The following is a 72,089-nucleotide window of genomic DNA, read 5'->3' on the forward strand; positions in this document are numbered from 1 at the left end:
CTCACACCAACCAGATATTCTGGTTATTTCTGGGACCCATACTCAGAAGGACCTGACAAAGTAGAGCATATCTGGAGGAGGGAAGGCTGGGTGCCCGCTGGGAGACAGGGCATCTCCTGATGTAGCTGGTAGCTTCCTTGAGGACAGGGATGGAGGTACCAGAAGTGACTGAGATGCAGCTTCCCATGCCATGGAGGGACTAAGACATCTCCAAAAGTCAGTCATACTAGTACTGGTCGCTTCAGGAGGAAGGGAGGTAGGTGTCTGCTGGTGGAGGCCTACCAGAGGGTGAGGCAGCCACAGGACAGACGTGTTAGAGGATAGCAGGGTATGGAGCAGCACCCAAGCCCAGGCCTCTGGGCTGTATGGAGCTCACCTCAGTCCTGTCAGTACCCTGGCTGCCACTCTGAAAGCTTTCTGCCCTGGTTTGGCTCACTGTGAGAGGAACATTCATTCTTATGGACAGTCAAGTCCCAGGCCAGCCAAGCACATACCTGTTGAAATTGCGAAGGGGATGCTGCCAGTGTATTCGCCCTTGACAACCTGAGTCCTCTGGATCTTGGAGCTGCCCTCCACCCAGCTGATCACAGCCCTCCCAGAAGCAATGGTCCGCATGGCCTCCTGAGCAACCACGGCCTTTGGAGCCTGGAGAAGCCCATCAGTTCCTTCTCTAGCCCTCTCCTGTCAAGCTGAGGGAATAAAGCTTCCCAATGCCACACCAAGCTGTAGAAGTAGAGTCACCTTGTGCCAGGGAGCCCATAGGCTTGCGCCCCTTGCAGATGCCCATGCTGTGTGAAACAGTTGGTCCTGGCCCTGAGGGCAGCAGGCTTATCCAGGCCATAGGAGCCTAGGGTGCAGGGTGGCAAGTCCCTGCTCTGCCCCTCACTTACCTGGGAACCTGAGGCCTCAGCTACTTCACTTCTGAGAAGGTGGCAGCTAGTCTCATCAATGGTCCCTCTGCCCTGACAACCAGACTCCTAGGTAGTCAGTGAGCTGTGATCCATTGGTGGGGATGGATGGAGTGGGGTGAATGGTGGCCCACAAAGAGATCTAGTCAAGCCCTAATGTCCAGATCCTGTGAACATGACCTTACTTGGTAAAAGGTCTTTTCAGATGTGGTGAAATTCATGATCTCGAGATAGGATCATCCTGGATTATCCTGAGGGACCAGAAATTCAATGACAAGTATCCTCCCAAGAGACAGGAAGAGAAGACAAAGAGCAGAAAAGAAACCATGTGAAGAAGGAGGATAAGATTTAAGTGATGCAGCCACCAGCCAAGGAATTTCTCTGATGCCAGAAACTACCAAAAGCTAGGAAAAAAGGATAGATCTCTGTCTGGAAAGTTCAGACAGAGAACGGTGCTGCCAACACCTCTATTTCCAACTTCTGCCCGCCAGAACTATGAGACAATAAATTTCTGTTCTTTTAAGTTCAAGCCTTTGTGGTAAATTGTTACAAAGACAGTCCCAGGAAATTCATCAGTGGGTTATGCTGCTCCAGAAATCCTGAACCCATTGACCATCCAAGGCCTGTGTGCTCTTGACTTTTTACTTGATTATTTTAAGGTGAGGTCAGCATATGAAACCTGTGACTAGATTATAATTCAATTAAAAACAAAGCTGTGCAGCACCAGGGCCCTCAGAGAAAAGCACATTGGGTGTGGAGCTCTCAGCTCTGCCTGATGCCTCTGCCCCTTGCTGCTGGACCGGGGCTTTGGGCTAACGTGTGTTTGAGGAGCGGAAATTCACCAGGGTTACTATTAGTAATTTACCTTCATCTCCACTCTCCCTGGCTGACATAGGTTGAATGTTTGCTTTCCCCCAAATTACAAGCTGAAACTCTATCCCCCATTGTGATGATATTTGGAGATGGGACCTTTGGGAAGTAATGAAGGTTAAATGAGGTCATGATGGTGGGGTCCCCATGATGGGATCAGTGTCCTTATAAGAAGAGATACCAGAGCAGTGGCTTCTGTCTCTGTGCACATGCACCCAGGAAACACCAAGAGAGGACACAGCAGGGAGGTGGCTGTTACCAGGCAGGAAATTGCCCTCACCTGGAACCAGATCTTCAGGCACCTTGATCTTGGACTTCCTGCCTCCAGAACTGTGAGAAATAAATGTCTGTTGTTTAAGCCAGCACGGTAGCCCCAGTGGATAAAGAAACTGGCCCAGAGGTTGCTGCAAGACAGCTAACTGAGTTCAAAAAAGCAGGCACTGCCATCACTGTGTAGCCATCAGGGTTCCCAGGAGCAGAAAGCAAGCTGGCCTGGGGCCAGGCCTCACTGGGGATCCTTAACTTTGAATTTCCTGCAGGCCTGGGCTATGGGTGGGGGTGGGTGGCATTGACAAGGCTGTGGTCTGTGGTCTTAGGTCCTCCAAGTGGCCCTCTTCCTATCCTAGCCTCAGCCTCCTCCTCTTCAGATGGGATGATAACCCTTCTCCAGACTGGTTGGAGTTCAAACACACACATTGGGCCGGCATTCTGTAAGCCCAAACACTCCAGACAAGGAAGGGCTCTGGGCCTGAAGGGAGTTGTGCCGAGGAGGAAGAGACGAAAGAAAGATGATTCCCATCTTGGGCCTTTGGGAACAAAATGATTCTCTCCTGAGAGAGGAAATTCCAGCAGTCCAGTGAATTTTGATTAGGATGCAGAGTCCCTGGATGTCAGGCCACCTCCCAGGAAGACAGTGGTAGGAGAGGAGTTCTCAGCAAGACAAAGGCTGGGTCAGGCACCACAGCACTCATTGACAATGGCTGGCAGCCACCATGCTCACAGCACCACCTGCACCTCTGCCTCCTGGCTTCTGTGTTGCCATGATGCCAGCCCAAGGTGTAGTGATACAGACATTATCCAGGGACCCTTGCCTGGCCCCACTCGTGTCCTCTGCCCAAGGCCACCTACCCAGTGTGTATGTAGCAGGGAGTACCCAGCAGGTGAGCCAGGCCCTAGCTGAGACAGTGACACCCACCACTGTGTGTCCATGAGCCACTGATTTCTTGGTGTTGCCTATAAGGGGGAAGAAAGCCAGAGAGGGTCAGACCACAGGCAGCAGGTGGCAAGCCAGAGCTGCCAAAGAGCTCCGTGGGACAGCTTCAGACCAGCTGGGCTCAGAAAATGACAGCTCTGACCCCTGGTGGCCCAGGCACACTGGTGCCTGGAATTCCATCTGAGAGCCTACCAATAACAAAAACCACTGGCATTTGGTGCTGTACCTAGGTAGTCAGGGAAGGAAAAACCACAGAGGTTTCCCTTCACCCTCAGAGTAAGGTCTTACCACCTCTTCTCATGTAGTCTTGAAATCCTGATTGTATTATTGACAGCTCTTTTTTTGCTTTTTATTTCTGAGCCTTCAGAGGCTCCTACAGAAGCAGAAGTGGCAGAAAGATACATGTTGGGAGGTCATTCCTTGTGCTAGAGGAATAACATCCAGCGTAGGGTTACCTTGAGTGGGGCCCAGGTAAAACTCACTGTGACTAACTTCCCCAGTTCCTTTTGTGTGGTCTAGACGCATTCTGAGAAATGTCTTCTCAAGGGTGGAGGGAAAAGGAAGCCACCCTTCTGACCTCTCAGGTCAGGTGCCTCCGGCCTCAGGGGGTCTCAGGACTGACATGTGCAGATCCCTGGGAGGGCTGACAGGAGAATGAACAGCATCGAGTTCCCAGGCAGCCTGGGTCCCCAGGGCTGGGAAGCCATCTTGTAAAACTGCTGGAAATCGAGGGTCCTGGCCTTCGAGGGCCCGTCAGGCAGCATCTGGAGTACAGCCTGAGACCAGGGACACATTTCCTAGGCCACTCACTGAAGAGCAGAGCCTGAGTGTGAGGACAGGGAAGCGGGCTCCAGCTGCTGCTTCCCCCAGGAGACAAGGCTGCCTTTTCCTGCCTTCTGTGTGATTGCTCTTGTCTTTAGCCTCTAAATATCTTTGTCACATAACGAGACCCTGGGGTTCAAAGGGAGCTCTGAAAGGAGCTTTTGTCTGCTAGTTTTAGACTTTTATGAGTCACAAGCAGTAATGAGCTTCCTTCCACCAACCCAGAGGCACATGGAGCCAGGCAAGGCTCCTGGGGAGCAGGCTTCCCCCCGAAAGCATGGTGAGTGCAGCCCGCAGGTGTCCAGTAAGCAGGGGTGGCCTGACTCAGGGGGTCAAGGTCCAAAGCTAAGGCAGGAGTGAGGCGCGGGAGCAGGGGTACAGCCCCCTCCACTCCACAGAAGCCAGGGAAGCCCTATTTGGACAGCTTGACAAGTTGACCTACTGTATACAATTCCCTTCGGCACTAAGCAATCTGCTGCTGTAAAACATTTACAAGCAGCTACTTTCATCCAGCTCTGCTGTTGAGCAATGGGGACACTGAGGCCCGGGGAGGGGAAGGACCTTGCTCAGGGTCAGCATCCAGCCCTCCTCACTGGAGGCCACTGGCCTCTGCAGACCACACTTGTGTGGCGTGCTCCAGCCAGGGGCGGAACAGGTTTGAGTCCATGGAGGGGGTTGGGGTGGGCAGGGATCAGATGCAGGCTGGGAGCATGGTCCACAGCTGTGGGTTCCCCAGGGGTGCTCACATTTCCCATGTGTGGCTGTCCAGCCAAACCTCTTCCCTCACTTTCCACTGTATGTGGCCAGAAGAGGCAGAGACAGACACAGAGAGGGACAGAGGGAGATTGATTTTTAAGGAGGCAGCTCATGCTATTCTAGGGATTGTTAGGTTCAAACTGTGCAGGATGGGCCAGTGGAATGCAGGTTCCGGCAGGTGTTTACTTTGCTCTCTTAAGTCTGACGGCTGGAAACTCAAGCAGGACTTCTACATCACAGTCTGGGGTCAGAATTCCTCCTTTGGGGAACCTCAGTCTTTGCTGTTAAGGCCCTCAACTGATTGGATGAGGCCCCCCCACATTACGGAGGTTGATCTGCTTTGCTCAAAGTCAACTGATAACAAATGCTCATCACATCTAAAAACTACTTTTACAGCCACATCTAGAGCGGTATTTGACCAAACAACTGGACAACCATGACTTGGCCAAATTGATACATAGAACTCAGCATCATGCCCACTCTTCCTTCTGCACCAACTCAGGCTGGCTTTGGCCAACAGATTGTGAGCCAGGGCCAGGATGCAGGTAGAGGGTGGCAGTGCCAGGAGGGCTGAGAAGCAGAAAGTCAGCCGATGGGGGCTGCAGCCTGGTGGACTTGGAGGCTCAGCAAGAGGGCGGACTCCGTGGGGGTGTGTTCAGGGAACACGGTACCTTGGCAGTGGATCTAGCTAATTCTCAGCAGTGAGCCATTGCAGAGGGGTCCTAAAGCCTGAAATGTAGGGGTGCCCAAGGAACCAAGACTCTTCCCGGGGCCAGGGGAAGGGATTGGGGGTATGAGGATCCTTACAGCAGATGACTTGCTCCACACTTGGTTTGGAGGGATTTGCTGGATGACCTCCAGGGGCCCTGCACACCAGGGCCGGGAGCCACCAAAGGCCTCGGGTGTAGGTCGTAAATCAGAGATGGAGAAAAACAGAAGGTGCCACTGGGTGGTGGCCTGCTGGTGTGGGGAGGGGAGATGGCCTTGATGGGTCTGGGCAGCTTGAGGCACTCTGGAAGCTGCTTCCCCATCTCCCCACCTTCCACAGCTGCCCTTGGCCTCATACCATGGCCTCCTCCCAGGGCTCAGCATCCCAGGAGGCAGGTTAGGTATCAGCAATGTCACCTCAGAATCCAGGCTTGGCTCAGGGCTTGGCCTAACTCTGTCTTCTCCCCTGGGGATCCTGGTCCTTGCATCTCAGCCCCGCCTCCACCCAGTCAGTAGTGGCCACACTTGGCTTCCATCCCAGAGCCTGACCTCTCATGAAGAGGAGGGAGCCGGCCAAGGCCAGGCAAGCATGGTTACTCAGGAGGGGGGACACCAGATTTGTGCAAATGCTCCCCCTTCCCCCCTTGCTGACAGTCTGTTCAGTGCCCCCAGGGATCCGCCCCCTTCTTGCTGTCTCCAGCAGTGAAGTTCTCTTCACGTGCCCTGTCTTCTATGTACCCCCTTGGCACCAGCTGAGACGGGTTCTCAGCAAGCTGCTTCTTCTTCCTACTCACTGCTCCTGCCCCCTCATGCCTGTGCCTGGGAGTGTGTTCTCTCCAGCCTTCCTCTCAGCAATTCTTGGTGAAGTTCTCTTCCCAGAGGCCTGACCTCAGGCCAGCAGGTCTAGTGGGGTTTCTCTTCTGCCATGAAGGACAAGGCCAGGAGGAAGGCTACAGAGTCTCCCTGGGAGAGGCCTAGAGCTGGGCTCTCTCTGAAGCCTCCCATTTAAGGTCATAGAAATCCTAAGGCAGGTAAAAATTATATCCCCATTTCACAGAGGAGCAGACTGAGTCTTCAGGAGGGTGAATAACTTGCCCAGGGTGGTGCAGAGGGGAGAGATGGGCTGAGAATTCAGAGTCTTGCGCTAGCCACCTCAGGGTCCAGCCAGCCAGTCCTTCTCCGGCACACAGCCCCAGTGGATGAGGCATCTTCCCTGCTTTGAACAGAAACCCAGCAGGCTCGTTGGAAGCCCCAGCTCAGGCCTCAAGCCCCTGAGACCATCCCAGATAGGGAGGCAGTGTCTTTGGGTGCAGACTGCTGAATGGGGGCAACCCCAGGAGGAGGGATTCGGAGGGACTTCAGACCCAGTGCTGCTGCCTTGGCCTCCTAGAGCTCTGCTCCCAGTAGCCCATGCTTCTGGGCCCATCCTGGCTCCCCAGGGACAACAAGATCAGGGCAGGCTCCTGAGCTACTCAAACACCATCCCCCACCCCCACCCCTAAATTCCCCTCCAGTTCTTGAGGTCCTCCAGAATATGGCCATGACCCCCTCATATTCGAGAACTTTCCTTTTCCTTCCACAGTACAATTCCCACCAGGCTTCTCATGCTTGCCTGCACCCCCAGCCCCTGCCCTTCCCAATGCAGGGCCATAAGCTGCTTTCATCTCTGTAGTGACTTTCCCAGTGTATTGCTCTAAGTACAGCAGTGCCCCCACCTTGGCTTCCCCCATGTGCCCATCTGGAGGGGTTTTTCCATGTCCCCCTGCCTGCCAGACACCCTGGGTTTGCATCTGGGGGGTTCCAGTCCTTGTTGCAGTGTGTGTGGCTTAGAGGGGAAGTGTCCCAGGTGACAGAGGGTCTTGGGCAGCGTGCCCTCCACTTCTGGGTACCCCTTAGGGGCCTGGCCCAGATGAGGTGCTCAAGGAAAAGAAAGTGAGCTGGCCCTTCTTTCCAGAAACTTCTTGGAACTTGTGGTGGCAAGACATTATAGTATCCTAGAACTGAAAGCCTGGGGCAATGGACAGGGCCCCCAAAGCAGCTCTGGTGTGGCCTCCAAGCCAGAATGGACACCCTGGTCAAGGGGGCTGCTGGTGAGAATGCAGGTTCCCAGGCCCTGTGCCAGAGCTCTGAAATCAGCATCTCTCCGTGGGTGGGAGAGAGGGCGATAGCCAGCTGCATTTTTAAGAGTTCTACAGGTGGTTCTGACTGCTTCTACAGACTGGGGAGGCCAGAGCCCAGCTCACATGCCAAGTCATCACAGACTAGAACCGGAACTGTGGCTCCCACCTCCCACCCCAGGGCTCTCTCCCCTGTGTCATCAGGCCCAGCCAGCTGCCAAGGCTGAGGAGCTGCATCCGTGATTCATTGGCAGACAACAGCCATCCTGCCTGACGGCATGAGTCATAACAGGCCATGCCGACGATGGGCAACTCCAAAGATGTCAATGGGAGACATCCAGGACTGCCTGTCTGTTTTGTTGCCCTGGTACTGGGGCTTAGAGTGACAACAGTCTGTGGGGGGGGGGGGGGGGGGCACACTGTCTGTGTCCCTTGGACAGGAGTGCCTGTCTGTTGGCAAGAAGCCTGCATGTCCTTCAGTCCTTCATTCCAGCCTTCATTCCGTTGCTTCAGACCCAGATGTACTGTTTGTCCAGCACTCAGCTGGATGCTGGAGATGTGGTTGTGAATGCCATCATCAGGACACTGCAAGAAGCAGGAAGACCATCGCCTGGGTAAGGTGCGATGCAAGTCTGTGCCTGGGTTCCACAGAAGGCCCAGTGCAGCCCTGGGTGCTCCCGCAGTACAATGCCTCATATGCATGGACACTCTGCCCTGTCCCAAGGCTCTGTCCCACTTGTCTCTTTCCCAATTCTGATCATGCAACCAGTTTTGAACGTAGCCAGGATGCTGAATTTTGTCCAGTCTGGGGGTCCCAGGAGGTCGTCACGCCTCGACCTCCCCAGGGACCCAATTCTCAGGAGGCCGTCACGCCTCAGCCTGCCTGGGAATTCGATCTCTAGGAGGCTGTCAGGCCTCAGCCTGCCTGGAGATCTGCACCCTGACCCGGGGACGCCTGGCTCTCAGATTGCAACAGTTCTGGGTAGGATAGGGCTTCGCTGGTGGTGCAGAGGTTAAAGTGTCTGCCTGCAATATGAGAGAACTGGGTTTGATCCCTGGGTCGGGAAGATTCCCTGGAGAAGGAAATGGCAACCCACTCCAGTATTCTTGCCTGGAGAATCCCATGGACGGAGGAGCTTGGTGGGCTGCAGTCCACGGGTCGCAAAGAGTCGGACACGACTGAGCGACTTCACTTCACTTCACTTCCACACCAAAGGGCCAAAGTTTGGAAATAAAAAGTGAATTGGCTGATGCCACTCAGTCCTAAACTTTCTGCTGCCTCTCACTGCTATTTCAGGGTCCTTTCCTATGAGGGGAACCTCAGGCAGAGGTTCCCCTAAGGCTCCTAAGATGAAAGCCCCCTCTACTGGCCCCCAAGCCTTACCTGGCAGCTTCCCAAGCTACCTCCTGGCCCCCAGGAAGAGTGCTGCCAGGTTGGAGCAGCAAAGGTAAGTGTTAACCACTGATTCAAGCCAGGACCATGGGGGCCAAAACCTCCATAAAGCTGTGAAAAATGTAATTAAGGGTTATAATCAGTGTCCTAGGAATGCCCACAGAGTAATCTCCTGGCTCAGTCAGGGTTCTCCAGAGAAACAGACCAATAGGAGATGAGATAGATGAATAGATAGATAGATGATAGATAGATAGATAATGATAAACTCATCAATATATAGATAATGACAGATAGATGACAGATGGATAGAGATAGGTGAATAGGTGGATAGATAGATAGTACATGGATGGATAGATTGAGCAATTGATTGTTAAGGAACTGACTACTACCTCAACAGTGGGCTCTGGCAAGTCCAAAATTTATAGGACAGGCTTGCAGACTAGAAACAGGCAGGGATTATAATGCAGTCTGGAGGTAGAATTTCTTCTTCTTTGGGAAACCTCAATCTTTCCTCTATGACCTTCAACTGATTGGATGAGACCCCTCCACATTATCAAGGGTTAGTTGCTTTTGCTGCTGCTGCTAAGTCGCTTTAGTCGTGTCCGACTCTGTGTGACCCCATAGACAGCAGCCCACCAGACTCCCCGTCCCTGGGATTCTCCAGGCAAGAACACTGGAGTGGGTTGCCATTTCCTTCTCCTATGCATGAAAGTGAAAAGTGAAAGTGAAGTCGCTCAGTCGTATCCGACTCTTAGCGATCCCATGGACTGCAGCCTACCAGGCTCCTCCATCCATGGGATTTTCCAGGCAAGAGTACTGGAGTGGGGTGCCATTGCCTTCTCCATCAAGGGTTGGTAGTCTTCTTTAATTAGAGTCAACTGATTATAGATGTCAAGTAACCACAACTACAAAAAACCTTCACAGCAATATTCACATGAATGTTTTGTTTTAATAATTTTATTTATTTATTTACTTTTGGCTGGGCTGAGTCTTTATTGCTGTGCACAGGCTTTTCTCTAGTTGCAGCGAGCAGGGGCTACTCTCTAGTTGTGGGGCACGGGCTTCTCATTACAGTGGCTTCTTTTGTTGCAGAGCATGGGCTCTAGGGCACGGGGCTTCAGTAGTTGCAGGGCTCATTAACTGAGGCTCTAGAGCATAGGATCAATAGTTGTGGTGCATGGGCTCTGTTGCTTTGCAGCGTGTGGTACCTTCTCTGACCAGGGATCGAACACATGTCTTCTGCACTGGCAGGTGGATTCTTAACCACTGAGCCACCAGGGAAGCCCTCAGATGAATGTTTGATTGAATAACTTAGGGCTATAGCTCAGGGCACAATGGCCAAGGTCAGGTCTTACTAGCTTCTTTGGCCACTTGAATCCTCTATAATTACCCTTCTGCTTCCCTAACCAGGAAGACCTAAGTCAGGTTCTCAGTGAAGAAAGACTTTGAGCCCCAGAGCTCAGTATCTGACTCTTTAGCTGGGTCATAGTGAAAAAGAGGGAGAAAACATGGCCCCCTTAGAGAGGAAGCCACTTTGAAGCAGGCTACAAGCACAAACCCCTAAAACCCCCACAGTGTCCTGGAGCTTAAGGACTGGCTGAATGCCCTGGAAACATCTAGAACTGTTTAAACTGCAACTTGTTACCCATATGTGGTTGTCCTAAAATTGACTTACCAAGTCTCAACAGAGACTTGAGTTAGCAAGTCTCTGCATAATATTTGGAAACATGAAACAGAATGAAAAGGAGATAATACAAAACATCCAAGTATACTGTCTTTCTTGTAACAGAAATACCATAGATTGAGTGTCTTAAATGGCAACATCTCAGTTCTGTAAGCTAGGAAAGCCAAGATCAAGGTACCAACAGTTTGGTGTCTAGTGAAGTTCACAGATGTCTTCCTGGTGGGTAGATGGCCATGTGACTTTATCCAGCAGAAATGTTGAGGGAGTTCTGTGGGGTTGCTTGATAAGGGCACTAATCCCTTTCATGAGGACTCCACTCTCATGACCTCATCACTTCTCAAAGGCCTCACTCCTAATACCATCACACTGGGGATTAGATTTCAACATATGAATCCTGGGGGAGGGGACACAAACATTTAGTCTATAGAACTCTATCCTTGGACCCTCAAAATTCATATCTCTCTCATATACAAAGTACATTTCATTCCATTCAATAGCCCCCAAAGTCTTAAATTGTTCCAGCATTAACTCTAAACTCTTAGTCCAAAGTCTCATCTCAGTTCAGTCTCTCAGCCGTGTCCAACTCTTTGCACTCCCATGGACTGCAACACACCAGGCTTCCCTGTCCATCACCAACCCCCAGAGTTTACTCAAACTCATGTCCATCATATCAGTGATGCCATCCAACCATCTCATCCTCTGTCACCCCCTTCTCCTCCCACCTTCAGTATTTCCCAGCATTAGGATTTTTTCCAGTGAGTCAGTTCTTTGCATCAGGTGGCCAAAGTATTGAAGTTTCAGCTTCAGCATCAGCCCTTCCAATGAATATTCAGGACTGATTTCCTTTAGGATGGATTGGTTGGATCTCCTTGCAGTCCAAGGGACTCTCAAGAGTCTTCTCCAACATCACAGTTCAAAAGCATCAAAAGTTCAGGTCTCATCTAAATATCATCTAAATCTAAATCTAATATGGGTGAGACTCGGGGTACAATTCATCTGGAGAAAAATTCTCTAGCTATAAACTGTAAAACCAAACAAGTTATATGCTTCCAAAATCCAGTGGTGGGACAGACATGGCATAGATAAAAGTAAAAATTAAAAATAAATAAATTAATTAAAAAAAAAAAAAAAAAAAACAAAAAGGAGAAATCAGAAAGAAACAAGGGTTATATAGGTCCCAAGTAAGCCCAAAACCTAACAGAGCAAACAACATTAAATCTTGAGGCTCAAGAATACAGTAAGTCCCATACATATGAACCTTCAAAGATTCAAACATGCAAACTTTCAAAGATGCAAACGTGCATCTGGTTCCAGCAAGGAACCTGAACCTGTACCATCCATGTCAGGTGTGAGTGAAACTGCAGCTTGCCCTCCATCTCCTACTGCTGACAACCCCTCAGCTCTACCATCTCCCACCTCCTCCCTTCTGCAGTCAGTAACTCTTCTTGCCTGTTCTCTCTATGCCAGCCCCTGTATGTCAGCTGTTGTACCATACTACTGTACTTTTCAAGCACTATACTGTAAGATTTAAAATGTTTTCTTTATTTTTTGCATTTTTAATATTATTTTTTTGAAAAGTATTAAAACCTATTACAGTACAGTACTATATAGCTGATTGTGTTAGTTTGGTACCTAGGCTAACTTTGTTGGACTTCCAAATGCACTCTCAGAATGGAACTCATGCTTATGAAGGGGACTTACTGTAACCGTCTTTGGCACCATGCTCTGCCTTTCAGACTCACTGTGATGCCGCTCTTCCAGGACTTGCTCCACGACAGCTCTTCGCTGGTGCCCTGAAGCTCTCCTGGGCTGGAGTCTCAAGCTCACAGCTCTGCTTGGTCACTCTGTCCTTTGGAACCTAGGTGGAGGCAGCCATGCCCACAGGCCAGTACACTCTGAGCCTGGGATAGGAGTAGCAGCCCTAATAATCTCTCCATCCCCTCTGGGGTCCTTCTTCGTTGTTTTGAAGAATAGTATATATTCACAGCTGAATAGCAGTATGGTCCAATCCTGTCGGGTCAAAGAAATCAGCATTCTTTCTTTACTTTTCTTTATTTTCTCTGTTTTCTTTAGTCCCAGCTGGCAGTGTTTCGGCTGGCATAATCTTATCTCTATTCCTAGCTTTTGTAGAGAAAGTTGATAAGTCTGGAGTTTACATCTATACTAATTTCCCTATGAAACAGGCATCTGGCCACATCATTGGTATTCTCACTTTTTTGCAATATAAAGAGGCTGAGAATTTTCCAAATCTTAAAGTTCTGCTTCCTTTTTGCTTAGCAATTCCATCTGTAAGTTATTTCGCTCTTCTCACATTTTACTATAAGCAGTCAGGAGAAGCCAAGCCATACCTTCAACACTGCTTAGAAATTGCTTCATCCAATTTCATCACTTGCAAGTTCTTCCTTCCACTACTAGGACTTGGACCCAACTTAGTCAGCTTCTTTTCCACTTTTAACAAGGATTACTTTTCCTCCAGTATCCAATGACATGTTCCTCTTTCCCATCTGAGACCCCATACCATCATTCTGTTCATGAATATTAGTTATTCTCTAAGAAGATTGAGGTTCTCTGTGAGCTCTCACCAGAATCCTCTTTAAAGAACTGTTCATGGCAGTGTAGGTTTTTTCTCTAGTCTGCATCTCAAAAGTCATCCACCCCTCTACCTGTTACCCAAATCCACTTCCACACCCCAACTTCACAGTAACAATCTCTGAGTCTATCCAGGCTGCTGTAATAGAATACCATGGATGAGGTGGCTTACTCAGCAAACATTTATTTCTCACAGTTCTAGAGGCTGGGAACTTCAAGATCAAGGCACCAGCTGTTTCACTGTCTGCTGAAGGCTGACTTCCTTGTTCATAGAAGGTCATCTTTTTGCTGTGACCTCACATGCAGAAGGGACAAAGAACTCTCTGGGGTCTCTTTTATAAGGGCACTAATCTCATTCATAAGGGTTCCAACCTCATGATCTAATCACTTCCTAAAGTCCAAATACCATCACACTGAGGATTAGGTTTTAACATACAAGCTTCAGAAGGATACAGACATTCATTCTGTAGGAGCATTTTATGTAGTAATGGTAAGTATTGATTATCGAAACTTTCATTGTCCTATATATTGATTTCTATGGATATTTGTACTGAGCCCTGATACAAAATATATTTCTCACTATAAATATGTTTGAAAGTCACCAATGTATCCAAACAAGACTTTGTGCAGATGAGGAGAGTGGGCCCTAAATTAGGGATGGTACATGTGTAAGGTGTTGTAATGAGAAAGGAGAGACAAGGATGTGAGTTCAAGTTGTCTCCTGACCGGAGCTCATGGGCTCCACCTCAGTTGCTGGGCAGTGGCAGCAGCCACCCAAGGCTCCAGGACTTGACACTACCAGGGAAGTTCAGGATCCCCAAACAAGCCTAAATACATGTTAGAGAAGCAAACAGAAATGGCTGCTTTTCATTGTGGATTGAGCTCTTTCAAGTGCATTCAACTATACAACAGTGTACCAGGGAACATTTTACAATATATACACGTATCAAAACAGCAAGCTGTGGATCTCAAGAATATACAATTATTATTTATCAATTAAACCTCAATAAAGCTGAAGACAAAAAGTCACCAAGGAAAAAAATGCATTCACCTTTGAGTTGCAGTTGTATCAAATATATGCCAAGTGATTTTACTCCTTAGAGGATGCTGGCTTTTGGTATGTTTCTGCCTGCTCATCATCCACTCCCCTGGTTTCTAACTTTTCTTTCTTTTGAGGTGTCTCTGCAACATCCAGGGTTCAGTTAGAGAAGCTAAGCAGTCAAGGTGAGGTAGAACACGAGGATTATCATGGGAATGGGACCCGCTTCCTGTGCAGACTGGAAGGGTCTGCACATCAGGTATTGAGCCTGAAATTGCCCAAACCAACTATCAGCAGGGAAATGGGCCAAGGGCAAGTGTGAGAACAAACCAGCAGCCCATCTGTCTCTGGCCACCTCCAACCTCAATAGCATGAGTGACCTGCAAAGGAACTGGTCTCCATCACCAAGAGCTGTACACACACTTGACCCAGCTGAAGAAGGATATCTGGTGAGAATTGGGGGAGTGGCAGGGCCAGGGCTGCCCCACAACAACAAAAGGAGCTGGCGGATCAGGGACACTACCCGAACTGCCATGGCACTGGCTTCTTGCTTTTCTTATGTCTTCCAAAGTCATCTGATTCTCATGTGGCTCCCACTAGCCCAGAACCAAACAGGGAAGGGAATTCCAAGCACTGAAGCTCTAGTTTCACTCCAAAGCTACGGTTTTTAGCCATTTTTAGCTCTCTGAATAAATATAGTGCCTAAGTGAAGAAGCAGCAGGGGCTAAAAATCTCGAATACCCCAACATCCTGAGACTGGTGAGTGTTCTTCAGTACATGGCCTGATGGGAGCAAGGCATGGCAGCGGCTCTGTACCCTGACACTTCCTCTGCCCAGAATTCACAACACCCTGTCATCTGCAGGTTCAGGGCCTCACCTGCCTGCAGATACAGGATCCTCAGAACACTAACAAGCCCCTGTTATGCGTTGAATGTTTGTGCCTCTCCCAAAGCCCTGACTCCCAATGGGATGGTATTTGGAGGTAAGGCCTTTAGGAGGTAATTTGGTTTTGACGAGGTCATGAGTTGAGCCCCTGTGATGGGACTAGTGCCCTCATAAGATCAGGAAGGGACCAGAGATTTTTCTCTACCACATGAGGGCATAGCAAGATGGCCGCTATCTGTCAACCAGGAAGGGGTTCTCCCCAGGAACTGAATTTTCCAAAGAAATGTGTATTGTTCAAGCCACTCAGTCTGTGATATTTTGTTATAGCAGCTCCCATTGACTCATACAAGTATTTCTAGGAATCCCCAGAGAAGCTCTTGTTAGTGTTCACCATCACGTCTGTCTACTTCTTTCTTTCTTCCTCTTCAGAATCCATGACCATTTGCTGACATTTGTTGCCCAGGAAGCGCCTGACAGAAACCATGCTGCTAGTTGGTCAAAGGCCTTGCCAAGGTCCCAAACTGCCTAAGCTTTCTGGTGACAGAAGTGGAGGGGTTCTAGTGGGAAAAGGAAGAACAACCTTGACTCTCTATCTTGGGCATGTTCTGTGCTCTGAGAAGCAAGACGCTTTGGACCCAGAGGCTGTGGGTTTCTCAACAGAGCTTTAACTCAGGCTTCTTTGGATGAAGTGGTTTCTCTGGGATTCCCAGTCCCAGCCACTTAACTTCTGGGATGCCTCTGGGCATGTCTGGAAAGTTCTGTGGGCTGTTTGCAAGTCCTCAGGCTGAGCCCTTTGGCAATTCACCTGGAGTTTGAGTATTAGCCTACCCTCTTATCCTCCTTTCCTGATCTCAACCCCCAGTAGAAAAAAATGTCTTTCTGCTCCATCCTTGAAAGTAAACTAACTGGTCCTGATTTCTTCCCATCACTGGATGGGGCTCAGTCCAGGCACTCAGGAGGACAGCCCACTCCCAACACTGTTCATTCTTTACCAGATTAGGAAACATAGACATTCCAGCTAACTCTTTACATTTCAACCATGTGCCCAGCTATCCTTATAACTTTCTGAAAACTTCCTCCTAGAAGAGGAAAAAATCTGCTAGGATAATGCAGACTTTGTGGAGTAGTGTCCACAAGTTGGTCCCATGTGAGCATTCCATATAGTGTGATAACGAAGATTGGGATTGTCAAGATGAGTGTCATGCAGCTTAGTGTGGGGCCCTGGCCTCCGGGCCTTGTGAGAGATCACCAGTAGGGGAGGGAGTGGAGCAGTTCACAAAATAGCAGCCCTTCTTGGAACAGCATTTCCTTGGAGTTTAAGGAAACAGGGATGCCTCTTTCCATCACAAGCAAACATTATTGAGACACATACCTATCAATGCAGCCCATCTCTTGGGCTATCTGCTTCCCAGTCCACATTGCCATTGACTGTCATGGTCATCCCTTTTAAACTTGACCTCAGTTCAGAAAGGAGAACAGTCTGTTCCAAGCAGAACGTCTGTTAGTACACAGGTCAGCAGCACTCACTTATATGAAGCTGTGGATCCAAGTGAGTTCAAGGCCCCACTCTTGACTTTTGGTCATGATATGCACTTAGATGGGTGCTGGGAAAGGAAGCCAGCCTTCTAGGTTCCCACTGGGTAGATATCTTGAGTGAGGAATCTGGCTGCTGAGAATATGAGAATCATAAACGTCTTGCAAGGACTCAAGGAACCTGCCTCCTTCGGGGACTAAAGGAGGTTGCCCCTTCCTTGGCCAGCTCCCACCATATGGGACAATCATGTGGCAGAAGGGGATGGCTGGGACAGACACCCACCTCTCAGGGCTCTGGACTGACAGTGACCTCCAAAGTAGCGGCCACCTCTACTTGAAGAGTGCCAGCCCCCAACCTGGTGCTCTGTGACAACCTAGAGGAGTGGGGTGAAAAGGGAGGTGGGAGGGAGGTTCAAGAGGGAAGGGACATATGTATACCTATTGCCGATTTGTGCTGATGTATGGCAGAAACCCGCACAATATTGTAAAGCAATTATCCTCCAACTAAAAATAAGTGTTTAAAAAAGACTGCCAGCTTCAGGTAGCTTCCTGAGCAGCCTCAGAAGGGTGGGGGTTTGTGGGGGATCCTTACCTGAATGAGTTCTGACTGCACAGCTAAAGGTGTTCCTAGGACCTGGTTTCAGGTCCTCACTAGAAATTTCAGCAAGACCCTCCCATCCTCTTTGCCAGATGCTCTCTCTGGCCCCTCGGGCCCAGGAGGCTGAATCCTGGGAACAGTAATGGTGATCATTGTCACAGTAGCCCAAGTTGCTTACATAAACAGGTGTGGTGTTTCATAGTCCAAGGAAGGTTTTCACCACCTTATTCCATGGTGGCCTTCCCAGATGTACAAGCTCTTCCTCTAACCTCCTCTAACCTGCCCTTCTGTCTGTTGTTGTTGTTCAGTCTCTTAGTCGTGTCTGACTCTTTGTGACCCCATGGACTACAGCATGACAAGCATCCCTGTCTGTCACTATCTCCCAGAGTTTGGTCAAATTCATGACCATTGAGTCGGTGATGCCATCCAACCATCTCATCCTCTATCATCATCTTCTCCTCCTGCCCTCAGTCTTTCCCAGAATCAGGGCCTTTTCCAACGAGTCAGCTCTTTACAACAGGTGGCCAAAGTATTGGAGCCTCAGCCTCAGCATCAGTCCTTCCAATGAATATTCAGGGTTGATTTCCTTTAGGATTTACTGGTTTGATCTCCTTGCAGTCCAAGGGACTCTCAAGAGTGTTCTCCAACACCACAGTTCAAAAGCATCAATTCTTTGGCACTCAGCCTTCTTTGGCACTCAGCCTTCTTTATGGTCCATCTCTCACATCCATACCTGACTACTGGAAAACCATAGCTTGGACTATGGACCTTTGTTCGCAAAGTAATGTCTCTGCTTTTTAATACTTTGTCTAAGTTTGTCATACTTTTCCTTCCAAGGAGCAAGTGTTTTTTAATTTCATGGCTGCAGTCACTGTCCACAGTGATTTTGGAGCCCAAGAAAAGAAAATCTGTCATTGTTTCCACTTTTCCCCCTTCTGTTTGCCATGAAGTGATGGGACTGAATGTCATTTTCTTAGTTTTCTTGAGTTTTAAGCCAGCCTTTTCACTCTCCTCTTTCACCCTCATCAAGAGACTCTTTAGTTCCTTTTCACTTTCTGCCATTAGGGTGGCATCATCTGCATATAAACTTCACCAACTAACGGAGAAGTCTACAGGTGGCTACATGGGTAGTCTGTCTGGTGCCAGGGTGGGCTGTGGTCATTGCCTGCAGCCCCAGCTTGTTCTCTCCTGGAGGACTCAGTAGTGGAAGGAGTGGTACTATTAGCACACATATGAAATTATCGAGGGCCACTGTGCCACACAGCTCAAGTAGGTGACACCCACATTGTGTTCTAGGCTTAACTTTGCCCTGCGGCCAACCAGGGCCAAGCTGTACTCCCAGCAGGCTTCCCAGAGGTACAGTCTGAGGCTTGGGAGCTACATAACTGCCCCAGGTTACAAATGAGAGCCCCTAAAACTTGGGTTGGATGACACAATGGCTCCAGAACCAACAGTCCTTCTTTTCATGCTCTGCTGGCTTTGCCCTCTAGGGCAACACTTCTTGAGAGAGTCCCTCCAATTTCAGCAGCCAGACCTCCCTTGAGTGCCTGCTCTGAGATGGGCCCTGTGCTGGGGCTTTTTTTCCCAGTTTTATTGGGGTATAATAGACAAATAAAATTATAATGTAAAGTATACAATTGGATGTTTTGATATGTATATATATATATATGCATTGTGAAAGCGTTCCCACAATTGAGTTAATTAACACATTCATCACCTCACATATTTACTTTTTTTTGAGAGCACAATTTCTACTCCTCTAGCAAATTTCAGTTATACCATACAGTGTTATCTAGTCACCATGCTTAGATTAGATCCTCAGACCTTATTCACCTTGTAACTGAGAATTTGTACTCTTCCTATTTCCCCTACCCCTCAGCCCCTGGAAACCACTTTTCTACTTGACTTTTTTTTTCAGATTCGACATGTGAGATTATGCAGTGTTTTTCTCTGTCTGACTTCTTCCACTTAGCATAATGCGCTCAAATTTCATTTATGTTGTCTCAAATGTCAGGATTTCTTTCCTTTTTAAAGGTTTTTTAATCCTGTATGTGAGTGTGTGTGTATCACATTTTCTTCATCCCTTCATCCCTCAGCTGACACTTGGGTTGTTTCCATATGTTGACCTTTGTGAATAATGCGGTGATAAACATACGAGTACAGATATCTCTTTAAGATCCTGATTACATTTATTTTGGATATATGTATATCCAAAAGTGAGATTGCTGGATCATATGGTGGTTCTATTTTTATTTTATTGAGGAATCTCCATACTGCTTTCCATAGTAGCCACACCAATTTACATTCCCATCAATAGTGCACAGGGGTTCCCTTTTCTCCACATCCTCTCCAGCATTTGTTATTGCTTGTCTTGTTGATGATAGCCACATCTTAACAGGTGTGAGGCGATCTCTTATTGTGGCTTTGATTTGCATTTCCCTGATGATTACTGATGTTGATCATTTTTTCATGTGTCTTGGCCATCTGTATAACTTGTTAGGAAAAAATGTTTATTCAGAGCCTTTACTTATTTTTTTAATCAGGGTTGCTTGGTTGTTTTTTTTTTTTTTTTCACATTGAGTTATATGTGCTCCTTTCATATTTGGATACTAACCCCTCATTGGATATGTGATTTGCAAGTATTTTCTCCCATTCCATAGGTAGGTTGCATTTTCATTTTGTTAATGGTTTTCTTGGCTGTGCAGAAACTTCTTAGTTCTATGTCACTCCACTTCTTTATTTTTGCTTTTGCTGCCTTTGCTTTTGGTGTCAAATCCAAAAACTTCTTACCAAGACCAACCTCAAATCCCCATATTTTCTCCCAGAATTTTTCTGGTTTCAGGCCTTACATTCAAGCCTAATTTATTTTGAGTTGATTTCTGTGTACAAGATGGGGTCAGTGTCATAGTTTTCCATGTGGATATCTTGGTTTTCCCAGTACCACTTATTGAGGAGACTGTCTTTCCTTTAATGGGGATAGTTTTAACTGTTCAAAATGACCCCTTAGGGGCTCTCACATAGATGGCTGTAATTAAATCTTTTTTATTGTGTAATACAGCACACACAGAAAAGTAATTCATACATAAATGTCCAGCTTAACAAATTGTTGTCAACTCTGGTGTAACCATCACCCAGATGAAAATATATACCTTTGCCAGCCCCCCAGAAGCCCCCTCACATGCTCTTCCAGTCACAATCACAACTTTCATTCACACCCCTGACTTCTGTGATGATCATTTCCTTGCTATTGATTATACATTACTCTGCAAGAGTGCATCGTGGAACACCATGGATTACTTTTTTGAAGTTTTTAAAAATGGAATAATACCATACACAATTTTTAATTCATATTTTAAAATTTCTTGTTTTAAAATCATTATAAATACACAGTAAGTTTCAAAAAGGGTACAGGGAAGTCCTATGCACACTTCACCTAGTTTCTCCCATTGGTATTATCACTCAGGACATTGACATTAGTACAATCCACTGACCTTAGAGTTCATTGCTCATTTGTGTATATACATGTGTATATTCTTCTATGTCTTATCCACATTCTTTCTTTTCTGAACTCTTTCACTTAACATTTTACTCTTGAGTTTCTACAATATTTATTTTCATAGTATACTTTTCCTCTGAGTGCACCACACTCTATTTACCAATTCTACTGCAATGGGCTATTCGGTGGTTCCATGATTTGGACATGTGAACATGGTCACCTGTGTCTCCTGCTACACATGTGTATTCATTTCCCTTGTGTATATAACTAGGAGTGGAATTACTGGGGCATTGGCTGTGGCTTTACTAGATAACATAAACTTTTTCCAAAGTGCCTGTTCCATTGTACACTCCCCTTAGTGATGCATGAGTGTTCCAGGGCTCTACATCCTCACCAACACTTGTTAATTGTAGCCTTTCAGGTAAGTAAGCAGTGAATCTCACTGTGGGTTTCATTTGCACTTCTCTTGTTACTAGGAAATCAAACAGCATTTCACACATATATTGGCCATTTGGATTTCCTGGTTTGTAAATGACTTGTTAAGTCTTTTGCCAATTTTCCTATTGGGTCATCTGTCTTTTTGTTAGTAATTTGTAGAACTTGTAAAAAACATTCTAGCTTCAAGCCTAGTGTTGGTTTTATATGTTCCAGATACCTTTTCCCAATTTGTGTTTTTTTTTTTTTCCCTCTGTTCATCAGTCTATTTATCTAGTCTTATACCAAAACCACAGCAGGCAGACGTCTCTCAACAACTACTGGCTCAGGCTGTGCTCATTAGGGATTAGAAGGCTAAAAGTTAGGTATAGCCAGATTAGTAAGGATCTTGAAAATCAATGGAAAGGCTTGGACTTGACCCAGGGAGCAAAGGAGTTCCCCAGTATGTCAGGGAGAATGAGAGAGAGATTCTGAATAAGCGTCTTAGGAAGATAAATCCGGGAGTCAAGTTTCAGCACAAGAGCATGGAGCCAAGAAAAGAATGTGGAGGTTATTGAAATGGTTCAAGGCTGAGATCCCAGGGGCTCAGGGGAAGGAGGTGACAATGGAAACAGAAAGGAAGAGAGGCATCCAAGAGACATTTAGAAGAGAAAGTTGGAATGATGGCACTTTGTTATGAGTCAGTGGAAGAGAGAGAGAGTTGGAGACTGAAAAAATGATGCCAAGCTTTTCAGCCCGGAAACTGAGGGCTGCTTCTGCTTTGATGAAAGACACTCATAAAGTAGTCGGGGGAGTGTGCTTTCCACCACTCAATCCTGAAAGTTGAATTCATGTTCCAGATAATCAATCAGAGGAGTCCTGACTGTACACAGACTTGCTCAGCCTGGCTATTGAGCAGTCACCCTTGGCTTCAGACTTCGGGGAGTTGACGCGAGACTTAGAGCCCTGTTCAGTCCCCCTTGGGCATTGTTGATTGAATCTGCTTTGCAGTCTGAACTCAGTTGGATCATAAGGACATTCTCAAGCACACCACCTGATAATTCTGATGGCAAAGGTCACCCAGACTAAAACCAGTAGTGAAAATACAGATGAAAACCCAAGGGAAAACTAACTTTAAAAAAAAAAAAAGCAACAGGTACTCTAGACTAACCCATAGTAGACTATAAAACATGTGTAAAGGTACATTGAATACTTGTGAATAATTGTAAATGTGCTCTTTTCTGTTGGCCTGGTAATGTTTAAATGTATGTAGCAACCTCCCTTTCAATCTCCTTCCCCTATTGATATGTGCCAAAGCATTCAGGTCTAATATTATTACTGAAAAGCCAAAAGCATATTTACAGAGACTGAATGTGTCTAAAGAGCAGATAGATAAATCAAACCTCTTGAGAAAATAAAGTCCCGTAGCAGATTATGTTATGAAAAGACGAAAATAGTGCTCGCGACTTGATAAAGCCACCAACTAGTTTTTAAAAAGAGGTCATTAACATGTTAGGTCATAAAATCATTCCCTTAATCCCTGAAACATCAAATAAAATTAAGATTTAAGATAAATTCACTTGATTAGAATTGATATGAAAATCTTCAGCAAATAATTAAAAGGGATTTGGTAACATAATAACCAGCTAATTCCAGCACATATTTAATAAAGAATGGATTATGGGAGGAGTTGGTGTTTACTTTTTTTTTTCTTTTTGGCTATCAGAAAATGCAAAAGTATTTGTAGTAGTACTAATGTTTGCAGAGGAAAGCAAAGGTGCTTTGACAGCATGATGCCCTGGGTGCGAGGTACCAAGTCAGGAATGCTAAATCCCTGGAGGTGCCTTCCCCTGAAAGACAGCCAGAACCCACAGTCGGATGAGGCTGAAGTGTGCTCTGGGCCATGAAGTTAATCTCTGGAAACTCTGTAGCCACTGCTCATTTGTTCTGTGGTGTGAGAGCCAGTGCTGACTCTTCTCCTGGCTCTCTGAAATCCTGTGCTCAAACCTGTCAACTTTAAAATGTAGAAGCCTTGTTTCAGAAAAGCCAAACACACATGTGTTCTGAGCCTACATACTCACCTTGCCACTCACTCATCCATCCACTCACTAAGTCACTCACTCACTCATCCATCCACTCAGTCAGTCAGTCTCACTGAGTTCATAAGCATTTCTTGAGTGTTTGCTGTATGCCTGGGGCTGAGAGGGGCTTCAGAACAGGCTAGGCCTTGGTCCTGACTCTCAAGGAGCTCACCTTCTAGTGAGAGAGAGAAATACAAAGTAACCACATGCGTGCTAAGTTACTTCAGTCATGTCCGGCTCTTTGCGACCTCATAGGCTGTAGCCCGCCAGGCTCCTCTGTTCATGGGATTCTCCAGGCAATAATACTAAAGTGGGTTGTCATGCCCTCCTCCAGGGGATCTTCCCGACCCAGGGATCAAACCCATGTTTTTTTATGTCTCCTGCATTGGCAGCCTGGTTCTTTACCACTAGCACCACCTGAAAAGCCCCACAAAGTAGCACAGGGCAAAGGAAAATAAGGGTAGCATGGAGGAATGAAGATGCATGGAGTGCAAGAGAAGTTCCACGGCTCAATTCTACATGGTTTACTTGTCTTGTTTTTTGTCTCTCTCCCCCACTAGACTATGAGCTCAATGAGGGCAGAGATTTATATCTGTCTCGTTCACTCCTGCATCCTCTGTGCCTAGAACAGTGCCTGGGACATGGTGGGCACCCATTAAGGAATCTGTTGAATAAATGAGTGACTCATGGGAGAAGAGAGTGAGTTGATGGAGCTGTATTTGGAAAGGCTTCACAGAGGAAAGAATCCTGGAGACAGGCTTTACCAAAAGCAAAGACTCTCAGAGCACAGCAGAATTAAACAGCATCTTGCTTGGAGGGAACAGCTGGAATAACAGCCTAGGGGTGGGAAATTACCTGGTGTGTTCAAGGAACAGATGTGATTAGCAGAAATGAATAGAGGACACCAGGTGAGAATGACGCCAGAGAAGATTGGGACCGGATCACTGAGAGCATTGAAAGCCAGGTGGAGGTGCTCTGTGTTCTCCTGCAAGTGTTGGGAATCTCTAGAGAAACAAATTGCATAGGAATGCCTGGCTTGCAACCTGGAAGATGACAGAAACTCTAGTCCTTTTACCCAGGACCTAGGGAGCACCCATTGGGTCTGCGAGAAAAGACTAACACTGTGGAAGGAATGAGCAGCAGAAGGTGGAGCACGAAGGACCCTGGCAGGGAAGGAGGGGGAGGGGTGGGCCTCAACCTGGGCCTTCCGTGCTGGCTGTCAATCCTGTGATGGGGATAAGCCAGCTGATCCCAAGGGCCCCTGCAGCCCTGACATTCTGGCACTCTAATTATAGAAGTGAAAGCTTCATTCCAGATAGCTGGGGAAATCCTTGGGTGCCATGTCACCTCCCAGCACTGGGAGTTGAGCTGGCACTAAGACAGTTAAAAAGGAGTGGAATGGACATGTGGAGAGCCTGTGTTAGCCTTGTGGTGGTTCAGTAAACTTTGAGCTTCTAGGTGTCAGCAGCTCTTTCAGGAATGCACAACAGCAGTCTCTGCACAGGCAAGGGTCTACAGGTTGGGCTGGTTTCTGATCTTTTCTTTCTGCTTTAGGAAGAGGATGGGTCCCCTAGGCCAAGAAGAAACCAAAGACCAGGTTCCTTCTAAACTTGGCTTTCAAAAAAGCCTGTAAGAGAGGTGGCACTGTACTCCAAAGAACCAGAGAGACACTCTTGCCATAAACAAGTCTCAGTTTTCACAGAAGTCCGGCCCCCAGGCAGCTGGGAGGAAAGCCCCCAGTCCAAAAGACTCAGCTGGGCTGCCCTGCCTGGGTCTGCACAGATGGGGCCCATGGCAAGCCAGAGGTGTTGGACATCATTCCTAACACAGAAGTCGGGCCCTCACAGAGCAACCAGCTTAGGGAAAAGAGCTATGACCTGTCAAACAACTGGTTATTACACAATCACCAGAACCAGTCACTGAAAAGCAAAATAAATATACACCTCAAATAAACTCTAATTGGTCATTTTTCTGGTGTGACTGAATTCCACTGTCTGCGAAATGTGAGTAGAACATGGTCTGAGCTGAACCCCAACACCAAGGAGGCCCAGCAAAGCCACCCACAGTGTATTTAAGGTTGAAAGGAAAGGCCACCCAGGAACGCAGAGAGAGAGGATGTGGGCAGGTGGGGAGGCCAAGATCCAGGAGGGGTTCAGCCTGGGCCCCTGGCACCAGTGGCATCATCAATAGATGAGGAGCTGCTCTGGGGTCCAGGTGGGAAAAGAAAGGTCCAACTGGAGCCCAGTAAGATCCAGGAGCCCATGGACCACCCTTGGGGAGGGGCAGGAAAAGAGGTGGGAGTTCAGGTGGACACTGAGGAGCCGCCTTCCACCGAGAGGACTCTGTGTGGACAGCACACACAGAAGTTCAAGTTTGGCCACAGCCAACTGGATAAGCTTCAGGCCTCTGCAGGGGGATGGGCCTAGCAAGCTTTTGGATGCACAATCCTGGCACCGAGGGGAGAGGGATGGTGGGAGAGCCTGTGCTGGGAGCCCAAGGGAGTGATGGCTCCTCTCCCAGCCTCACCTTCTCCTTACTCACTGCAGCCACCAGGTCCCCACAGCCATTTCTGGTTTAGTCAGACCCCTCTGGATTCCGGGCCCTTCGGGTCCCTCACTGCCCTGGGTGGGGCTTCTCTTGGGGCCCCGCTGCCTGCCCTGGAGGGGGCATCCCAGCGCTGGCCTCTTTTGCCCCCCTGCCTTCATCCTCAGGCCCATCCTGTGGGCATCTCACAACTGTCCTCTGCCCCAGGGCTGCCGCAGCCCCCTGGTCCTCCGTGATGGCCAGGTGGGAGCCTGTGGGGAGGAGAGGTGGGCACTGCCGGCTGTGTCACCGTGTCCTGTTCCACCTTGTGGGGACAAAGCCATCCCGGTGGCATTGGGGAGGTGCCCCTTGGGAAGCTGGTCAGCCGCACAGGGACCTATGTGGGGCCAGGACGGCTGCTTCTGAGATGCATCCTGACCTTTTAGGGACTGTGACCTCGGCAGATGCCACCTTCAGTAGGTGACCAAAGTTGCCCAGACTGGGCCCGGAGTCTCTGAGGAGAAAACCTCCCACCAGGTCCCAGCATTAGACCAGCCCTGCCTGGTGATCGTGTATGGAGCTGCCGAAGCTTCCACAGTCCATGGGCACCTGGGGAGGCCCTGCCAAGGCCCTGGCCCAGGACACAGGGACCCTGCGGTGCCCTGACTTGCACGTGACCTTGGGCACAGCCCTGCCCCCGTGGGCCTGGTTTCCCTGCCTGTCAGTAGGTTGGCTGGCATGAGGGGAGGGGTGCTGGCTGACCTGAAGGGCCCTGCCTGTCCCATCCATAGGCCCCCGGGGACTGGGACCAACCTGCTCAGGGCTCAAGGTGTGCCAGGACCTGCGGCCTGGGCCAACCTGGTCGGTTCTGACTGCCTGCTGTCCTGGAACAGGAGGCCACACCAGCCTGGGCCCCTCTGAGTCCCCCTTCAGTCCCACCATAGTTCTAAGGACAGGGTGCTCCCTCCCATCATAAGGGTGATCAAGAATGCTATCTCCAGTTTCTCCCCTCACCCCAACAAGTGACACCAGTCTGGGCACACCTCAGAGAGCCCAAGGAGACCAAGGCCCCTCCCGGACTAGCCCAGGTGGGCTCCTGGGGCAGAGGATTGGTCCTTGGGCACACGGTGTCCTTCGCTTGGGTGGCAGCTGCTTGCTTTCTGCCTCTTGTTTATTTTATTTTTAGCCCACTACGCCAGCCTCTCTCGGCCTTGGCAGAAGGGGAGCATGCCCAGGGAAAGTGGTGGGCACATTAGCGAGGCAGGCAGCCAGACTGGTCCACCGAGAGACTGAGAAGCCAGCTGAGAAATTGTTTGCTTAGCTTCATCTACTTATTAGTGCGCTTAGAAACGCTATTTATATTTTAACCCTCTGGGGACAGCTGTGGTTCTTTAAAAAAAAAAAAAAGTTTGTGTATCTCCAGCCCTGAAAGGAAGAAATAATCAGTAGTCACAGACATTACCAAGACTTCCAGGGTCGGAGGCTGTCGCCCTGAGATGCTCGGGGAATAGGTGCCGGGGACTGAGGGCATCACCCATCACCATCAGCTTGTGAGTTCTGTGTTCTCAGATGTGAATTGGGGCTGTTGGCAATGAGGATCAATATAAGCAAAGGACATAAAAAGCCTGGGAAAAATGTGGCAGGCAGTCGTGAAAGGGTTTCACACCTGCAGAAAGGGAAACTCCTCTCGGACCTCTACTCTGCAGCTACAGAAGATGTAGGAACAGAGTAGAGGCTGGCAGAGGTAGGGCCCAAGGTTACTTCCCTCTATTCAGGAAGGTGGCATTCAAGGAGGTTGGTGAGCCCCCTCCTTTGCCCCAGGCCCCGTAAGCATCTGCTCTGAGCAGGTGCTGACCAGCCTGGCCCAGCTCCCTCTGCGCAGCTGCCAGGCCCAGGCTGGCTGGGTCTGAGCCTCAGAGGTCCCTGTGGCATTGGTGTGGGAAGGGGGGATGAAAGGGCCTTTCTTTGAGGGAGGGCCATTCAAGCTCAGATCCACCCTGATTCTGCCACTGACTCCCAGAGGGGCTGACAGGGGGGAGTGAGTCCCCAGGGGTCAGGCTAGCGGTGGATGGTAGTTTTGGGGACCAGGAATGCCTACTTCTGCCAACAGCCCAGCCCCGGCTGGGGGCTGTCATCAAATATCTGAACCTAAGTCTTCGCAAGCAAAAGGAGAAACTTCCTAATAATAAGCTGTTTCCACTGTGAGCTGTTAGTGTCTCAGATGCCCTTGTATCTAGTCTGTTATAAAGGGACAGCTTATTGATAAGCACTTTAACAAATCGCCATGTCTCCTTGTGGTTTTTGGAACAAGGACTGTCATTTCTGCAACTACCTAATGAGACACAGTTTAAGGATGGGTGTAGACAGAACTGAGTTCTTCCAGAGCAAGGTTAACTTGTAGACACCTTACAACTTCGCCTGAGAATAGTTTTCCAGGTCTAGTGCTCCTCCCGGGAGATCTCTTTGCTTTGCTAATGGAACCAACAAGGTGATTTTCAATTCCTGGAGGAGTAGGGGTGGGGTGTGGGTTTCTATGGAGTCTGATGGTTCTGACAGTCACATTTGCCATGCATATGGCATCCTTCCTACTCCACCTAGTCCAAGAGAACCCTGAGAGGTGGCAGAAGTTCCCAACTGCTGCCCTAGCCACCTGGCTGCCCCAGCCTGGTCAGATCAGCTAGCTCTCAGCTTAGCTCAGTTAACATCTCAAACCCACAGTTTAGGGCTACATCTACATTGAGAGCTCTAATGTATGCATAGAATTAGTTTACTGTTCAGAAAATGGCAACCCACTCCAGGATTCTTGCCTGAGAAACCTCATGGACAGAGAAGCCTGGAGTGCTACAGTTCACGGGGATGCCAAGAGTCAGACACGACTTAGTGACTAAGCAGAACACATCTAAATTACTATTTTTTAAATTGTCTCAAGGTAGAAACTGAGTTTTATATCACATTCTACAACTTATTTTTTGTGTGTCTTTTTTTAAAATGCAAAACATCTGGAAATTTTATGTTTAAAACTTTCATGCGCATAAAACAAGCTGAATGAAAATGTGGCTAGTTTGTATAGAATGGGGTTTTTTCCTCCCCCTTTTTTTTGGTCTGGTCACATACATTAGCAAATAAATGGTGAGAGCAGGAAGACCACCAGACAAAAAAGTGAATTCAATTCCAGTTTGTAAAACATTCAAGGAGCTTTAGCACCCTAGGAAATGGTTCATATTCCAAGAAAAAAGTTCAGTTAACACAATGCCAAATAGGGGCATCTTTCTTCCTGCAGCCTTAATTTCAGTAAGTATTCACTTGAGGGGGCCCCTTTGGCCTAGCACAGTTGAGTGAGGGCCGTGCAGCCAAGGAACCTCGGTCCCAGGACACTGGTGCTGTGGAACCAGTGCCCTCCTGCTCCAAGCCTCCCTTCTCCTCGCTAACCTTCTGCTAAATGTCTAGTGAGGCTGCCTTTCTCCTCAGCATCCCTGCCTTGACCGACCACTTAGCCAGGACAGGGCTTGTCTGCTGCTTTCAGTTGGCCCCTGAAGAAGCCAGGAGACAATCTGAGAGGTGCCTTACTCCAGATCCTTGACTTCTGGCTTCTGTGACCCAAGGAAAAGCCCCTCAGATCTCAGTCCTTTTTTCAGCCTTGAGCTTCAAAATCCTTGAGGCATCTTGGAGAAGGTGCTGGAGGCAGAGGAAGACAGCTTCCAGTTCAGGCACATCTTCGGCTTTGCGGAAGATCTCAATTTGGTAAACTTTGCCGCCCTCCACTGTCTCCTGAGCCCCAGCCCTATCAGTCCCCACTCCCAGTCTGGGCCAGGGATCCAAATCCCAAGAAACAAAGAAGTTACTGAGATGCAAATATCCCTGAAGAATAAATAAAGGAGAGTCACTAGTCTAAGCCATTTCTCCTCGACCAGCACAGCAGCCCAGGGGCCTGCAATGGATACCCCGGGGGATGCACCTACTCAAAAGCCTGTTTTCAGAGTCCCCCGTGGAACCAGTATCTGTAAGGAGGAATAGACTAGCAAATTACAAATGATTACCCTGTGCAACCCCACGTCCAAGGAGTGGTGGCTGCATGGGCACAGGAGGGCCTAGAGGAGCCATCCCATGTTGAAGGTCAGGAAGGGTGGCAGTGAGGAGATACCCCTCGTCCAAGGTAAGGAGCAGAGGCTGTACTTTGCTGGAGCAGCCGTGAAGAAATACCCCACGCCCAAGGTAAGAGAAACCCAAGTAAGATGGTAGGTGTTGCAAGAGGGCATCAGAGGGCAGACACACTGAAACCATACTCACAGAAAACTAGTCAATCCAATCACACTAGGACCACAGCCTTGTCTGACTCAATGAAACTAAGCCATGCCCGCGAGGCAACCCAGGGCAGGCGGGTCATGGTGGAGAGGTCTGACAGAATGTGGTCCACTGGAGAAGGGAATGGCAAACCACTTCAATATTCTTGCCTTGAGAACCCCATGAACAGTATGAAAAGGCAAAATGATAGGATACTGAAAGAGGAACTCCCCAAGTCAGTAGGTGCCCAATATGCTGCTGGAGATCAGTAGAGAAATAACTCTAGAAAGAATGAAGGGATGGAGCCAAAGCAAAAACAATACCCAGCTGTGGATGTGACAGGTGATAGAAGCAAGATCCGATGATGTAAAGAGCAATATTGCATAGGAACCTGGAATGTCAGGTCCATGAATCAAGGCAAATTGGAAGTGATCAAACAAGAGATGGCAAGAGTGAATGTTGACATTCTAGGAATCAGCAAACTAAAATGGACTGGAATGGGTGAATTTAACTCAGATGACCATTATATTTACTACTGTGGGCAGGAATCCCTCAGAAGAAATGGAGTAGCTATCATGGTCAACAAAAGAGTCAGAAATGCAGTACTTGGATGCAATCTCAAAAATGACAGAATGATCTCTGTTCGTTTCCAAGGCAAACCATTCAATATCACAGTAATCCAAGTCTATGCCCCAACCAGTAACGCTGAAGAAGCTGAAGTTGAACGGTTTTATGAAGACCTACAAGACCTTTTAGAACAAACACCTAAAAAAGATGTCCTTTTCATTATAGGGGACTGGAATACAAAAGTAGGAAGTCAAGAAACACCTGGAGTAACAGGCAAATTTCACCTTGGAATCCAGAATGAAGCAGGGCAAAGACTAGTAGAGTTTTGACAACAAAATGCACTGGTCATAGGAAACACCCTCTTCCAACAACACAAAAGAAGACTCTACACATGGACATCACCAGATGGTCAACACCAAAATCAGACTGATTATATTCTTTGCAGCCAAAGATGGAGAAGCTCTATACAGTCAACAAAAACAAGACCAGGAGCTGACTGTGGCTCAGATCATGAACTCCTTATTGGCAAATTCAGACTTAAGTTGAAGAAAGTAGGGAAAACTGCTAGACCATTCAGGTATGACCTAAACCAAATTCCTTATGATTATACAGTGGAAGTGAGAAATAGATTTAAGGGCCTAGATCTGATAGATAGAGTGCCTGATGAACTATGGAATGAGGTTCATGACATTGTACAGGAGACAGGGATCAAGACCATCCCCATGGAAAAGAAATGCAAAAAAGCAAAATGGCTGTCTGGGGAGGCCTTACAAATAGCTGTGAAAAGAAGAGAAGCAAAAAGCAAAGGAGAAAAGGAAAGATATAAGCATCTGAATGCAGAGTTCCAAAGAATAGCAAGAAGAGATAAGAAAGCCTTCTTCAGCAATCAATACAAAGAAATAGAGGAAAACAATAGGATGAGAAAGACTAGAGATCTCTTCAAGAAAATTAGAGATACCAAGGGAACATTTCAGGCAAAGATGGGCTCAATAAAGGACAGAAATGGTAGGGACCTAACAGAAGCAGAAGATATTAAGAACAGGTGACAAGAATACACAGAAGAACTGTACAAAAAAGATCTTCATGACCCAAATAATCACTATAGTGTGATCACTCACCTAGAGCCAGACATCCTGGACTGTGAAGTCAAGTAGGCCTTAGAAAGCATCACTATGAACAAAGCTAGTGGAGGTGATGGAATTCCAGTGGAGCTATTTCAAATCCTGAAAGATGATGCTGTGAAAGTTCTACACTCAATATGCCAGCACATTTGGAAAACTCAGCAGTGGCCACAGGACTGGAAAAGGTCAGTTTTCATTCCAATCCCAAAGAAAGGCAATGCCAAAGAATGCTCAAACTACTGCACAATTGCACTCATCTCACACGCTAGTAAAGTAATGCTCAAAATTCTCCAAGCCAGGCTTCAGCAATATGTGAACTGTGAACTTCCTGATATTCAAGCTGGTTTTAGAAAAGGCAGAGGAACAAGAGATCAAATTGCCAACATCTGCTGGATCATGGAAAAAGCAAGAGAATTCCAGAAAAACATCTATTTCTGCTTTATTGACTATGCCAAAGCCTTTGACTGTGTGGATCAAAAGAAACTGTGGAAAATTCTGAGACAGATGGGAATACCAGACCACCTGACCTGCCTCTTGCGAAATCTGTATGCAGGTCAGGAAGCAGCAGTTAGAACTGGACATGGAACAACAGACTGGTTCCAAATAGCAAAAGGAGTATGTCAAGGCTGTATATTGTCACCCTGCTTATTTAACCTATATGCAGAGTGTATCATGAGAAACGCTGGACTGGAAGAAACACAAGCTGGAATCAAGATTGCCGGGAGAAATATCAATAACCTGATATATGCAGATGACACCACCCTTATGGCAGAAAGTGAAGAGGAACTAAAAAGCCTCTTGATGAAAGTGAAAGAGGAGAGTGAAAAAGTTGGCTTAAAGCTCACCATTCAGAAAACGAAGATCATGGCATCTGGTCCCATCACTTCATGGGAAATAGATGGGGAAACAGTGGAAACAGTGTCAGACTTTATTTGGGGGGGCTCCAAAATCACTGCAGATATTGACTGCAGCCATGAAATTAAAAGACACTTACTCCTTGGAAGAAAAATTATGACCAACCTAGAGAGCATATTCAAAAGCAGAGACATTACTTTGCTGACTAAGGTCTGTCTAGTCAAGGCTATGGTTTTTCCTGTGGTCATGTATGGATGTGAGAGTTGGACTATAAAGAAAGCTGAGCACTGAAGAATTGATTTTTTTTTTTTGAATTGTGGTATTGGAGAAGACTTGAGAGTCCCTTGGACTGCAAGGTGATCAAACTAGTCAATCCTGAAGGAAATCTCTCCTGAATATTCATTGGAAGGACTGATGTTGAGGGTGAAACTCCAATACTTTGGCCACCTGATGCGAAGAGTTGACTCACTGGAAAAGACTCTGATGCTGGGAGGGATTGGGGGCAGGAGGAGAAGGGGATGACAGAGGATGAGATGGCTGGATGGTATCACTCACTCGATGGACGTGAGTCTGAGTGAACTCCGGGAGATGGTGATGGACAGGGAGGCCTGGCGTGCTGTGATTCATGGAGTCGCAAAGAGTTGGACACGACTGAGCAACTGAACTGAACTGAATCCTGTGTGCTAAGTTTCTTCAGTCATGCCCAACTCTTTAGCCCTCCAGGCTCCTTGGTCCATGGAATTCTCCAGGCAAGAATACTGGAGTGGTTTGCCATTCCCTCCTCCAGGAGATCTTCCTGACCCAGGAATGGAACCCAGGTCTCCTGCATTATGAGCAGATTCTTTACTGGCTAAGCCACCAGGGAAGCCCTAGGAGCAGCTGGTCAGGGTTCACGTTGATTAGAAGCTGCCCTGGGCTTGAAGTCTTAGTACTCTTCTAGTCTGGCTTAGAAAAAGTCTGTGATGGGCTTCAATTCCTCACCTGACATGCTTACTTCTTCTCCAGAATTAAAATGTTTTGCAGAGTCCACATGACAGCAGCTAGCAATATTTTATCATCTCTCCATCAAGGAACACAGAAGGACAAATAGTCATGTAGATGTGGAAGGCACATCTATCTATAGACAGACCTTAGTGTACACTTGGATCTGTGAACTCTTAGCGATCATGCCTTCACTTACTCACTCAGCCAACACTGACTCAGGCATGGTCTTCAAGAAAGTCAGTGTCACTGGGTTGAAATCTAACAGTTGGCAGTGTTATGCTCCCTCTCTCTGCAGGCTCTAGGGGAGGAGCCTCCTTTGTCTCCTCCAGCTTCTGGTGGCTCCAGGTGTCCCTTAACTCTTGGCTCCTTCCATCTGATCTCTGCCTCTGTCTTCATGTGATCTTCTCTACATTTCTCCTCCTCTGAGGACGCTTGTCATTTAATTTAGCGGCCACCCAGATGAATCAAGATGATCTGAACTTGAAATCTTTAATTTGATGACATCTGCAAAGACCTTTGTCCTACAAGGTTACATTCGCAGGTTCCAGGGGGGATATATTTTTGGGGGCCACCATTCAGCACCCTACAGTATGAATACTGGGAATTCTGGGTGATTGAATGAATGGATGTTGGAAATATGGTCTTCAAGACAGTGTCCAGTGGCCTAAGTCTTCCCAGGGAGCAAAGAGGTCCCTTGGACTGCAAGGAGAACAAATCAGTCAATCCTAAAGGAAATCAATCCTGAATGTTCATTGGAACAGCTAATGCTGAATCTGCAACTTCAATCCTTTGGCCACCTGATGCAATGAGCAGACTCATTGGAAAAGACCCTGATGCTGGGAAAGATTGAGGGCAGGAGGAGAAGGGGAACACAGAGGACAAGATAGTTGGGTGGCATCACTGACTCAATGGATGTGAGTTTGAGAAAACTCCAGGAGATAGTGAAGGACAGGGAAGCCTGGCATGCTGCAGTCCATGAGGTTGCAAAGAGTTGGACATGACTGAGCAACTGAACAACAACAACAGGTCTTCCCAGAGCTTGCCCTCACTGCTATGGTGTTCCACCAGGCCTTTCTGTTTCAGGCCTGGTAGGTAACTGGCAATCTATATGTCACCTGAATTCTAGTGTATTAGATTCTGGAAACTGCATTTCCTCTGCATTGGTTATTTCTCTCAACCACAAAGCTTCTCTGGGGGTGGGGGGAGTAAAAGAGAGAAAAAGAAAAGAAAAATGTCCTGTGACATCAGACTTGTTTTCCCCAAGGCCAGCTTGTCTGCAGCCTTGCTCAAAAGCCTTTGATGGTTCCCTGGCACCTGTGAGATGCTATGTGAGCTGCTTCGTCTGGCCCTCAATGTTCTCTGTGTGGACTCCCTAACTCTGCAGCCCGTCTCTACCCACCCCCTCTCATCCTCACACACATCCCTAAACCAGGCTGGCCCCTTTCCCCAGAATCCCCTTCCCTCTTCTGCTTCCACGTCTGCCCACTGCTTCCATCACATCAGGTTTGGCTCCAACTCCACCACTTCCTAGAAGTCTTCCCAGCCTCACAAAGCTGAGAATGACTCTGTCCTTATGCTCTGGTCCCTTCCCAATGGCCTGTATCAAGATTATGATTGGCCTTATGGCTCATTCACCCAACCCTTTCTCCCTCTGGGGCTGGAGCTGAACTCGCCCTTGGGCCCCTGATGCCTCACATATGGTAAGCTATGTGTGCATCTGATGGCTTCCTCCAGTGCTTAGCTGGCAAGGAAATGAACCAGTTTCAAAAGAAGGGTAAAGGTGGGAAAACTAGCTGAGAAAGATGGGATCTAGAGATATCCAGGGTAGCAGATGGCGCCCACGAAGCCTGAGTCCTGCCTCAGCCTCTCCTGCCACCCCTAGTCTAGACTCTCTCAGGAGCACCCTCACCCACTCTTTGAAGGCCTTCGGGTGTCTTGGCCCAGGTGTTAGGGGAAACACTGTCTGAAACCGCTCACCATGGCCAGGTACTATAGTAACAATTTGCTTGAGTTATTTTACAACAGGAGGTCCTAGTAAGGAGCACAGAACTAACAAGCCACCACAAACTGGAAGGGCCTTGTTGTGTTAGTAGCTCAATCGTGTCTGACTCTTTGTGACCCCATGGACTATAGCCCACTAGGTTCCTCTGTCCGAGGAATTCTCCAGGCAAGGACAGTGGAGTGGGTAGCCATTCCCTTCTCCAGGGGATCTTCCCAACCCAGGGATCGAACCCAGGTCTCCCACATTGCAGGCGGATTATTTACCAGCTGAGCCACAAGGGAAGCCCAAGAATACTGCAGTGGGTAGCCTATCCCTTCTCCAGGCATCTTCCCAACCCAGGAATCAAACCCGGGTCTCTGCACAGCAGGCATATTTTTTACTGTTGGAAAAAGTCAAATGGAGACACCACATGTCCTACTAACCTCCAAGAATCCTTCTTGCTGGCATCCATTTTGGCAGTTATGCCATCAGAAAGGACCCTGAGTCAGAATGTTTGGCCAGAGACAACCGGGAAACTAATCCCATCACCACAAAACCCAAGACTGCGAGCCACATGGCAGAGTGGTTCTCCTGGGTTCTCTTACTCTCCTGCTTTCTGCCTTCCCAATAAACTCTCTTGCTTTGTCAGGATGTGTGTCTCCTCAGACAATTCATTTCTGAGTGTTAGACAAGAGCCCCTTTCTCAGGCCCTGGAAGGAGTCCTCCTTCCTGCAACACAGGGATTTGGGGTTCATTCTGTCAACACCTCAGATAAGCACAGATGTTTCTTAGATTGCCTCAACCTCTGCCAATGTCTCAAAAGTCCTCCTCCGGTGTTCTCCTTGCTTTGAGCCAAGGTTAGACCTCTTCCTATCAGCAACTCCAGTTTGGGGGAAAGTAAGACTCCCAGGCATATGGCTAGATGTCCCCCCAAATCCCAACTGAACAGCACCCCTGGAGTCTGTGCACTGAACCTCCCTGACTTCGCTAGTCCTCCCCTCTCAGAATGTGCAGTCCCGGAGTAGCCATCCTGGGCTGCCCCCACTCGTGCCCACCAGCTCCAGGCCCTGCTGTCTGTGTCAATAGCTTCTTGTCAGCCCCCCAGGTTCTGCCTCAGGAACATCAGCTCAAGGACTCCATCCTGCCATCACTGAGGTATGGGGAGGAGACGGACCATTAACTCTGACATCAGCATTGGGTTTGCATCCCAGGTCTGCACTTCCCAGTTTGTGACCTGCTCTGACGTCAGTTCCCAGGAACTCATTCATCCACCTACCCAGCAAAACAACAACAACAACAACGTTTTTCAGAACAACTACTGGGTGTCAGGCCTACTAGATACTAACCACTGGGATGCAACAGTGAAAAGGACAGAATCTCTGCCCTCAAGGAACTCACTGTCCTGGTCTCAGGAGACACTAGCCATGAGAATAATAGTAATAGAAGGTGACCAAGGTTACGATGTTGGGGTCCCCTCTGTTCTGTGATTACTGAGCTCCTAACAATGTCTAGCTCTCAAGTATTATATTATAAAACACAGCAAAGAGTGAGGGTAGAGAATTATGGACTTGCAATAAAAACCCATTTTTCCTGCAAAAATTTCAACCAGAGAGATGTTTTTTAAATTGCTGTGGGTGTATTTGGCTATCACAAGCTAAGATAATCAGCTGCTCCAAATGGACAAAACAGACGTGAACGTCACGGAGCCCTTTCTAAACAGCACAGAAGCCAAAGTCGAGTTTCTCGAACACCTAGATATGGTGTGTTCTCAGTTTTAAGATGATATGATTGATGAAATGCAAACAATTGCATAATAGTTTTGCAGGAAGAAATAAAGAAGACACAAAACTGCATTAAGTTGCCCATGGATAGTGATGAGCACTGCAGCATTAACATGTGGAAAAGCAGAAAGCTCGAAGTTCCAGAAACTCAGTCAGCAGCCCACTCCTGGCCACCCAAGGCCTGTGGTGCAGCCAGCCACATGCCAGCACAGCACAATCCACCCCTCCATCACAGGTGACACTTCCTCCCCTCCTCTCATAGCCCCAGCTCCCACCTCTGGTCCTGCCATCACCAAGAGCCAGTTGCAGGTGCTAATGACACTGCTCTGTCCCACGGGAGTCCTAGCACAAGGAGTCCTAGACCTGGACTGCAATAGTAGGTGACACATGGCTTAGAAGAAGTAATGGTAAGAGAGAAATATGTAGGCAATAAGTAGAAAGGATTGGTTGCTGAGAGGCTGTGGAGAGAAAAGGGGCCAGGAGAGTCAGGGGAGGGCCCAGGTTTCTGGCCAATGACTGAGACATGGGCCCCAGAGAGAAACATGAGTGTCAGGTGGGCAGGCCACTCCCGAGGGCTGGATCCACTGGTTGTTGTTCAGTTGCTCGGTCATGTCTGACTCTTTGTGACCCTGTGGACTGTCACTCGCCAGGCTCCTCTGTCCCTGGGATTCTCCAGGCAAGAAGACTAGAGTGGGTTACCATTCCCTTCTCCAGGAAATTGGCCCGAACTAGGGATCGAACTCATGTCTCCCCTGTCTCCTGCATTAGCAGGCAGATTCTTTACCACTGAGCCACCAGGGAAGCCCAGATCCGCCTGCTTTCCACTTTCCTGTGAGACTAACTCTGCAGTGTCTGGAGACGGGACCAGGGAAGCTCACAGGAGCTGGGTTAAGCTTGCCACATCCCATCCATCAAAGGTCAGCTCCAGGGCAGCTTTCCCAGGTCAGAAATGAGTCCTTTCTCAGGACTTCCCTGTCAGTTCCATGGTTAAGATTCCACCTTCCACTGCAGGGGGCGCGCAGGTTCAATCCTTAGTTGGGGAGCTAAGGTCCCACAAGCCCCAGGGTGTGGCCAAAAATTAAAAAGGAAAAAGAAACACATGCTGTCTCTCCTGAATACCCAGTTCACAATCTATAGCAGTTCACACAGGCAGCTGGCTGGGCCCTCAGCAGCCTGGCAAGCGGTGCCCCCCTACACCCCCCTCATCTGGGCAGGCCTGCAGTCCCACAGCTGGGGCACACACCCGGTTCCCCTCTGCTTGTACACTGGGGTCAAGGGAATTGCCTGCTTCGTAAGGTTGTGGTAGTGATAAGATCCTGTTCCTTGCATGTGAGTTTCACTGCTGCTGGTGGCTCTGTCTGCCTCCACCTTGGTCTCCCTGATACTGTTGCTATGGTCTGTCTGTTGGTTTCCTGTGAGTACTCTAACAAAATCATCATAAACTCGGTGGCTTTAAACAACAGAAATGTATTCATTGAGACAGAAATGTATGTATGCATGTATATATGTATGTATCTATCCTCTCACAGTTCTGGAGGCCAGGGTCTGGAGTACCCATGTCAGCAGCTCTGAGGACTCCAACAGCTGCCAGCACACCCAGCTTCCAGGGCACCCAGGTGTGCCTTAGCTTGTGGCTTTGTGATGCTCCTCTTTGCTTCTGTCCTCACAGAGCCTCCTTCCCTGTGTGTCTCAAATCTTCCTTTGCCTCTGTAAGAACCCTTGTTATTGGATATAGGCCCACTTGGATAATCCAGAATAGCTCTTCTCTAGATTCTTAACTTCATTACATCTGCAAAGACCCTTTTTTGAATCACACCACATTCACAGGTTCCAAGAGGGTCCATCTTTTGGGAGGCCCACCGTTCAACACACTATAGTCTGAATGTTCAGATTTACAATCAACCCCAAGATCACATACCCACCTTTTCCCCAGGCTGGGTGCCCGGAGCCACTCACAGAGCCAGGTGCCATAGCCACAGGAGGCAAGACCACAGTTTGTATCAGCCCTCCAGAACTCAAGGGGAAAGTGGCCCTGGAGATCAGGTCCCCAAGCTGTCACCAGCCTGGCAGGGGGAAGGGAGGCTGTTCCCCGAAGACCCTTCCGTGTGCCTGGCCCATGCTGGAGGCTGGGACAGTGTTAAATTAAGCTCCAGGGGTGTCCCAGCCTTTGCTCAAGGGATGCTAATGGGTCCTGACATCATCCTGAGGACCACAGAGACCAGCCAGCTGGAGGCACTGGGCCCTGACACCAAAGTCCTGTGTTCCAGCTTTAACCACCACGTCTGTCACTTCAGGCCACTTCAAAGAGGTAAAATAATAGCAGTGAGCCTGATCTGAAGCCAACATGGTAAAAGAAGTAGAAGTGTTTAGCAACCTGCAAAGGGCCCTGCAGGGGCCTTTGTAGAGACACCAGCCACCCTCGCCCTGCGTGGCCCGGGAGCCAGCAGACCGATCTGACTGCCACACTAGATGCGACAGGCTGATGCCCCCACGCTGGGAAAGACAGAGACTGGCGAGGAAAGGAGGGCAGGGAGGGGCTGCTCTTTCAGAGCTCAGTCCCCCTCGCACACTTCCAAGGACACAGTGATGGAACAGAACCAGAGAAAGACCATGGCTTTCCCCAAAGCGGGGAAGGGACAACCCAGTGACCAATTTCGTTGATTAGTGGCAAGAAGAGGACCCTTTATTCCAGGCGTGTGTGTGCCTTTTAATTTCCTCTTGTGGGCTCCTGAGGGGGCCCAGTAACCGTGCAATTGGTATTCCTGGCCAGCCTCGGCTGAGCCAGGCACTAGGTCAGAGAAGGCTCCAGGTGGCGTGGTGTGCCACCTGCCCTGCTGGTTTCCCAATTAACTGAGACCACACAACCCGCCTTGGGCAGGGTGTGTGAAGGTGGCAGCCGAGACACTGAGCCCACCCCTGGGCTCAGGCGTGTCTCCTCCAGCCTTTCAGAGGTGGCAGGTCCGAATTGACCTCGAGCCTTTCCTGCTTTATGAGAAAGGAAAAAAAAAAAAAAAGCCTTACTATGGGTGACAAATGAACTTGGCTCCCTCAAGCAATTGAAGGCACAAAGTTGACCAAGCAGCCAATTAAGGGGTGATGATTTGCATCACAAGAAGACCCTTGGCTTCCTAAACGGAGTTCTCCTGAGGCTGCTAGAGAGGCTGCCCCTGAGGGGCTGACAATTCAATAGACAAAACAGTGATCTGTCCTGACATCCTGACTCGTGCACAGCAGACTCGGTTGTGTAGAACCAGCATCTGGACAGACTCTGGATCAGCTCCCAACCCCAAGAGGTGTGTTATCACCAAGCCCTGGCAGTTTCTCAGATACAGAAGATGTGGTTCCTTCCCAAACTGGCACCTGGCACCTGGCTTGGGAAGTGAATGCTGGAGCCAGGTGCTTGGGCCCAGAAAGGGGGGGCTCTTGGGGGAGAGGGGTGTGTGAGACCCAAGTCTCGGTTTCTCTGGGCCCCCAGCAAGTTGTGGGGCCTGTTCCCTCTTTGGGGCCTTAGTGTCCAAGTGCATACAGCAAGGGAGGCTTGATGCACTTCCTGTTTCTTCATTCCACAAGCACCACCCTTGGGCTGGTGGGGTGACCCTGGAGATGCCCTTGACCTACCTATAAAATGGGATACGGACGTTGCCCTGAATCGTGCCCAGAATAATGGTGATGTTAAAAATGAAACATGTCTGTGAGGATACTTTAGAAACTGTGCTGTTCACAGAACAGCAGTGGCCTGAATCCCTGTACAAAGCGCATTTTCAAAGTCAGCTGCTTCCTCATCTGATGCCCAGGTGGTCTGAAGCCTGCTCAGTGGGTGCGTGTGCTCCAGGTGTGGAGTTATTCCAAGGATCAGCTTAGCAAGCTCTGCAACATCCCATTCTGAATGAACACACAAGTGAACTCTTTACCCTATAGTGGGACATTTTGAGGAAAGAAGATTCCCAAAATGCTATGTTTGCATTTCACACAGCTCAACTGGCCTCAAGCTTGGAATCCAGTACGAGCTTATGTAAATGACTAGGAACTGCCCACTAGAAAAAGAATTTTGAAATAGAATGAATTTTTCGAACTTGTCCAGGGTCTGTGAGGGGAGGGGGTGAGGGCAGAGTGCAAGTAGTCCCTGTGTAACTTGGCGCAAGCCATGCTCTTTGCCCTATCCCACCCCCACCCCAGCCATTGCTCACATTAAGAAGTTTGTACACATAGTAAGGATTCGAAGTGGTTTAAATGTTCTGAAATTCAAGCTCCAACCAGAGAATTGTTCTCAGAGCTAGGAAGTTTGAGGGACTTGGACCAGGACAGGAGGCAGAAGAGGAAGGAACCAGAAAGACGGGGAGAGAGAGGCTGAGAGGAAAGGAGGTGGGAGGGAAGAGAAGGGAATGAACAAATGCCAACATTTCCTGGTGTGTTTAATTTTCACATCCCAAAGCACCAGGCAGCAGGCAATCGTTATATTACCTACTGGGATCCCAGGCAGGGACCTCTGGGCAGGGAGGATGTGGAATTTATTCCTTCCCACTCCAGCCAGACCTGCTTGCTGCTGTTCGGACGCAAAAGATGATGGAAGAGCCTCTGAAAAGTGTCAAGGGTTTGTGCTTGGCAGCTCTTCATTGCCTCTCACTCTTTTAGACTCAGAGGTGAACTCTCCCCTCAACTCCCCTCTTGGATTGTACTTACCTCAGTGCCAGGAGCCTGGAGTTAGACAGAGGCTGCCTTGAGTCCTCCAGGGCACTGAGGTCTCAGGGAAGGAGGCAATGAAAGAATCCAAACGTCACTACTTCAGTCTTGGTCAGCAGGGCCTTCATCTGGTCAGTGATGGACTGACTGTCCCGGCCTCTCTGGCCAAGGACAAGTTGCAGCCTCCATGTTCCCAGGCCCTTCCTTGAAGCCATCGAGTAAGTTACCTGATGATGAACCTCAACTAAGGGACTTTGTACCCTGGCCTCCCAGCAGCTTCCTGCTCCCAAAGCATAATTTTCTTTTCCTGAAGTCTTCCCATCCTCCAGCTGCACCCCCACCCCACCCCCTACCCGTGCAGGCTCTGAAGAGACTCCCGCTTCTGTCTGGGTGACACAAAGACTGGCTTCTGCCCCAGTTTTGTCACTTAGTCACCTGCATTATTTTCCCCTTGCTGTTGTAACAAATCACCACAACTCTCACAGTTAAATATCTCAGTTTACTGTAACACTTTTGGAAGGCCCAAGTGCAAAGCACTTTCATTTGGATAAAGTCAAGGTAACAGCCAGGCTAGTTGCTTTTACAAACTCTGAGGGAAGAATCCCTGATGGCTCAGACAGTAAAAATTCTGCCTGCAATGTGGGAGACCTGGCTTCGATCCCTGGGTTGGTAAGATCCTCTGGAGAAGGAAATGGCAATCCACTCCAGTATTCCTGCCTGGAAAATCCCAAGGACAGAGGAGCCTGGTGGGCTACAGTCCATGGGGTCACAAAGAGTCAGACATGACTGAGGTGACTTAGCACACATCCATGAGAGAAGAATCTCTTCCCTGGCCCTTTCCAGCTTCTGGTGGATGCCTGCATTCCTTGGCTCGTGACCTCTTCCTCCATCCTCAAAAGGCATCCATCCAGTCTCTGCTTCCAAAATCACATTGCTTCTTCTTCTTCCACTGCTTCTATTTTTCTTATAAGGACATTTGTGTTTGTATTTAGGGCCCATTCAGAAAATCCAAGATAATCTTTCCTTCTTGAGATCCCTAATTTAATCACATTTGCAAGGTCCCTTTTCATAGGTTCCAGTGACTAGCACATGAACATCCTGGGGCCAGGATTCAGCCTTCCACGTCAGATATGGGTCTTTGGGCATCTAAGTTGCCTCCCTTCTCTGAAGCTTAATTTCCTTCTTTGTATAGAAGACATGAGGTTCCTCCTCCTCACCACTTGGGCTTAATAGGAGGTTCCAGGGAGAAAGTAGATGTCATGGCTTTTTGTAAACTGTCCTTAGGCTTGTTCTTGCTGCCCTACCCATGAAGCTGAGGTCCCCTCAGTTTAGTCACCCACAGCCCAGGAACTCTGCCTCCAGAACCCTCTCCCAGCATGTCTTGACAAACACTCTGGAAGTTGAAATTGTTCATAAACCGTCTGACTCTAGCCACCCTGTCCCAGTGAATGACAGTGGAGAATGGAAGGTGCTTGCTGGGTGGCAGCCATGGTGGCACTGATGCCACATTCCAATTGGCTAAAATTTTCCTTCCCAGCCTGCTTTGTCCCAGTTCCAATGAGGTCCCCACATGTAGAAATAGGCTGCTGAGCACACTGCTGGGCATAGACGAAGTGGCACATGGACATTTTTCTCCGTGTAGCAGCTACAGCAGTCTGTGCTTGTCAGCTTTTCACTGCCTCTGGAACCATCTTTGCCTTCCTCCTCTGTGACATGCCATCAGGTCATAGGCAGCAGCAGGAGCATGCACCCCGTGGCAGTGTTGCCATCCCCGCCCTCTCCCAGTGGCATCTACACTCAGTGTGTGGGACCAGGGCCTGTTCTCGGCCTCAGCTGACCAGGCTGCCTGAGAACAGGTCACAGTTTGTCCAGCAGCTGATAGGAGGTAGGCAAGGGACAGCAAAGACTCTGAATGGAGAGCCTGGCAAAACCTCCTAGGTGCACGGCCACAGCTGGCTCTGGGCCTGGCCGAGAGCATGGAGATTACCTGCAAGCTTTCAGGGGGCAACAGGTGTTTCTTTACCCTAAACCCAGGAAAATCACAACCACTACACCTGGGCAGGATTGGAGGGAGGGGAGGTGCTGCTAAGCCAGTGAGAAACTGAGAACGGAAAGACCCTTTCTGAACATGGCCACCTCCTCTCCCCCAGTATTGCCAGTGTGGAGACAGGATCCACGGGGAGCAGTGATGGGTTAGGACGAAACTGCTGGGGGTAACTTGGCCGTTATTCCCCAACACAGCCAGACTGGCAGCTTTCATTCTGGGTGCTGCCTTTCCTAGTCTGGGCCCATGGCCTCTTCCCAGGGGCCCAGACAGCTTTGGAGTGCATCACCATTTCCGAGGGGCTTTCTGCAAACATCTCTGCTTGCTGGGATGCCCTACGGCCTCAAAAAGGTGCAAGGCACTGACATTTTATAGGCCGAGAGACAGAGCCAGGGGCGACTGACTCGCTCGGATCACACACACGTGGACCTGCCAGCAGACTCCCAGCCTTTGTATGATAATCCAGTGCGTGATGAAATCCTCTACTGTCTGTCTGAACGCAAGAGCTGCCCGGCAGCGCAGGCTGAAGCACATCGACTTGTTCTGCTTGTGCATTCTGAGTGCCAGTCCACAGCGTCCTCATTCCACTTGAGGCATCGATGTGCCAGACGACCTTGATGTATGAATCAGTCGTGGTGGTTCTCTTACAGGAAATTGAAGATACTTTTGCGAACTGGTTTGCCAGTTTCTATTGCTTTTTGGCTTCTTTGGGATTTTGTATGAACTGTATAAGGCAACTTGGCACCAGTTACTGACCCCAGGTTGATGGGTGGAGACGGGTAAGGATTCTGGGAACAAAAGAACTTGCTTCTCTCAGGAGTTGGGGGGTGGGGATGTTGCCACCTCCTGACAAAATCTGTAGCATCAGTGTGTGTACACCTTATGCAGAACAGGACACCTAGTCCTGCACTTGATCTGGAGTATGTCTGGGGGACATTGCTTCATACAGAGGGGCCCAGGGGCCCCTGAGACCCTTTCTGGGGCCCACAAGGTCAAAACCTCTTTCACAATAATGTCAACAATAAGATCAAGGACTTCCCTGTGGTCCAGAGGCTAAGATTCCAGTGCAGAGGCCCAGATTCTGTCCCTGGTCAGGAAACTAGATCCCACATGCCACAGCTAAGAGTTCTCAGGCCACAACTAAAGATTCCACATGCTGCACCTAAGACCCGGCACAGCCAAATAAAGAAATGTTTAAAGCAAAATAAAAAGAAGTGAAAACAATAAGATCAAGATGTGTTTGCCTTTGCTCTCCTCTCACAGTTGAATGGTGAATTTTTGTAGAGACGACAGGACACGTAATATCACAACAGCTTGAACTCAGAAGCAGATACCAGAATCCAGCTGTCTTCTATTAAGCTTGACATTAAAGTGGTTTGCAAAACTGCAAAACAATGTCACTCTTCTCACTAATCACTTTTGTTCTGGAAAATATAGTTATTTAATAGGTTTATTAGTGTTATTTTTAAATGAATTAATAAATTAATGTTTGAAAGCTTTCTCAGTTTAAATTCCTAAAACTACATTTCAGTAGACAGAAAATGTCTATAGAACCAAGAGCTCTTTTGGGGTTCTTGATAATTTGCTAAGAGAGTAAAGGGACTGCAAGACCAGAAACGTGAGAATGGCTGTCCCGGAAGTCGGGAGACTGTCTGATTGGACATTTGGGGACACTGTGGGACAGGAAATAGCCCAAGGTCACTCAGCGATTTCTTGGCAGAAATAGGTCTTTTGAGAGCCAAAGCCTTGATTTCTAGGGACTTTTTGTCAAAAGCTTCAGTGACTGGACTCTGGGGCACAGAGTGAAATGAATCCATGGTGCCACGCTTCCCCCAGCTACCAAATCCTGGCACCTCCAGTGCCTCTCAGCTCTTTACCCACCAGGGGATTTTACCTACCTACCACCTTGAAGAATTACTATAATGAAAAGAAACTCACACAGATCAGGCAATGAGCCAGTGACCCAGCAGAACCAGGATCTGGGCTTCCAAACTCCCTGTCAGCTGCTATTGTACAGACCAGGAGAAAAACCCTCTGTGGGCCAACAAAGAGTATTCAAACTGGCCAGGCCTTGTCATTAAACTCTGCAGACTCTTGAAAAAGCTTATTTCCCCTCCAACAGCCCTGTCCCCAACTCTGTCCACAAGAGACTCTCATCCCATCTTACAATACCTCACTGTTCTGAACCCCTCCTGTGTCTCAGGGTGGGAGTTTTATCAAAGGCCTGCACCTACACAGATGATCTCATGGTACTAAGAGTGTCTCAAATCTGTAGACACCAGGTAGTTCCCTTAAATGCCTCTGTTTTTTCATCAGTTTTCAAGCCACCACCATGTAACCTGTATGTACAGTTTGTTCAAAAGTGCTGTCTCTGTGCTCTGGGCACCCTTCCATCAAACCCCATTTGATTTTAATAGCTCCAATGCCCTTCTGTTATTCTAGACATCAGACTATCCGAGTTGCAGAATTGACAAGCATTTTCTCTATGAATTGTTAGCAAAAGATGACAGGGGAGGGGCTGTAAGTTCAGTACCACTGACGGTCCCTGTTAGTAATGAGACCCCAGCCATGTACTCATTAAACACTGGCTTTTAAACAAGTTTGACATTGGAGCATCCTTGCTGGCACTCTTCCAGCCCATTTGCAAGTTGCAAAAGGAGCTGTTGAATCTTGTTTTTCAATATACTTCTATGGCCTCCCAGCCTGGAGTTTTCAATTTCCCAGTCTTGGGTCAGGAGGAGCTCAGCAGTGCTCCAAGGAGGGGAAGTGGTATGCAGGAGGGGAAAGGAAGAGCACATTCTGGAGGAGGAGGGACCCAACAGCTCTACTCCTCCTGACATGTATCATTAACTATTAATCGAGAATCATTCTTTTTGTGGATTTGTCAGAACTGCCTTCTACAACTGGCTTTCTCAATGCTGTGCTAATTATCCATATGTTTTCAGAGGCAATTTGTGAATGCCAGTCATTTATTTCCAGTTTACATAATCACAGAGGGCTGTTGATAACACAGAAATGCTTTAGAGTCAATGCATTAGCATGTGCCTCCAGATCATTTTCTGCTCTGACTTGACAAGTCCATTCCTATCATAAATAAAAAGCTTTTGCAACCCTGAAACAAGCAGGGAAACTGGCTGCACCTCTGCAAGGGTTATCTATCTCATGTGATAGCTCTAGTTAGGTGCTCTCTTATGCTTAGAGGTTTCTTTTTCTTCTATTTAAAAGCCAAAATAAATACAGCTTCCAAAGCTGACAGAAGAAGAAACAGAAATTTTGAGTAGTCCAATTGAAAGAAATTGATTAGTTCAAAATAATCCCATGAAGAATCCCTAGGCCTACATTGATTCACTTGTGAATCCTTGCAAACCTTTAAGAAAGAAGTAACATTGACCTTACGTAAGTTTTGCAGAGTAGAAGTGGGAACACTTCTGCTTTTGATGAGGCCACTATAACCTTCATTCCCAAACCTAACAAGGATATTGCAAGAAAGGAGCACCATAGATCAATTTCTCTCATGAACATAGTTCACAAAATGGCAAAACGAAGCCAGTCACATCCTATATATACACACATATAATATTTATTGATGTGTGTGTATGTTCAGTCGTGTCCAACTCTTTGCAACCCCATGAACTGTAGCTCACTAGGCTCCTCTGCCCATGAGATTTTCCAGGCAAGAATACTGGAGTGGGTTGCCATTTCCTTCTCCAAGCTATCTTCCCAAGCAAGACATCAAAATTACTCAACCATAAAACAAAAAAATGAAATTTTGCCATTTGCAGCAACATGGAGGATATTATACTAAGTGAAGTAAGTCAAACAGAGAAAGACAAATACCACATCAGTTCAGTTCAGTTCAGTTCAGTCGCTCAGTCGTGTCTGACTCTTTGCGACTCTATTAATCACAGCACACCAGGCCTCCCTGTCCATCACCAACTCCCAGAGCTTGCTCAAACTTATGTCCATCAAGTCAGTGATGCTATCCAACCATCTCATCCTCTGTCGTCCCCTTCTCCTCCTGCCTTCAATCTTTCCCAGCATCAGGGTCTTTTTCAATGAGTCAGTTCTTTGCATCAGGTGGCTAAAGTACTGGAGCTTCAGCATCAGTCCTTCCAATGAATATTCAGGACTGATTTCCTTTAGGATTGACTGGTTGGATCTCCTTGCAGTGTAAGGGATGCTCAAGAGTCTTCTCCAACACCACAGTTCAAAAGCATCAATTCTTCGGAGCTCAGCCTTCTTTATGGTCCAACTCTCATATCTATACATCACTACTGGAAAAAACCATAGCTTTGACTAGACGGACCTTTGTTGACAAAGTAATGTCTCTGCCTTTTAATATACTGTCTAGGTTGGTCATAGCTTTTCTTCCGAGGAGCAAGCGTCTTTTAATTTCATGGCTGCAGTCACCATCCACAGTGATTTGGGAGCCCAAGAAAATAAAGTCTGTCACTGTTTCTATTGTTTCCTCATCTATTTGCCATGAAGTGATGGGACCACATGCCATGATCTTTGTTTTCTGAATGTTGAGTTTAAGCCAGCTTTTCAGCTCTCCTCTTTCACTTTCATCAAGAGGTTCTTTAGTTCCTCTTCACTTTCTGCCATAAGGGTGGTGTCATCTGCATATCTGAGGTTATTGATATTTCTCCCAGCAATCTTGATTCCAGCTTGTGCTTCATCCAGCCTGGCATTTTGCATGATGTATTCTGCATATAATTTAAATAATCAGGGTAACAATATACAGCCTTGATGGACTCCTTTCCCAATTTGGAACCAGTTCGTTGTTCCATGTCCGATTCTAACTGTTGCTTCTTGACTTGATTTCTCAGGAGGCAGGTAAGGTGGTCTGGTATTTCCATCTCTTTAAGAATTTTCCACAGTTTGTCATGATCCACACAGTCAAAGGTTTTGGAGTAGTCAATGAAGCAGAAGTTGATATTTTTCTAGAACTCTCTTGCTTTTTCTATGATCAGGATACCAAGTCTACATATAAAAACCAATTACATTTTATATATCAGCAACAATTAAATAGAAATGAAAGTTAGAAAATAAACCATTTATAATATCAAAACATCAAATACCTAGAAATAAATGAAAAAATGTGTAAAACTTCTACACTGAAGACAAGAAAACACTGAGACAAATTAAGATTAAATTAAAAAGAAGAATATGCCATTATTCATGGATTTGGTAGGCCAAATACCATAAATATGTTCATCTTCCTTATATTAATGCATGGATTCACCACAATCCCAATGAAAATCCAAGCAGGCTTTAAAAAACTTTTTTCCACTGCTAGATAGCTGGATATCAAGAATGTTGTAATAAATCAGACAATGTGATTAATACTGATGCAAGGGCAGTAAAAATAAACTTTAAAATGTAATAGTATAATAAGGCTAGAAACAAAGCCACATATATATCATTACCTGATTTATTAAAAAGATTGCCTCTTCAATAAATTAGTAAGGGTAAATTGAATATCATGGAAAAACCACACTGAGACTCTCACTTCATGTCATAGGTCAAGTTGAAAAAGATAATGTGTGTATATATATATATCCTTTTATTTAAATTAAAATATATATATATTTTAGGAGAACATCTTTATGTCTTTAGGCAAAGACAGCTTAAATGAAACACTAAGTGCACTAGCCACATTAAAAATATGATTAGACTACAGTAAAATAAACAACTTTATTCAAAAAAAAGCAATAAAAGTGTAAAAAGGCCAGCCTCAGAGAGTGGAGAAGATATTTGCTATATACATCTACTCAGCCCATGTGCCACATTTTCTATTGATATCTGTCTTTTCCTATTGATTTGTAGAAATTCTTTATATGTTATATATTCTGGATAGTTTTTTTGGGATATATGTCCAAAATATAAATCCAAAGAACTATCTTGAGTATGTGAAGAATTCTTACAATCAACAAGAAAAAGACAGTAGAAAATTTGGCAGAGGACCTGAGTAAACACTTCACCAAAGAGGCCATTCAAATGCCAAAGGATGGTCAACCTCAGGTGTCATCAGAAAAATGCAAATAACAACTACCATACAATACCACTACTGTAATGTTCTCTGTAGTGTGCTTCCCAGATTTCCCCTTCAGAACTGAAGCATCCAACTCTCTGCTTGCTGAGGGTGCTGACAGCCCACAGCTGAGTTCCCCCTCCTGCTGATTGTCCTTAACTGGAAAGAGCCACCTACCCTGAAGCCACCTCCTCTCCCTGGCAAAACCTGCATCTAATGACTGGTTGAAAGGAGATACAAAATCTCAGTACCCAGCCCTAATTTGGAACAGTTCTGAAGGATCATTCCAGCTCCAGAGTTCTCCACGGGATTAGCTGAGGTTTTTGGTGTGACTGCATCTCAATCTAACCTTTCCCCCTGCCTAATCCTGTTTCCTCCACTCCCTCATAGATACTGCTCCTGAAAGAGCACCTCAACAAACTTCCTGCACACTAACATGTATCTTAGAGTCTGTTTCCAGAGAAATGAAACCTAGGACAACTACACACACAGCAGAATGGCTAAAATGGAAAAGACAGATAATACAGTGTATTGATGACAATGTGGACTGACCACAAGTCTTTTTAAAGCAATTTTTAAAGTAATTTTATTTACTTAATTAATTTATATATTGGTCACCCTGTGCAGTATGTGGGATCTTAGTTCCCTAATCAGGGATCAAACCCATATGCGCCCCCTGCAGCGAAAGTGTGGAGTTTTAACCACTGGACCACCAGGGAAGTCCCCAACCACAAGTCTTATAGACAGATGTAGACCAACCAAACTGCATATGTACTGCTGGTGACATATAAATTCTGCAGCCACATTGGAGAATGGCAGTCTGGCAGTATCCCCTACAGTGAAACACACATACATGATGCATCTATTCCACTACCAAGTATTCTAAATTGCAGAAACACATGTATATGTTCATAAGCAGACATGAGCATAAATGGGCATAAATGCATTGTTCATAGTGTGCAAACTGGAAACAACCCAAATATTCATCAAGTGTACAATGGGTAAATTAATTGTGCCATGTGCATACTTGCATGCTAAGTCGCTTCTGTCATGTCCGACTCTTTGCAACCCTATGGACAGTAGCCCATAGCTCCTCTGTCCATGGGATTCTCCAGGCAAGAATACTGGAGTGGGTTGCCATGCCATCCTCCAGGAATTATGCCATGTTCACATACCAAACTTTTAAACACAATGTGGAATAAAAGAGAAAAACTAGATGTGAAAAAAGCAATTTCTCTATGAGTCCATTAAAATAAATTACATATACAAGAAAACACTGGTAGAACTCACGACACTGGTTACCATTGGTTGGGGGATTAGCGACCACTGGAGGCAATATGGTGGTTTGGGGGAAGCCTTAATGTCCTGTTTCTTGACTTGGGTTCTGGTTGCACAAGTGCATTTTCATTGTAAAATGAACCTAGTTGTACATACATGATCCGGGTACTTTTCTGTATGTAATACGTCAATAAAACAACATTGAAAAACTGAAAGGACATGCGTGAACAGATGCATCCAGAAACTAGCAAATGTTCAGGCTCCCTGCTCTAAGTACCCTGATTCCTGAGATTTGGGCTGCGCTTTGCAAGCAGGATAGTCTGACTGGTTGGGGGGTGGGAGAGGCACTGGATCCTAATCAGAGATTTTATAGTCACCTGCCTTGGCCTATTGATGGGCAATGCGGGGGTGGGTTTGTCATCACTGTGCGGGTGGCAGCTTGGGAGGGGTCATGATTCTCCCTGATGAGTCAATGGAGATACTGTACAAGCAGGGCATTTGGTGCTGATGAAAATAAAAAGCCTTCTTCCCTGTCTGTTGCAAAGGTTCAGCAGGTACACTCTTTGATAAATGGTCACAGTAATGAAATTTACACTCTTTAATCACAAGGGCTATAACTTAATTAAAAACACATTGAGGATTGATTTGGGTTGGAGAGCTTTCCCGTTTCCTAGGCTTTATTAAATTTTGTGTTTCTTTGCTCAGCCTCATCTGACAGGCTCAAGTGTGGAAGTCGGTGGCTGAGGAGTTGTCACCGTCCTGATGGGATGCATCCAGTTTGGGGTTCTGGGCAGACCAGAGTGAAGGGGGATGGAGCCAAGGGCCCCAGAAAAGGGGATCCAGGCCTGCAACCTCTCACTGCCTTTGCCTGCGGCACTTTCCAGGCAACCTAGAAGTCAGAGTCTGCGCGATTCTGAGTTGGAGGCAGGATTCTCTTCGAGCTCACTAACTGGGGTCCCTCAAGAGATATCTGATGTCAGGAAAGCTGATTTAATGTTCAAAGCCAACTTGTGAGAGAGGAACTGCCACTGTTACCACTTGCTACATGTGGAAACAGAAGAAGAAAGAAGGTTAGTGACTTGTCTGGTGCCCATGCAGTCAGCATCCTACAGAACCTCTGAAACAAATACAGTCCCTACACACACACACATGAACTGCCTTCGCACCTGCACCTGAGCAAATAGAGTTAGATACAGATACACATCCACACGCCCATCTCCACTCTCAACATACACATACATATACACAAATGCACACATGCCTGTGCACACACACACATGTGCAGATACACTCAGATATAGACACACATCTACACACTCAACTGTACTCCAACACACATACATGCATTAACACATATTGATATACATGCAGTTCAGTTCAGTTCAGTCACTCAGTCATGTCTGACTCTTTGCGACCCCATGGACTGCAGCACACCAGGCCTCCCTGTCCATAGCCAACTCCCAGAGTTTACCCAAACTCAAGTCCATTGAGCCGGTGATGCCATTCAACCATCTCATCCTCTGTCGTCCCCTTCTTTTCCCGCCTTCAATCTTTCCCAGCATCAGGCTCTTTTCAGTCAGCTCTTCACATCTACACACAAATATGCACACACACCCACGAAAAACATACATATGCAGATACACCTGGATTTGGAGACACACCTATACACTGCACTACACTCCCAACACATATGCACACATGCATGAACAGAAAAAATATACATATCCTTGTACACTTAGTCAGATACATCCACATACCAGTAGTCATAGACCTGGATACAAGCACAGTCACACACTCATACATATGAACACCCTCACACACATTCCATGTACACCCCACAGCCACACTTGTGCAGATACACCAAGTCATAGATAAACATCTACACATCTATCCACATTCACATCCCCCCCACACACAGGGACAGAACATCAACACCTGTGTTGATACATTCAACTCTATGAATACGCACACTGCTGCTGCTGCTGCTGCTAAGTCGCTTCAGTCGTGTCCGACCCTGTGCGACCCCATAGACGGCAGCCCACCAGGCTCCCCCATCCCTGGGATTCTCCAGGCAAGAACACTGGAGTGGGTTGCCATTTCCTTCTCCAATGCATGAAAGTGAAAAGTGAAAGTGAAGTTGCTCAGTCGTATCTGACTCTTCGCGACCCCAGGGACCGCAATCCACCAGGCTTCTCTGCCCATGAGATTTTCCAGGCAAGAGTACTGGAGTGGGGTGCCATTGCCTTCCCCGGAATACACACACAGACACATACATATCTACGTCCAACACACACATGATACGTGATATGTGATCTGCATTCAATACACTCCATACCCACATCCAGGAAGACATCCTTTATATAGACACACATTCATACACCCATACACACCCACACATGCATCCACACAGACATGAACACCCACACATGCATCCACACAGACATGAACACACACACATGCATCCACACAGACATGAACACACACACATGCATAAAGAGACATATACATGCACATATGCACATACATGACAATGCACTCAAAGATAAACATATACTCACACACCCAGACACACACAAATAGTGAACACTACATACTCATGGATGTGAGAGTTACCATAAAGAAAGCTGAGCCCCAAAGAATTGATGCTTTTGAACTGTGGTGTTGGAGAAGGCTCTTGAGAGTCCCTTGGACTGCAAGGAGATCAAACCAGTTCATCCTAAAGGAAATCAGTCTTGGAAGGACTGATGCTGAAGCTGAAATTTCAACACTTTGGCCACCTGATGCAAAGAACGGACTTATTGGAAAAGACCCTGATGCTGGGAAAGATTGAAGGCAGGAGGAGAAGGGGACGACAGAGGATGAGATGGTTGGATGCCATCACCAACTCAGTGGACATGAGTTTGAATAAACTCTGGGGGTTGGTGATGGACAGGGAGGCCTGGCATGCTGCAGTCCATGGGATCGCAAAGAGTTGGACACGACTGAGCGACTGAGCTAAACAACATTCTCAGAGCAGTGTAAACACCCATTCACTCCCATGGGTCGTCTGTTAATGCCAAGTACACCAAGCACTCTCTAGAATCTGGGGCTGAAAAACAATGCTGAGAAACTGGATTTAAGCAGCATGACCCATGCTCCCCACCCACCTCAACCCTGGACACCCTGAGGCTGGCCTGCCAGGGCTTCCGCCTCCTCTCTGAGAAATCAGTGGTGTCAGTGGCCTCCTGGGCTCCCCAGGCCCCCATCATGGCAGCACACCTGCTGCTTTCTCAGAAGGACCCAGGCCACCATGACCCAGGGCCCCGAGATCACTCATAGATCAACAACGGCAGTGAGGAGACTGGAAAAGGACGCCAAGGGAGAGCATGACAGGGCTACAGGCAGAGTGCTCTGTGGCCTGGCCAGGGAGCCAGCCCTCCAGCTGGGCTGTTGGAAGTAAGCAAAGCATGTGGAGGATCCCACTGGTGTCTCATAGAGCGAGGTAGAAGGTGTGCAGTCTGGCAGTGGTGTGGGCAGAGTGGAAGTTGGCACAGCCATCCAGGTAGGGGCAGGGGTGCTGAGGCCAGAGTAGGGGGAGAGGCCATGGAGCCCTACAGGCTGAAGGAGGGTCTGGCCACACCCAGTCATGGGTTGGATAGAGGCATGAAGGAGAGGGAAGTGTGACATCCAGATTCTTGGGGTGGGGGGTGGCTGTCAAGGTGGGCAGGGGCTGGCTAGGCAGGCCCCGCTGGTGTGGGAGGGGGCTGGAGCGGGGGCTTTGTCTGAGGGCCATGAGGAGCCATTGAAGAGTTGGCCGCTGAAGAAGGACTTGGTTGCACGTGTGAGCATCAGACCACATGGACCACAAAGATGATACAGAAAGGCAGGCAGGGCTCCCAGGAACAATGTGTACCAGCCTGAGGGTGGAACTGGGCTATCAGACCAGAGCTCCCTGCCCGGCACCTCTACCGGGAGGTCAGATGTCCGAAATCAAAGCATCAGGGCCCACTCTAAACACCTCATCTTAACTTATCCCATCTGGAAAGACCTTATTTCCAAATGAGGTCACATTTGGGCAATTAGAACTTTGACATCTTTGCATGCATGCTCAGTTGCTTCAGTCGTATCTAACTCTTTGGGAACCCATGGACTGTAGCTTGCCAGGCTCCTCTGTCCATGGGATTCTCCAGGCAAGAATACTGGAGTGGACTGCCATTTCCTCCTCCAGGGGATCTTCCTGAGGCAGGAATCGAAACCATGTCTCCTGCATCTTCTGCATTGTAAGTGAATTTTTTACCCACTGAGCCTCAGGGAAAGCCCCTGGCATCTTTAGCAGGGGGAGAGGAGGAACACAATTCTAACCATAACACTTGTCTAGGCTCAGCTGTGAACAGCAGCTTGCAGGACCCCTCCTGGGTTAGGGCAACAGGAGAGGAAGAGAATCAAGCTGCTGGATCCAGACTGGACCTGGGAAAGAGGGGTGCCCAGGTTCAGGGAGCAGCGAGCCACCTGGGACAGACCTCAACCTGAAGCCTGGGCCACAAGGAAGGGAAAGCCTCCCATAGGAGAGAGTTGCTGGAGAGCAGAGGTTGCAGGGGGTCTGGGGAGAAGCCTGCAGGGTCTGGCCTCATGGGGACGTGACCCAACAGCAGGAAGGGTTGATGAGTGGCAGCAAGGGGTTTGTGAGGAGCAGAAGAGACGAAGCCTTTCCATCTCCCAGATCTGGGGCCTGCATGATACGCTGACACCCTCGCCCTGGGTCTTTCCAGAAGAGAATCAGGGCACTTGTGCTAGGTATGGGCATTTCTAGGCCAGTGCCCTAAAGGCTGCAGCAGAGAGAAGCCCAGGTTGTAAGAGAACAGAGGCTGGCTTGACAGAGTGTGCACATGGATCTGTGTATGGGTGTTTGTGTGTGTGTGTATGCAGAGTACATCATGAGAAACGCTGGGCTGGATGAAGCACAAGCTGGAATCAAGATTGCCAGGAGAAATATCAATAACCTCAGATATGCAGATGACACCACCCTTATGGCAGAAAGTGAAGAGGAACTAAAAAGCCTCTTGATGAAAGTGAAAGAGGAAAATGAAAAGTTGGCTTAAAGCTCAACATTCAGAAAACTAAGATCATGGCGTATGGTCCCATCATTTCATGGCAAATAGATGAGGAAACAGTGGAAACAGTGTCAGACTTTATTTTGGGGGGCTCCAAAATCACTGCAGATGGTGACTGCAGCCATGAAATTAAAACATGCTTACTCCTTGGAAGGAAAGTTATGACCAACCTAGATAGCATATTCAAAAGCAGAGACATTACTTTGCCAGCAAAGGTCCGTCTAGTCAAGGCTATGGTTTTTCCAGTGGTCATGTATGGATGTGAGAGTTGGACTGTGAAGAAAGCTGAGCGCCGAAGAATTGATGCTTTTGAACTGTGGTGTTGGAGAAGACTCTTGAGAGTCCCTTGGACTGCAAGGAGATCCAACCAGTCCATCCTAAAGGAGATCAGTCCTGGGTGTTCTTTGGAAGGAATGATGCTAAAGCTGAAACTCCAGTACTTTGGCCACCTCATGCGAAGAGCTGACTCATTGGAAAAGACTGATGCTGGGAGGGATTGGGGGCAGGAGGAAAAGGGGACAACAGAGGATGAGATGGTTGGATGGCATGACCGACTCAATGGACGTGAGTTTGAGTGAACTCCAGGAGCTGGTGATGGACAGGGAGGCCCGGTGTGCTGCAATTCATGGGGTCACAAAGAGTTGGAGACAACTGAGTGACTGAACTGAACTGAACCGTGCATGTGTGAAAGGGGCATTTTTGGATTCCCGGGTCTGTATATCATGACATACAGAACCTTGTGTGGCTGCGAGTGTGTCTGTGCCCGCGTGCATGTGGAGTGGTGGTAAGGCCACAGGGGCTCAGGCAAAGTCCATCAGCTGAGCTGGTACCCGAGCTGCAGCTAAGCTTGGCTTTAAACCCCTCATAAAATATCAGGTAGCCTCCTGCATCATCCTTCAGCCACCTTAATCCCTCTGCACCTGTCCCTGGCCCATGCTCTCGTCCTTCAGGTGCATCAGCCCTTCAGGGTCCCCTGACCACCCGCAGGCTCAGTTGCTAAGCCTTCACAGGCCACATTTCACTTGGACACATGCTAAGAGCTTATTTGTTGCCTATCTTCTCAAAATCCAGAAAGAGTCTGGCTGTTCAACTGTACATTCTTGTTGAGAAAAGAGATTACCTCGGTCCAGCACACCTGGGGTCCAGGTGAGAAATGGCCAGTGGTGAGGGACAGCCAGAGGAGGCTCCAGGGCACCCCCAGTCCCCTGGCAGTTGGGGGCTGGCTCTCTCAGCAAAGTGAAGAAGATCCAGATCTGGGGGTAGACAGACAGCAGGAGTCCAAGAAACAGACCCCAGGCCTCCATCTTCTGCTCACCCCTACCCCTGGTATAGGAGGGGAGATGGGCTCCACCCTCTGGTAAAAGTCCTGTAAGTGTAGTGGTGAGGGCACGAGTGTCACGGGGCTAAGAGTGGGCAGCCTGCAGTAAGTGTCTTCTCGGGGGCCTCCCTCCAGTCTTGGGACCTGGCTGTGTCTCTTTTTCCAGCCACAGATGGGGATGTGAAGAAGAGTCAGGCCATCAAGCCTGGTGGTTGTTGGGAAGCCAGATGCCTTGAAGGCTGGAGAGCACTTATGGAGAGCTCTTGGCCAACCCTGAGCTCCATGCAGCTGGGAGGGGTTTGTACTGTTTGTAAAGGAGATGGCCATGTTGGGAAAGTAAGCATGAAGCCCAAAGAAACACATATTCCCACATCTATATATGCCTAGGCACACGGCCCCTTCTGCCTCTTTTGTCTTCCAGGTAGATGAATGCCCAGGTACCATCTCTTAATCTCCTAAATTAAGGAGTCCCAGTGTCAGTTCCCATCTCCAAAATCTTTACATCTCAGTGGCATCTTCCTTTGTCCAGTGACACTAGAAAGCCCCTTGAGGTGCTCAGAAGGCCAGAGGGAGGCAGTTATTTTGGATCCTTGCTTTTTTGCCCATGTTGCATTCGGTACAATCATTTACCAGTGAGCTGACAAACTTGTGACTCCCCCATTGCACCTCTGTAAAAGATCACATTGCTTTCTCCATTTAAAACATTTCATCCACCTTCAAACTGTGTATATGCTTGATCGAAATGCTTCATGTGGTTCTGGGTTCTGCCTGTGTGTATATAGATATGAATCTGTGTGTGCATGCCTGTGTGTGTATGTGTATATATATATAGATAGAGAGAGAGAGAGAGAGAGAGAGAGTTGAAGAGATTGTTTGATAGAAATAATCATGATACATTAGCAAGTAGAGCTCCTTTGGGCTGAGTGTCTTGGGAGTGTCTTTTAGGGGTCCTTAGGGGTCCATGCTTCCCCTACTAACACCTCTTGTTCCTCCTCATATCCTGCCACTGGAAGTGTTAGCACAAACCTATCTGCTCACAAAGAATCAGGCTTTGTCTCTAGCGGTGAGATTGATGGCAAAGAAGCAAAGTTTACATTTAGTAGGTCAGAATTAAAACTGAGACCATTTAAAAATATTTATCATGTCATTAACAATTATTTTTAAATCTATGTGTTAATTCTTTGAGTGCCCACACATTTGGTCAAACATTATTCTGAGTGTTTCTGCAAGGGTAATTTTGGATGAGAAAGACATTTAAATTGATAGATTGAGCAAAGCAGATTGCTCCCTCCAGTGTGAGTGGGCCTCATCCACTCAGCTCAAGGCCTGAAAAGAACAAAGGCTGCCCCTCACCCAAGTAAGAGAATTTCTCCTGCTCGATGCCTTCCACTGGACAGAGGCATTTTCCTGCCTTCAAACTTGACCTGAAATATTGTCAACCACTAGTAACAAGATAGAGAGATATAACTACCAATTGACAAGGATGGAGGAAAGAGAGAAAGGAGTAATAAAAACAATTCATCTAAAAGAAGCTAAGAAGAGGACTTGTAAGACTTCTTGAAGTATTTTAGATATGAATCCCTTATCAGACAAAGGATTTGCAAATATCTTCTCCCAGTTTGTGACTTGTCTTAGCTTCTCTTAGCAGTGTCTTTTGAAAAGTAGAACTTTTAATTTGGGGCCTACTGGACCCACACCATCATTTGTCCTAGTTCTCAAGCCTTCAGACTCAAACTGGAATTACACCTGGGTCTTGGGCTTGCCAGCTTCCCCTGCAGATTTAGAGACTTGTCTGCCTCTGTAATCATATGATTGTGTGAGCCAATTCCTTATAATAAATATCTCTCTCTCAATATATTTACATCTATCTATATATACACATATATATATCTCCTATTGATTCTTTTTCTCTGGAGAACCCTGGATAATACACTATTACATGTCAACACAAGTAACATTTGTGTTATGAAAAATAACTATGTTCTTCTAAACAAAAAAAAATGTAATGAGAAGAGTGATATTGCTTTACATTTTTGCAAAACTCTTTAATGTCTAGCCATTGTGGATTGGTTTGCTATGATTTCAAATCCACTTGTTTATGACCTAAGTGAAGTTTTTTTTTTTTTTGAAGAGTAGCTGATTTACAATATTATGTTCACTTCAGGTGTACAGCATAGTGATTCTCATTTTTGCAGCATATACTCTATTATAGGTTATTACAAGATAGTGGGTATAATTTCCTGTGCTATACAGTACACTCTTATTGCTTACCCGGTTTATATATAGTAGTTTATATCTGTTAATCCCATACCCCTAATTTTCTCTCCCCCTTCCCTGCCCGCTTTGGTAACAGCAAGTTTGTTTTCTATGTCTGTGAGTCTGTTTCTTTTTTGCACATGTATTTGTGAGCATTGTTTTTTAGATTCCACACATAAGTGACATTATACAGTATTTGTCTTTCTCTCTCTGATTTATTTTACCTAGTATAATGCCCTCCAAGCTCATCCATGTTGCTGCAAATGGCAAAATTTCATTTTTTGCTTTATGGTTGAGTAATTTCAATCCCTGGGTCGGGAAGATCCCCTGGAGAAGAAATTGGCAACCCACTCCAGTATTTGGCCTGGAGAATGCCATGGACAGAGGAGCCTGGCGGGATACAATCCATGAGGTCACAAAAGAGTTGGACATGATTTGGCAACTAAACAACAACAATATTACATTGTATTTATATACCCCATCTTAATCCACTTCTCTGTTGATGGGAACCTGAGTTGCTTCCATGTCTGTGTCTTGGCTACTGTATGGCCAACAGGAACATGAAAGAAATTCTCATCTTTGCTAATTATAGAGAAATGCAAATCAAAACCACAATGAAGTATTACTTCACACTCGTCAGAATGGCCATCAGCCAAAAAAGTGTGCAAATAGCAAATATTAGTGAGGATGTAGAGAAAAGGGAACTCTTACATTGTTGGTGGGTGTGTAAGTTGGTGCAGTCACTATGGAAAACAGTATGGAGGTTCTTCAAAAAACTAAAAATAGAACTACCATGTGATCTAGCAATCCCCCTCCTGGGTATATACCTGAAAAACACAAAAACTTTAATTTGAAGAGACACATACACCCCATATGTTCATAGCAGCACTATTTACAATAACTAAAACTTTGAAGCAACCTAAATGAAGTTGTTTTCATTCAGTTGTTTATTATAATAGGGCTTCCCTGGTGGCTCAGACTGTAAAGAATCTGCTTGTAATACAAGAGATCCAAGTTGGATCCCTGGGTTGGGAAGATCCCCTGGAGAAGGGAATGGCTACCCTCTCCAGTATTCTTGCCTGGAGCATTCAGGGGACAGAGGCACAAATCCATGAGGTTGCAAAGAGTCAGACACAACTGAGTGACTGATACTCAAGACATGGAAGCAATCTAAGTGAAGCTGTTTTTGGTCACTTGTTTATAACAATAGACTCCCCCCAAAAAGTTTTTTTTTCAGAAGTAGAACCGTTTTGCTTTCATGAGGAAATAAGCTGTGTCAGGATGTCATCACATCATCTGTTGATAAGCACTCAGTAGTTCAGATGCTGAGGGGCCCCGCCAGGGGCTTATCCATAAGAACAGATGAAGAAACAACTATGGCCAAGGGACATTTAGACTATAAATACAGAGAGTTTGTGAGAACAAGCCAAAGTTTCAGTTTGGGAAATGCTACCCTTTGCTATTCTAGCTTCCCAAAGACCTTGGGACATTAGTTCCTGCCCTGGTAAAGGCGACTTCTTTCCTGAAGTGGTTACAAATCAAGGAGCGCCCCTGGAAAGAGATCTACCCACTGGTCAACACCACAGTGTTGTTCCCTAGCAACGAGGGACTCTTATCTTTGTGCTGGCAGCTGGGTGTCAGCTCTGTTGACAAAGCCATCTCTCCATCTTTGGTTTGAGAAACCAAAACTCATAGAAAAGGTACACCTCAACTGAATTTCCACTTTCTTCCTTTCACCTCTCCTTGCCTGGAACAATGGTGTGATTAATCTATCATTGGCATATTGGGAGATATTACCCTGAATGCTACTGGCTTCTAAAATTACAATTCCTGCAGTGAATCTGTGTTAAATGAACTATTGGCAAAGACAAGCTCAGTCCCAAAGCATAATATGCTGTCCCTAAAACAAAACATGGGCTTGATGTTAACAGTAGAAGCTGAATTCTCCTATCTGCTCCTGCATTCAAACTGTTGTGATCTCCCACATCACATTGTTATTGTTCAGTCGCTAAGTCATGTCTGACTCTTTGAGACCCCATGGACTGCAGCACACCAGGCTTCCCTGTCCTTCACCATCTCCCAGAGCTTGCACAAGCTCATGTCCATTGAATCGGTGATGCCATCCAACCATCTCATCCTCTGTCGCCCCCTTTATCTCTTACCCTCAGTCTTTTCCAGCATCAGAGTCTTCTCCAATGAGTTAGCTCTTCGTATCAGGTGGCCAAAGTATTGGAGCTTCAGCGTCAGTCCTTGCAATGAATATCCCGGCTTGATTTTCCTTTAGGACTGACTAGCCTCTGGAAAGCTCAACTGTACAGGTGTGACAGAGAGTTGAAAAGGCAACTAATATCTTAGTATCATTATGAAAATAGTTTCAATCTTTCAGACCCACTGGAAGTTTCTTGGAGACTCCGGGGGCTCCCAGACTACATTTTGAAAACCATTGCCCTAGAGATTATAACACTCATCCTTGACTTCTGAAAGCCTAATGTTCATTTGTACCTTTACTCTCTTCCCAGAGAATGCACAAGGACTTTAAAGTGCTTTAATTCTACTTCCTCTCTTCTAATTCCTATGCTTTTGTACTAGTCTACTTTAATTCTGTATATACTCTAAACCCCAATGATATTGATATCATTCTTATTGTTTTATACAGCCTGTGTTCATTTACACTTACTCATAAATTTACCCTTTTGCACAGCTTTTCAAGTTGTTCTCAATGAGAAGAATGATCAAAATGACCTCATCTACCATGATTAGAAATAGAAACCAGAAAAGCTTTTGGTTGGAGAAGGAAATGGCAACCCACTACAATATTCTTGCCTGGAGAAACTCATGGACAGAGGAGCCTGGAAGGCTATAGTCCATGGGGTTGCAAGAGTTGGACACGACTTAGCAACTAAACCACCACCAAAGCTTTTGGTAAGGTGTACCTTACACCTGGAATGGTACTTCCTCCATTGAAAATGTACAAAGTCAGAGCCTTCTACCTCCTTTGATTCATTCCACATTCAGAAGAGATCAATTCAGTGCCTCCTCTGCTCCAGGCATGGTTCTAAAACCTTCCATAACTTGGGCAGTACAATTGAGGATCTAAATTCTTTGTTTTTGCTATTCAACCACTCAGTTGTGTCTGACTCTTTCCAACCCCATGGACTGTAGCACACCAGGCTTCCCTGTCCTTCACCATCTCCTGGAGTTTGCTCAGACTCATGTCCATTGAGTTGGTGATGCCACCCAAGCATCTCGTCCTGTCATCCCCTTCTCCTCCTGCCTTCAATCTTTCCCAGCATTAGGGCCCTTTCCAGTGAGTCAGGTCTTTGTATCAGGTGGCCAAAGTATCAGAGCGTCAGCATCAGCATCAGTCCTTCCAATGAATATTAAGGGTTGATTTCCTTTAGGATTGACTGGTTTGATCTCCTTGCAGTCCAAGGGACTCTCAAGAGTCTTCTCCAACTCCACAGTTTGCAAGCATCAATTCTTTGGTGCTCAGCCTTCATTATGGTCCAACTCTCACATGTGTACATGACTACTGGAAAAACCACAGCTTTGACTAGACGGACCTTTGTCAGCAAAGTAATGTCTCTGCTTTTTAATATGCTGTCTAGGTTAGTCATAGCTTTTCTTCCAAGGACTAAGAGTCTTTTAATTTCATGGCTGAAGTCACCATCCGCGGTGATTTTGGAGCCCAGAAAAATAGTCTGTTGCTGTCTCCATCTATTTGCCATGAAGTGATGGGACCACATGCAATGATCTTTGTTTTTTGAATGATGAGTTTTAAGCCAGCTTTTCAGCTCTCCTCTTTCACCTTCATCAAGTGGCTCTTTAGTTCCTCTTCACTTTCTGCCATAAGGGTGGTGTCATCTGCATATTTGAAGTTATTGATATTTCTCCCAGCAATCTTGATTCCAGCCTGTGCTTCACACAGCCTGGAATTTCACATGATGGACTGCATATAAGTTAAACAGGGTGACAATATACAGCCTTGACATACTTCTTTCACAGTTTAAAGCAGTCTGTTGTTCCATGTCCAGTTCTAACTGTTGCTTCTTGACATGCATGCAGCTTTCTCAGGAGGCACGTAAGGTGGTCTGGTATTTCCATCTCATTAAGAATTTTCCAGATATCATTGTGATTCACAAAGTCAAAGGCTTTAGCATAGTCAGTGAAGCAAAAGTAGATGTGTTTTTTCCTGTAATTATCTTGCTTTTTCTATGATCCAATGGATGTTGGCAATTTTACCTTTGGTTCCTCTGCCTTTTCTAATTCCAGCTTGAACATCTGGAAGTTCTCGGTTCATGTAATGTTGAAGCCTGGCTTGGAGGATTTTGAGTATTACTTTGCTAGCATGTGAAATGAGTGCAATTGTTTGGTTGTTTGAACAATCTTTGGCATTGCCCTTCTTTGGGATTGGAATGAAAAGTGACCTTTTCCAGTCTTGTGGCCACTGCTGAGTTTTCCAAATTTGCTGGCATATTGAGTGCAGGGCTTCAGGATCATCATCCTTTAGGATTTGAAGTGGCTCAGCTGGAATGCCATCACTTCCACTAGCTTTGTTTGTAGTGATGCTTCCTAAGGCCCACTCGACTTTGCACTCCAGGATATCTGGCTCTAGGTGATTGATTACACCATCATGGTTATCTGGGTCATTAAGATATTTTTTATACAGTTCTCCTGTGTATTCTTGCCACCTCTTCTTAATAGCTTCTGCTTCCATTAGGTCCATACTGTTTCCGTCCTTTATCGATCCCATCTTTGCATGAAATGTTCCCTTGGTATCTCTCATTTTCTTGAAGAGATCTCTAGTCTTTCCCATTCTATTGTTCACTTGGGAAGGCTTTCTTATCTCTCCTTGTTATTCTTTGGAACTCTGAATTCAAATGGGTATATCTTTCCTTTTCTCCTTTGCCTTTCGCTTCTCTTCTTTTCTCAACTATTTGTAAGGCCTCCTCAGACAGCCATTTTGCCCTTTTGCATTTCTTTTTCTTGGAGATGGTATTGATCACCACCTCCTATACAGTGTCACAAACCTCCATCCATAGTTCTTCAGGCACTCTGTCTATCAGATCTAATCTCTTGAATCTATTGGTCATTTCCACTATATAATCGTAAGGGATTTTAATTTTGTTTAAGTTGGATGAATTTAGATCCAGTAGCTACTGGGTTGGGCAGCACAGTTTCAGATACTAGAGAGTAAAAATGAGCACACTGGCAAATGCCTGATGTCCTAGGGTTTATATTTTTATGGAGGAAGGCCAGCACAAAGATGTCCTAGTCGAAGATTGCACCTCCAGATACTGGCCTGAATAGCAGTGACTCAGGAAATGTGGTTTGACTTGAAGGTGTTAAATGGGTGCAGACTCCAGAGGAGGTTTGATGGCAAGATTCTGAATTATTCACCCAGGAGCATCGGGTTAAGTAGTGGGAAAATCAAAGGCTTTTGGAATTAAACAGTCTGCATTAGAATCCACCTGATGGCTACTTACTAGCTCTGTGCTTTGGGGCAAGTTGCTCAACCCCACTGAGCTTCAAAAATCCCATTCAGGAGGACCGATTAACAATGCCTGCCTCCTCGAATGGGTGTGAGAATTGAATGCGGCCCTGGGCACTCCAAAATGGCTTGAATGTCCACAGGCCTTCCCCTCCCCCAAGCCTGTTCTGTTAGTAGTAGCCACCAAGGACACCCCCATGGAAACCTGCATTAGCTGCATGAAAGGCACAGAACTAAGTCAAAGAAGAGATGAAGCCATTCCAAGACAAAGGCTGCAAATGACAATGAAAGGAATGTGGCTGTTTTCTGGCCTGAACTTTTGCCCTGGGCATTGGCCCCCAGAGCCAGTCTTCTAGTGCAGTGTGGAGACCACAGCCCGCTAGTCAGGAGCCAGCTGAGGGGGTAGCCCAGCTCCCTCCTGGGTCATGTCTTCATGTCGGTTTAGAGGGGGAGTGGATGAGACTGACCTTGGAGTGGGCACTCCTTTCCTCACATCTACAAAGTTGCATTTCTGGGGAAAGAAAATTGTCAGCCTTTCTTGTGGATGCAGCTGTTGGTCCCAGAACTTTCCTGTGATCTGTGGGTGCAGCTCCAGGTTAGTCCCCCAGACTGTGGGGGCTGCCCCTGCTCCTCCCTGAAGCCTTCCTCTGACTGGGGGGCTTGCAGACCAGACTGGAGATAGTCTGGTCAGGGCCAGGGAAAGGCAGTCAGCCAGACATTCCCAAGCTGCTGGAGGGGGAGCAGCTGTAAAGCATGCTGGGAAGGGGATCAGCTAGGTGCTGGTATAAACACTCCTGCAAAAAAAAAAAAAATAGGAAAGCTGACATCAAAATCTGTGAGTCCAAAGAATGCGAAGAATAATTTGCATTTTGTATGGGCCTATGGCACTGACCTCTGCCTGCCTCCAGGTTCCCCTGCCTCTCTGTGAAACTCAGAACACCTGTATCCCTCACCCTGGCCTCCAGTGTCCCCCCACGCCCCATGCCTCTCTGTCAGTGGGTTGGTGCTGCTGCTGGCGGGCCCTCTGTTATGCCTCTACTTATGTCTGCTCCCAACCTGTCCTGCTAGCTTGCCCTCCAGGTGAGGACCAGGTGTGGGCACTTGCTGAATTTTCCACCTCTGGTGACCAGTTCTGACACTGCCAAGAGCTCAGCAACTGCCTTCAAAGGCATCTAGTATGTTCTACATCTCTACCTGGCAGTAGATACCACTTCCTTCCAATTCCCCAGGGCAGTGAGAGACCTGGGAAGACCACACAAATGCCGAGCAATAGGCAAAGAGCTTGGCAATGTCTAGGGACAGGGTACAGTGAGATAAGTGGAGACGTTTGAGGGGGCCTGGCACCCACTCCTTCTTCCTGCTCATCAGAGTTAGCTTTCTAATTGTTTCCTCAATTAAGAAGCCAACTAACCCCAAGTCTCTCCTCTCCCGGTGAATAATTAGCCTATGTGACTCCCTTGTTCATGTTGTTCAGTCGCTCATTCATGTCTGACTCTGTGACCCCAGGGGCTGCAGCATGCCAGGCTTCCCTGACCTTCACCATCTCCTGGAACTTGCTCAGACTCATGTCCATTGAGTCGATGATGCCATCCAACCATCTTGTCCTCTGTCGTCCCCTTCTCCTCCTGCCTTCAATCTTTCCCAGCATCAGAGCCTTTTCCAGTGAGTCAGCTCTTTGTATCAGGTGGCCAAAGTATCAGAGCCTCAGCTTCAGCATCAGTCTTTCCAACGAATATTGAGGGCTGATTTCCTTTAGGGTTGACTGGTTTGATCTCCTTGCAGTCCAAGGGATGCTCAAGAGTCTTCTCCAACACCACAGTTCAAAAGCATCAATTATTTGGTGCTCAGCCTTTTTTACGGTCCAATTCTCACGTCTGTATGTGACTACTAGAAAAACCAGAGTTTTGACTAGATGGACCTTTGTCAGCAAAGTAATGCCTTTGCTTTTTAATATGCTGTCTAGGTTTGTCATAGCTTTTGTTCTAAGGAGCAAGTGTCTTTTAATTTCATGGCTGCAGTCACCATCTGCAGTGATTTTGGAGCCCCCCAAAATAAAGTCTGTCACTGTTTCCATTGTTTTCCCATCTATTTGTCATGAAGTGATTGGATGCCATGATCTTAGTTTTTTGAATGGTGAGTTTTAAGCCAGCTTTTCCGCTTTCCTCTTCACCTTCATCAAGAGGCCTAAGTTCCTCTTCACTTTTTGTCATAAGTGTGGTGTCATCTGCATATCTGAGGTTGTTGATATTTCTCCCAGCAATCTTGATTCCGGCTTGTGCTTCACACAGCCCAGCATTTTGCATGATGGACTCTGCATATAAATTAAATAAGCAGGGTGACAATATACAGCATTAACATAAGGCTGTAAACTTTCCCAATTTTGAACCAGTCCACTGTTCCATGTGACTCCCTAGACTGCATTTTATAAGCCCAGGTCTAGCTTGGAGCCAAGTGTCACGGTCACATACAATGCAGGGAGGACAAAATCCTTGGGAGACAGAAAGCTGGGGCATCATTCTGGCTCTTCCTCCTCCTCTTCCTTGCACTGTGAACTTGAGCAAGTTGCTCTGAACTTCCGATATTCCTAGTCCTAGTTTTGTCCATAACTCTGCTGCATTGGGAATGATGAATTTCTTGATGAGTTCTTGAAGAGCAGAAGCTAGATCCTGCTTTCTACTATGCCACCAAGAGGGCCAAGTATTAATAGCTGTGGGTGCCCTCTGCCAGCTTGTCTGAGTGCCACTGTGACTTGGATGTCCACATCTAGAGACAAACTAGCCCACTCACCATGCTCAAACCCACTGTTGCCCACTGGCTCTGTGGTGAAGGCCACGCTGGCTCTGGGTATCTGAGGTAGGGGCCCCTGGCAGGGCTGGTCCAGGTGACCACCCTGCCCAGGACAAAGGTGCTCCTGATGGCAAACTTCCCTATGGGCAGAGTCTCTTTCCCTCCCCAGTGATGCCCAGTGTGCCAGGCATTCAAGGGGAGCAGAATTTGCTGCCCCCAAATGTGCCTCTGTTAGTAAAAACCCACTGATTGAAACCGTCCACCCTGGCCAGGCACCATAGAAACTATTTGCATGAGTTATTTTATGGCAGGAGGTCCTAGGGAAGAACATAGAACTAATAAGCCATCACCAACCGGAAGAATTCAGGAAAAGTCAAAAGGAGACGCCATGTGTACAACTCCACCTCCCAGAATCCTTCTCATTAGCATCTATCTTGGCTGAGTGATGTCAGAGCCAAGCGACACCAGGAAGCACCCTGAGTCAGAGTTATTGGCCAAAAACAACCTGGAAACTGATCCCATCACCATAAAACCCAAGACTGCAAGCCACAGTTCTTCTAAGTTCCCTCACCCTCCTGCTCTCCAGGAATTCATCAAACTGAGGGGACTGCTTCCACTGCCTGGTGTCTCATCATAGAAGGTCTACAGTGTGGACCAATGGAAATTTCTCCAAGCAGGATAATGCACTTCTTTGCCACCCTTGACTTTAATCAGTGAAGGGGAACTATTGTAAAGTGGTGAAAGTTAATTTACCTATGTGCATTTATTTCATGATCAGAGTCTCCTGCTTCCTTATTTGGGGTTGCTGCAAATAAGGGGTTAACTTTACAGGTCAGATGGGCTGGTTTGCAGTTCAGCGGTGCCTGGTGATAATCTGGAGTGTGCTTCCCCCATCTCTGATTTGCACACATCGCCTTTGATGTCTCCATAGTGTGGACATGCAGCTGCCCAGCCCAGAAGCTGTGAGGCTCAAGTTCATCTCATCAGTTTATGAGCTGATGAGATGTCAAATACTTTACACTTGGAAGGTCAGTCAAGTCCCTTATACAAAACACAATCGTTACCTCTTTTGCTTGTCCCCAAGTTGCTTCATATAGCAAACTAGCAATCTTCATTAGCCTGGGATAAATGGTGACTTGCAGGTGTCTTGGGAATTTCCTCTCATGGTGGGCTGGGTGGGGAGGCAAAGTAGGATGGTGGCTCATGGATCTTCCTGAATTTAACCCCAAATTGGACCTCAACCAAACCTTCCCTTGTGGTGTCCATGAGTGTCCAGGCAAGGTAAGAAGGCTTAGGGGTGCTCTTTGCTGTGGGATTTCCAGGAAGGTAGAGGCAGAGACAGGGTGGAACCAAAACCAGCCCCGGTTGGAGCAGGCAGCAGACTGTCAGTGCCCAGTACACACACCCAGATGCCAGGGCCAACCAGGAGACCCGAGATGGGCCTTCAACACCACAGGGAAAGCCAAGAGGTGCAGCCTGACAACCGTGGGTGCCAGGGGCGTTGGGAGTGTTGGAAGAAAGAGGGAAATGGCTGCTCCAGGAGGGGTCTAAGGTGAAGAGGTCAAGTGGAGTCTAGAACTAAAGCACTTTGTTCTGTCTGGGAATCCATGCTCTCCTTTGGATGTTTGACCCCAAGATCCCCCAAGATTTCTCACGTTACTTTGGCAGAAGTTGTGGAGCTGATGGCATGGGGACTGCATGTCTGGGAGCCAGTGGCACTACCTCTGGAGCCAGCATATTTCTGGGCATCCAAATGATGTGTTCTGTTTGGGGGATGAGGGGCCACATGCCTATGTGTAGTGCTAGAGTTTTCTGAAGGAAATAAGAATGCTTTTTGCATTATGAGTGCACTTGGTTCTGAAATCCATTTTCTCCACTTTCAATATAAACTTTAACAGAAAGATGGGTCTATGCTTTCACAGGACTCCATTTCACTGAATTCTACCTGTTAAAGTGACTTTTTCAGCATAATAGAGTTTGCTGTATTTTTGACACCCTTTCTGTAGGGAGCCTGTCATACATAAGCTGCTGAAAAAGCCAGTTAATAAAACAAACATGAGCATTGCTGTCCTTCAGCTGGTACTTGGCCTTGTGGGCAGAGGGTTTCTTGTGGGGGCTGGAAGCTAGATTCTCCCGACTCCTTCTGCAGCCAGTCCCCCACTACTCTTGTCTATTCCACTGCTCCAGCCTCTTTGCTGGTCTCCGCAGGTCCAGACTGGTGCTCAGCCAGCAAAGCCCCTTGAGGCTGCACCCGCCTGTGATGCTACATTTCTATTGCATCCCACTGTTTGGAATAAAGGCTGAACCTACCACAAAGGGTCTTCCTTGACCCAGTCTTGCCACATCTCCCTGCTTCCCTATGTTAATGGTGGTAGAGGTGGGTCTTGTAGGTACCCTGGTCACAGTCACTCACAGAGCTGACCCACTGAGCACCACCTGTCACCAGGCACTCCACAGGGGCACTGGGACTATGACCATTCCTTCATCCCACTCTCCAGGGAGGGGACCTGGGGCCAGGGGCAAAGTTCTTTCCAGAAGGACAGTCCCTCTATTTGCTATTGCAATTTTGTTTCAAAGTGTGTGATGGTCTCAAAGCAATGAGTACAGAAATAAAGAACTAAAGTATAGAAGTCAGAAATCCTTGGTTCTAATCCACACTCAGCAAGTAACTCCCAGCAGGTCAGGGTAGGGAAGTACAGGGGTCAGGTTAATTCCCTTCTCGAGGCCTCTCTGTCATCATCTGTGAATTTGGAATATGGTGACAATACTTACCTATTAGGGGAGTTGTCCTCTCCTCTTCCAGGACCAGTTAGGTGAATAAGCTCTGAGACTCAGTGATTTTCTGTTTGCATTCACTTTATACTCCATGTTTGTTAATTCAGCTTCTGCCTGTGCACATAGTCCCACCTTCTCTTTTCATTGCAAATCCTTTTAATTCATCACACACTGCACAGGACCCTATAGCATCACTGGCAGGAGAACTGGCTGTCTCTCATGACTCAGCAACCTCTGGGCCACTATGGAAGGTCCATTCTCCAGGATGTATCTGATGGCCTACTCCGTGGTGGGGGGTAGTGGTGACTGCGGGGTGAGGTCTCCTGGGACAATCCGGGCACACGTATGAAGACGGCTTGCTCCCTCCCGTCCCTGAGCCCTCTGACACCATTGGCAGGAACTTGTCTAGAAGACACAGAACTTACTTGGTGAGACAGACCCAGCCTTCTTGGGGGCTTTCCAAAGCCATGCTCAAGGTGAATTGCTGCTGGGTCAGGGACTCTGGGTCAGGATCATGCCTGTTCCTATCTTGAATCCTGCTTCCTTGCTGCCCAACTGCTCTGCCATCTTCAGGGGCACTCAGCTGCCTTCTAGAACTTCTATGATCCAGGTCAGGTGGAAACTGCAGCATTGGAAGGAGGAAACTGGGGAGTGCTGGGAAGCTTTCACTGGTGGAATATACATGCTGACACAGACAGACACACACATACCTGCACATACTACACTCAAACATGCATGCACTCTTACACATTTATATGTGCACATCATCACACCCATGCACTTTCACACATGCACACATGTACATGTGCACACAGACCCACACATGCTCATGCACATAGACAGCTTTGTCCTTGCATCTCTGGTTCTTGCAGGCTGGCAGTGGCAGCCCTCCCACCTCCAGGCCACCGCCCTCTGCTGCAGCCCTCCAATCTGCAGGTGAGATGGCTATGACAGCTTCCTCTGCCTCTTGGCAAAAAACCCTGACCTTGGGATTGACTCTTCTCTGCTTTCTCTTTGATAATTTATGTTGTTCTACTTACACCATTGTGTGGGCCCCACTGGGTAAGATGCAGCACTTACTTGGATGGTTTAATATCATCCCACGGCCTCACTGGCTACTAGACCCTGTCAGTCCAT

Source organism: Oryx dammah, unplaced genomic scaffold (genome assembly GCF_014754425.2).
Source record: "Oryx dammah isolate SB20612 unplaced genomic scaffold, SCBI_Odam_1.1 HiC_scaffold_23, whole genome shotgun sequence".
Lineage (NCBI taxonomy): Eukaryota > Metazoa > Chordata > Mammalia > Artiodactyla > Bovidae > Oryx > Oryx dammah.